Below are 72,089 nucleotides of genomic sequence, written 5' to 3' on the forward strand. Positions count from 1 at the left end.
CCTTGTCCCTGCAATCTTATAATATCCCTCTCCTCAACTCCCTCTCCTATCATTCACCCATCTCTCCTCTCATAGCCTCTCGCTGATGCACATGGTGTAGGTTCTACAAGCGACACACATGTTGGTAAGGCAAGGGCATAGATATGGCCTAGTTGAGCATCATGAACACTAGCGAGGACATGCAACCTCGCCACAGATGCAACAACTGTCATACATGAGGGGAAAGGGGCAACATGGGCATGATGGTGCCTACCAACAGAAAAGACAAGGGCATGCATGGCCATGGCCGCGGTCAACACCAATGAGATTGGGGGCATAGACACGAAGGTGGAAAGGATCAATGAGGTAAAGGGAACTAGACATGGGCAAAAAGACAGTTGATACTAGAGAGGCAAGGTGGTCTAGGCATGGGCATGAGTCATTATGGTGGCACCCAGGTGTCTCCTATGTGGGTCTACCGCAGGTGTGAGTAGGGTGGGGCAAGGCCAAGCCAACATCCATGCATTTGGGTGAGCTATGTGTTGGGACGAGGGCCAAACTAGACCTTGATCGCTCTTAATCGTTAGCATCTGCTAACCACAAGTAAGAACATGTCTGCAAGTGCTGGGATCGAAGGGCGTCCTCGGGCCTAGGGGACCACTAAGGTGACACCCATAGATGGTGCAAACATCAAAGAATAGTGGGGGCTACTCCAGCGTATGATGAGGCTTGCAGGCCCCACCCAACAACGAAGGTCTGAAGACATCGTTGATGATCGAGATATGTCTAATCTGAGCAGACCCCTGAGAGGGCATGGCCCATTCGTTGCTACGCACAGTCATGTCCTGAGCCACTATCCAAGGCCTCTTGGCAATCGAAGCGAAGACCCAACGATGAAGACCCTAGAGAGAATGCATACTTGACTTGGGCTGAAGGGGGCTGAGTGCGAGGAGGTTGTGTTGAGCTGGGGCCAGTCTCGGTCGCATCCTCTAGTCCCTGCAATCATCCTCCTACATGGGTATAGTGTCTGGTGTAACTAAGCAAGGTGTATCATTGTTTTGTAATTACCCTATTGTATAGTATATATTAGGAATGTAGCAGGTAACCAAGGATAAGTATGTACTTTAGACCCTAGCCCCTCAGTTACCCTATAAATACCCTTGTCCAAATTATGGATGGGGGACACTTGACAAGACATCCCAACTTCCTAGCTTTCCGTTTTGTTGTGCATTGTTTGTTTCACCTACTTCTAAATGCTTGGGCCCATGTGTCGGGACCCAACACTATGGATGTGATGGAAGATCTAGTGTCGTTGGTATTTTTTGGTGAAAATGTGCATCATTGTTGGCAAGTAGTAGACAATAGAAATGTCTAACATGATACTACCAACCATGCAATGTCAAATGAAATCTAGCAGTGAAAGTTGATTTTAAACTGATAGTGAATAGGAATTCTAGCATTGTGATCCTTTCACCTCCTTGTCATGGACTACAACATTAGATCATAAACGGGAGACAACATGGCACACTGGATCTAGGGAAAGAGGTAATGTTATCCCTCACTGTCACACCGGGATTTAAGGGGCGAACCGTGGCGTGAATCAAATGTGTGCTAGGATCAAGTCTCACACATATGATGACTCATGGTATAGAAACGAATATCACATCTTTACAATATGATAGGAGTTCTGTACAAAATAACTAAATAATTACATCATACGAAGACGACGATCCAGCAACCATAGTTGGCTGGGAGACAACGGCCTTGATCTCTCACGAACTCATCACGGAATCCTTCATGCTCCTTATCTTGTGGTAGTTGTCCTTGACTTGGGGGATGTGATTACAACAAGGGTGAGCTCACATACATTCATCACTCGACAAGTTGTGGGGAATAATGTGCATGAGTGTAAGGCTTACCAAAGGAGTTGGTTAAACTGAGCATCGCTTTTAAAGTTGGTCAAAATTTTATTAGCAGTTACTAGGTATAAGTAGATACCAATCCCAAATAAATAAGAGATCACAATTAATATTAACACCCACAATGCAATGCATATGACAAATTAAGTTTAGTTCCATAAATTACTCATGTGAGGGTCTGAGCCGCTCATGACCATGAGCACGACTGATATACCAGTTTTACACTCTGCAGAGGTTGCACATCTTTACCCACAAGTCGTGTTATTTGCATTTAGAGTAATTTTGTTTGCTCATATTTGATTTATGGATGTTTAGTAGAATTTCTTTTATATTGAAAATTCAATTAATTAATATAAAATATTGGTCAAAAATAAATATTTTAGTTATAAATAATTTTGGTATATTTATTATGATTTTTTAGAATTATTTAAAAATATATTTATTTATATTTTTAAATAGAAAAGAAAAGAAAAAAGGGAAAATCCCTAACCGGACAATTCGGCCCACCAAGCCCAACAGCCGCCGCCGCCCCTATTCCCTCCTCCCTCTCTTTCATTGGCATGTCGGGCCCACCCATCAGGGCCCCTCTTCTTCCTCCCAGCCGCGCCGCCGCCCTGTGTCGCGCCCGCGCCTCGCGCGATATCGCGCCCGCGCCTCCTCGACATCCGCGCCTGAGCCGGTCCACGCCCGTTCGCCTCCTCCGAACCGGAAACCGCCCGACTGTTTCCCCCTCTCTCTCCCCCATTCTCTCCAATTAACGGATGCCATCAACGGTAAATTAATTGACCACTGCCATTAATGGCCATGGCCAGCCACCTCCCTCTCCCTCTCCCTTCCTACAAAGCCGATGCCGAGCCCCTGCTCCTCCCTACCGAGCTTGCCCAAGCCTCTCCTCTCTTTGTGCTCGTGCTCTGCTCTTCGAACCGCGCCGCCGCTCGCTAGAGCTTCGCCCGCGACACGCCCCGTTGTCCTCACCCGGCCGGATTGTCCGTGCCCGTCCCCGGCCACCTCGATCGAGCCTCTTCGCTGCCCGACGTCGAGCCTCCCTGCTCCCTCTCTACCTTGTCGAGTCCCCTGCGCGTGAGCAAGAGCTCCAAGGTAGAAGAAGACGATTTTACGTTTTAACCCCTAGTTTTGTGTAAATTTAGTTTAGGTATTTTTCAGTACAGAAACTATTGAAAAGAGACCCTGATGCATACACTAAATCGTTAACTAGCCCCTGCAACAATATTTTGGACATGAGTATTATTTAATATTTCAAAAATAAATAATGCAACTATTCACTAACTTGGTGATTTAAATATTAGAAACGTTCACGATTAACTTCGCTTTAGCACATGGAACGATATTTGTTAGTAGTGATTTAAGTATAATTTTATTAATATAAGAAAGTGGAAGAAATAATAGGCCACATATTTTCGGTCAGATTAAAAATATAGGTTTTACTAGTCATGATAAATGTATTCATATGTATAGCACTTAATTACTTAGAATTAGTAAAATATTTATTTATGTCAAAATCACCATGATTATATTACTAAAGTCCAAAATTAGTAATCTACATTAATTCTTAGAATATTAATGTTAGGTGATTTAGAAATAAACATTTCTAGCTATACGTATAATTTCTATTTAGAAAGAAAAGGATAAAACCCAAAGGACTATTATTAAGTAATAAATAAAATTTCCGTAAAGTTTGTTAAGACATTTTTATCTACATTATACTAGATAAACTAGTGTCGTAGTCACCTACTCATATTTTCACCAATAATAACTAAAGTGGAAGCTATAATGGATTAATAAATATTTATGCTGTAGACATATTTATGAGTACAGTTGTGTGATGTGTATGTAATGGTGAATGATTACCCATGTAATAGTGTATGTTTATTTTTTTGGCGTATGGATTCTTTTGTATGTACGATACGCAAATCGATGCTAGAGTTGACTGTGTGGTAGACGAACTAAACTCGTTCGAGGACGACCCACAGGACACTTTCATGCAAGGCAAGTGGATTCTCCCTTTGCATTTCTATTTGTACCAAAATAATGCATATAATAATGTTTACTTTTTGTATATATTGCATAACTTGATGGGATTTGCCTAAATAAGGATTTCCTAGAATTACCAACCCTATTCCTTGAATTACCCTATGATAAATGCTATGCTTAGCAATTTTTGCTATTGCTCAACTTGATAAATATGATGTCACTCTTTTAATGATACTATGTTCCGGAAATGAAGTTTTATTATGATTTTAACCCGATGGTTAAACAAGAACATTTTGTATTAAATGGAACAGGGAGTGACCAGCCAGGATAACAGTGCAACCACGAGTGCTATAATGGCTCTGGCTTTGGTAATTAGCTCTATAGACTTAGTTCTTAGCAACCCTACCTAAAAGATGGGCAAGAGGGGGCGGCATGTGGCGGAACTGCCCGAATTATTCCGACTTAAGTGCCTAAGTCCCACCTTAGAGGCTAGACCACACTTAAATGGGAATAACCCGTCAATCCCTTGGATCTAGTCCGACGAGGCCACTGACAGGATCAAGTACCACAATCTCACTCGATGGTGAGTCACAGAGCAATTACAATAAAACATAAGACCATACATTAAGGAGTATTAAATTATTACATCATCATCGGAGTTTTTGCAAAAGTAGCCATCATGGTTCGAAGTGCACCGGAATAAAACTAACGATGAATGAATGGAGGGATGGGGAAGCCTGTCCCATCACTCCTCATGCTCCTCCTCAGCCGAGGCGGGGTCCCACTTGACAGTCCAACCCGGTGGCAAGATGGACGGCCAAGTCACTCCAGCAACCATGTCCTCCAAAGAACCTGTAAAATTATGCCACAAGCAAGGCTGAGTATACTAATACTCAGCTAGACTTACCCGGTGTGAGGAGTCTACTCCTCTACCTCTAGACATGCAACTGTTTGGCTGTGGGGTTTGGTTGCCAAAAGCACTAGCTGAGTTTCTAAATCAAGTTTTAGCTTGGTCAAATTTAAGTGTGACTCTCTTAAGGCTAAATATGTACTATCTACTCATACATAGTAGCAATCATTTTAGCAATCAACATCTTGTATCAACTCATCATATTTCCACTTGTTACTCAATGCAGTACAATGGATCAAGCAGTCTCATTAGCTGCGAGAAGCAGACGATTCGAATCGAGTTTTTATCCTTGCAAGGTAAACCTAAACACACGACATGTAGGGGCACTCCGTCCCCACACACATCAACCATCCCCATCGATTCCCCGTCAGCAGATCAGGGCTCACCGCCTTGGCATACAATGCCTCACTGACCCCGACTGCCATCGTGCAGTGACCGCACTTGTACCCACCATAACCGGAATGGGAGACCACGTCTCAGGTCGCGTGAGGGGCAAAGTCTACTGCCAGGTTCAATCAGGTACTAGGCTTACCGATTTACCATATTTCTCGGCATGTGATTAGTACGTTCAAACTCTTGACACAGGTATCCGCACGTTAATCCTTATTCCAATTTCCCATCTCGTAGACAACCAATCCCCATGGATTGTTGTCCACAGACCAGCATTATTGTGATATAAAAGTGGGTATAGCCAATTCTTGACCTCGCGCGAGTGCTAGAAAATCACTCGACTTCTACCGAGATCCTAATTAAATAAGTAGCTATTCGGCCTAGCATGCTAGTATTCAGCTCAATAGGATTCCTGAGATCATGCAACTAGGGTTTCAAACAACTCCTAAACCTAAGTGCACATTCAATCCTACAATCATTAAGTATAGTAAAATAGCATAAATAACAGGTTATGCATAAACCGGGGCTTGCCTTCCAAAGCAGTGGCAGGCAGATCCTCTAGTGCAGGCTCTAGTGCTGGATCCTGGGCTACCTCCTGAGCAGCTCCTTGCTCCGGCATGAGGACGTACTCTCCGTCAGCGAGGTTGCAATCTATCGAATGCAATGAATATGTATGTCATGATCATGCAGGATTTAACAACTTTATGCGAAAGGAAGGAAAACTAAGTTAATTAGTAACTTAGGGTTTCTTGGTCATATGTGGCTTTTGGTGGTTTATGCTCATCACTCTAGGTTTAGGTTTTGTTAAGGATAAGCATAGTGGATTGGTATCTCCCTTGTATAATTCAGTGGACAATTTACAAAGGGTTTTAGGATGGCACTAATTTCCATCATTCATTTTCTCCTTTATTTTCTATTTACAAACTCTAGTGTAGGTTTGAACTACAACAATGATTTAACTTTTTCCAAAAATTCTGTAAAAATTACAGTGGGTTGCCATTGGTCACTATAGCCTATTCTAGGAATTTGAGGTTCAAAATAAAAAGGCTATGTTTAGACAAAAATAACAAAAGTTGTGTAAATGGGCCACTTTGTACTACAACTCTTAACTAGGGGTGGGTTCTGTCCTAAGGGTTATTTTTGTTGGCATCTAACAGTAATAACAAGCTTATGTGCCAAAAATCACAAAAAGCTAAGGGATGGTTATTTAGTTGTGATTTTCCAAAGTTTAATGCCAAAAAGGCACCTTCTACTGCCTTGTTATTTGAAAAATGTCAAACAACAGATTTCATATTTTTCCTATGTTCTTCATAACAAAACATTAATTATCCCAAGGGTTGGGGTGTTTTTGCCTTGGGGTTATTTTTGTAGGGTTTTTTCTAAGTTTTCCTTGTTTTCTTAAAATAAAAGGTATCCCAATTAATTTGTACTAAACTAGAGTATAATAAATTTTTCTAGTGAACTATACTAAATAAGTAGACTAGAAAAAATATGGGGGCTCCCTGGTTCTTTATTTAAATTACCTTTCTTATTTTCTTTAACTTTAAGCATAATGTAAAATAAATGGCAACTCTACCTTAATGGGGTGTACAGAGGGGTTTATCATTTTTAAATAGGTCAGTAGGTGGTCAAGTACTTCTCTAATTTTTCTTAACCTCAGTTAAATAGTGCAACTATTTTTCCTCCTATTATTTAGCTTTTGGCCAAATCATTATTTAAATCAGAACCCTAAAGTTTTCTGTAACATTTAGGGGTTTTATATTTTTATTAAGTAGTTTATATTATTTAAGATCTGGCAAAATTGGTTTGACTCAATTTGGATGAATAAAACAGAAGATATGAATTATTCAAGTTCTGTTTAAATTTTAAATCAGATTTAATAAAAGGTTTCCTGGAAAACCACTTTGCACCGAAGTCCTTGGGTTCTTTCCAAACTAAGTCTCTCAGTTAATACCCCTGTGCTACTATTCCTCTGAGTCACTGACAATACGCAAAACCCCCTAGCCTTTCCTTCTTCTCCCCCGCGGTCCCTCCCTAGGTTTAAACAGTACCCACGACAAAGAAAAGGGCGGTGCGGCTTACCGGTGGCGAGAGGGGTCCGGCGAGGGGCGGGGTTGGCTCCGGGAGGTCTTGGCGGTCACAACGGTGTACGGCTCGGCGACGGGGGTGGCCGGAATCGTCCAGTCCACGCGCGCAGGCGGGTGCTCTCGTCGGCGACGGGTGTTCCGGCCAAACCACGGCGACCTAGTTCAATCCAATGGCACAGTGAGCTTCACGGGGTGACGTAGAGGTTGTGTGCACAAAGAATCGAAGAATGGAGCAGAGGATTACCCGGTCTACGCTCACCGTCGATCGGGTGGAGTCCGGCGACCGTGGACTGGCTTCTCCGGCGAAGCAAACTCCGATTCCTCGCTCAGGAGCTTCACCGAGGTGTGCACACTCTTCTCCGAAGGTTGGACGGGGTTGGGAAGGGTCCTGTTGGCCGGTCTACGGTGGCAGGGGGATCGGGCGGCCGCGGACACGCCGTGCACGGGCAAACGCCGGTGGGATTGGGCTCCGGTGAGGTCGAGCGCGTGTGGAGGGGTACAGTCGAAGTCCCTGGGGGCTTTATAGGCGCGGGCACGGGCCATGGCGCCGGCTAGGCTTTGGCGCGATGCGGGGCACGCGGGGCGCGCATCGGGCGTGCTCTGGCGAGCCTAGAGCGTGTCGAAGACGTGGCCGTTGCTTTCTGCCCTTGTTCTTGCGCCTGCTGAGCAGCCAAACGTGCGAATCTTGCCCTATGGCTTGTGTAAGATTTCTTCCCTGCACCTAGGGCTACCTAGTTCATGTAAGTTCCAAGGGGAGATCGGGTCTGGTTTAGAAGATATGGTGGCGCCTAGTCTTGTCTGTCTGCACTGTTCAACCCGAGACAAAACAGGTGCCAACTCGTGTCAAACGGTCTTGGCTTGGGTTCAAACTCTTCCAAGGGGTTCTTTAGGTAATTTGGCTCCTTTTTGTTATTTAGACCCTGGGTTTTTGGTGCCATTAGCTAGGTGAACACCCCTGATCTCTAGATTAGGGTTGATTTTGGACTTAGAAGGAATGGGGGGTGATCCCATAGTGTTCTCCACTTGGGGGCTGATTTAGGGGTCTTTTTGCAAAGTTCCTTTACTGTCTTTTGTAAACATTTTGGTACTCTTAAACTTTGGTTAAGGGTTTAAATTATGAAATGTGCATTTGCCTAATCTTTCTCTCAACTAAAGGCTTCATGAGAGGGGGGCGCCCAAGGTTCAATCCTTCCTTGCCCAAGGTGATTATTGCCTAAAAGCTTGGGTAATGCTTTGGTCCTTGGCATTTCTTAACTCACTCATGCTTCCAAGGTCTTAAGTGCTCCCCTCTCCTCCAAGTTTTAACCACAGGTGATAATAGGTATATGTGCCATTAGGGAGCCAGCACCCTGGTAACACCTGGGGTGTTACACGGCAGAGGTTTGGTAGCAGCTCATGTTAACATGGGGTGGTAGTCTTGGCTAATTTTGTTCAAAATATGCTAATTTTGTTCTTACAAAATTATTTTATCACCTTACCTCTTTAAAATTCAACTGAGTTGACAATTTCTCTTATAGATGGTTCGTACAATCCAAACCACTCAGATCAACACCAACTACATCCCTCCACCATGGAAAGTTCCTATCTACCTAGTGGTAGTCGAGGAAATCCCAGTGGATCTCCCTCGCATTCGTGTGGAGAACGGAGTCATTCTAGAAGACAGCTCAGAGGAGTTTCGGACTACACCCACCTCATTGGCAGAATCACTAGCCTTCGTAGCTGGATCGTCAGATTTAGCACCACCTACACCAGCAGTCCAAGCCCCTGCTCCCATAGGCGACGACCCGGATGACTCTGGTGACGATGATGAAGACGACGAAGAAGAAGAAGAAGAAGAGGAGGAGGAGGAGAACGTCAACGAAAAAGCCAACGATGAACAGCAGGACCACTACGTGGGGTTATGGCCTATCACTGAACATTATACATCAATGTTCGAGATAGGGCACTTCCCTAACCTGCTGCAGGATGTTTTGCATGCGTTGGGAACCTACGTCCGACCTCTGTATGAGACAAGGAGAGTGTACAAGCCTCCTTGGGCTTGCTACTACAACACTCGCATTCATGTCAAGGTAATGGATGCAGGTGATAGAGGGTTCAGGACTCTGTCAGCTCATGAGTCCCTAACACCGCTATCCACCTACGCTGCTTCGGTCAGCGATGCTGCTAGGCAAACTCTGTGGTCCCTCAGCCACACCTACCAGCAGCAGCTGCACAACATGAAGTATAGACATCTTCCTCTGCATATTTGTGGAGAAAGCCAGACCATCATTGTTCTAGGTGGAGCTGGAGAAGATCGCCTCAACACCCTAGCTGGTGTGGTGGCAATCTTAACACCGACCTAGATAGTGCTACCCTGGACCACTCTAGGGTACACTTGGAGATGGAGGATGCACACTTTGGAAAGAAGTTAGACATCACCCAGTGCAATGACCGAGAGAAGGTCTTGTACACTTCGGGAAGACTCGAAGGAGCCGCGTCTGATTGGTGGGATGCCTTCACCGCAGCACATGCTAATGCTGATGCCATAACCTGGCAGGAATTCCAAGTGAACTTTTGTGCTCACCATATTCCCTCGGGAATCATGAAGCTCAAGAAGAAGGAGTTCCTTTCCCTCACCCAAGGGAACATGTATGTTAGTGAGTACCGTGATCGCTTCACCCAGCTTTCACATTACGCCCCAGAAGAAGTGGACACTGACGAGAAGCGCCAAGAACGTTTCTTGGAAGGCTTGATTGGACCTTTGAACTATCAGCTGTAGAGCCACAGTTTTCCCAACTTTTAGACTTTGCTGAACAAGGCAATTGGCCTTGAAAGCAAAAGAAAAGAGTTGTCGGATCACAAGAGAAAGTACCAAGGGAAGACCAACAGGAATACCCTCAAAACAACTCCCAAGTTTCTTAGTTCCGCTTCGAAAATCAGAGTGGGAACAACAACTACCAAGCACAACGCTCTGGACAACAAGGTCAGAGGAGCAACCAATACCAAACCAACAGAGAAGCAGCACTCAGACCGGTCAAAGGTCTAGTGGCCAACACCAGAATCATCAAGGAAGCGCTGTGAACACACCATCCAAGAACAACAACTCAACTACCCCAGTTCAACCTAATGGTTGTTTCAAGTGTGGCAAACTTGGCCACTATGCCAACAACTGCCCAAGACGCAATCAATAGACACCTCAAAAGAACAGCAACCAGAGGACTGACCAGAACACACCTGCTTGTGGATCTGCACAGAACAAGACTCCGCAGAACCAGAGTAGAGGAAGAGTCAATCATGTGACAGCGGAATCAGTTCCTGAGGATGCCGACGTGGTGTATGGTATGTTTCTTATTAACTCCATACTTGCATCAGTTTTATTTGATTCTGGAGCACCTCACTCTTTTGTAACAAAGTCATTTGTGGAAAAACATAATATACCAAACTATCCCTTGAAGAAGAAACTATTAATTCGATCACCAGGAGTTGAACTTAGAGCCACTCACTCATGTCCTCAGACTATGATTGAAATTAGAGGCCTAAGCTTTCTAGTAGAGCTGATAATTTTGGAATCAAGTGGAATTGATGTGATACTTGGAATAGACTACTTGACCAAGTATGATGGAGTAATATCATGTGCTAAGAGGATGGTTACATTAACCCGTCCGCAAGGAGAAAGAATCGAAGTCAATGTCAGTATGTCAGCACAACAGAGGCAATGGTAAATCAGTTGGAAGAAAAATCTTTGGAGCACATCAGAATAGTGTGTGAATACCGAGACGTATTTCTAGAAGAATTACCAGGTATGCCACCTAATCGTGATATAGAGTTTTCTATTGAACTATTACCCGGAACTACACCAATTTCAAAAAGAGCTTACTAAATGGATGTCAAAGATTTAATTGAACTGAAGAAACAAATAGAAGAATTACTAGAAAAAGGTTTTATTCACCCCAGTTCTATTTGTGTACAAGAAAGATGGTTCAAGGAGAATGTGTGTCGATTATAGAAGCTTGAACGAAGTAACGATTAAGAATAAGTACCAAATCAAAATTTTGGAAACATCTCACAAAATTACACGGAGTAAAGCTATCAACATGTGTAAAGTTCAATGGAGTCATCATTCAGAAGATAAGGCCACTTGGGAAAGAGAAGACGAACTCGTAACAGAATTCCCCAGTTATTCTCAGAAGTTCCTTAATCTCAAGGACAAGATTCTTTTAAGGGGGTAGGTTTGTAACACTACAAAACCATCAACTAAAAATAATGTATTTAGATTATTAGTGGTAAATATGGTAATGAATTTTTCTTTCAAGTGTTTTATTTTTATTTGCATTTAGAGTAATTTTGTTTGCTCATATTTGATTTATGGATGTTTAGTATAATTTCTTTTATATTGAAAATTCAATTAATTAATATATAAATATTGGTCCAAAAATAAATATTTTAGTTATAAATAATTTTGGTATAATTATTATGATTTTTAGAATTATTTAAAAATATATTTATAGAAAAGAAAAGAAAAAAAGGGAAAAACCCTAACCGGCCAATTCGGCCCACCAGGCCCAACAGCAGCCGCCGCCCCTATTCCCACCTCCCTCTCTTTCACTGGCATGTGGGGCCCACCCGTCAGGGCCTTTTTCCTCCCAACCGCGCCGCCGCCGCCCTGCGTCGCGCCCGCGCCTCCTCGACGTCCACGCCTGAGCCAGCCCGCGCCCGTTTGCCTCCTCCGAATCGGAAACCACCTGGTCGTCCCCCCCCCCTCTCTCTCTCTTTCTCTCCATTCCCTCCCATTAACGGATGCCATCAACGGTAAAGTAATTGGCCACCTGTAACTGTCACACCCGGGTTTTAGGGGTCCAAAGCCCGGGCGTAAACATAATCACCAGGTGTGCTGGGACCAAGTCTCACACATATGATGAATCATGGCACAGGATCGAATGTCACATCTTTACTATATAATAGGAGTTCTGTACAAAATAAATAGTTACATTATAAGGAGACAACGGTCCAGCAAACCAAAGTTGACTGGGAGACGACGACCTAGACCTCTCACGAACTCGCCAGAGCATCCTCCATGCGCCTCATCCTGCGGTACCTGTTCTTGACCTGTGGGGGGGTGTGAGACAGCAAGAGTGAGCTCACATACGTTCATCGCTCAACAAGTTGTGGGGAATAATGTGCATGAACTCGCCAAAGGTGGGAGCTCATGTGAAGTGTAAGGCTTACCAAAGAGGATGGTTAGAGCTGAGCATTGCTTTTAAAGTTGGTCAAAATTTTATTAGCAATTACTAAGTATAAGTAAATACCAACCCAATTAAATAGTAGAACAGAAGTAACAACATCACCTGCGATGCAATGCATATGACAAATTGAATTTAGTTCCATAAATTAATCATGTGAGGGTCCGAGCTGCTCATGACTGTGAGCACGGCTAGTATACCAGTTTTACACTCTGCAGAGGTTGCACATCTTTACCCACAAGTCATGTTACCCATCTGCCAAGGGATCGCAACTTCCCATACACCTCTACCGAGGAGGCGAGGCAGGGTAACACTACGAGGCCTTTACAAAGTTCCACTAGCTTCAGAAAACCCGCTACAGTTTATAGGAAGCTCCAATGCAGGAATCCCTTGCAGGACCGCCATCGCAGCAAAATCCTCCTGAGGGCCTCCCTACACTGACCACTCCCCTACTGCCCTTGCCCCTTTCGGGTAAGATAGTCCTCCACTAGCTTTCCTAATTAATCAGCCAAGGCCGTCCCATTATACCCTTGTGGTAGCACTGTTTTCCCGGGTGGTCGCTCCATGTTCCAATTAACATAATGATCTTATCATGAACGATAAATAACAACGGATAACAAAAGTATAATCATGAGTAATGTATCTTCATACCCAAAACCACATAAAGCACTAGCAAGTACTACCCAAAAAGTTCAGTGGTAACAAGGTATAAAGATAATCAAACTAGGGTAACCTATTGGGTCCCATCAAAATTAACCTATGCAGATCATTATGATTAATCAGAACATGGTTGGCTAAAAAGAAGTGATCAAGGGCACAACTTGCCTGGCACTTGAGATTCCAGGTACCAACTTGCTTTTCGGATGACACGTGTCCTCACGCTAGTCGTAGCAATACAAACAAACATGATATAAATAAAATTAACATCATACAAAACATAAGAATAAGTTTCGTAATAATATTCTACGCATTGCTACGAGATCGTGGAAACGCGAACCACTAAAGTCGGAGTTAGAGTTATTAAGTTAGGATTTTCTGAAGTTATTTAATGCCTAGAATAGAGTTATTTATGTGGATAATTTTAAATCAAGTTTCATGGTTGGACAAATATACCAGGTGATAAACAATAGTTAAACAAAATAAATGCCACTGGAATAAATCAATTTGGAGTTATATATTTTAAATTATGAATTTCTAATGGTTTTATGTGCTTAAATTAGGATTAACTGAAGAATTAATTTTCTTACTGTTGTCATGCCAAAACAGAGACTCTAAGTGTTAAAGAATAATATTAAAAAATTTTAGAAACTGGAATGGCTCAATTTGGACTAAAAATGGATTTTCTATGATTTATACAAGTTCTAGGGTTTATTTTCATATTTAAAATCTAATTTCTAATTCATTTAATCGATTTAACACAGTTCTGGATCGGGCCTCGATTTCCAGAGAAGTCAGGGGCCCAGGCGTAAATGTAACCGAGACTCATAACACTGCAGAGGTGGACGGCGGGTTAAATCCTAAATAGTCCAGGGGCTCTTTAACAAATTGCGCACGGCCAAGGGGTATCGCGCGCACAGAGCCGCACGATCAAGCACGGACGCGCCAGATTAGACCTCTACTCAAAACAAACCGGTATCTCTCAAGCGCCCTTGGATCCGAATCCAACGGTCCGATAGCAATAATGAAGGGCGCGGTATCGTTGTAATCTGGAGCGTTCATCATTCAACTAACGGCCCATGCCTAACCTAGCCGAAAGGGTACGCGAGATCAATCCGTGCCGTCCATCCATTAATCAACGGCCCCTGCGTTCTCCTTCTCCCCAGACACTAGCCACGGCAGAGCCGCCGGAATCCCTGCGGCCATGGAGCTCACCGGCGCACCAAAGTCGGCCACCCAGAGTTCAAAACCAAATCGGATAGGACTACACGATGCTAACGCTATTGCGAACCTGGGTGGAGGGTACTCACCGGAAATCAAGGGTCGAACGAGGAATTGCTGTGGACTACATCATGGTGTCGCTGCGCGACGGCGAGGAATTGCTGTGGCACCGCGGCCTCTCCCTTCGATTGCGGCCACGGGTGGCACCCCTAAGTGCCAACGACCCACCCTGGCCCTTCACCGAGGTCAGACAGCCCATGGTGACGGGATTCGCAGGCGGCGGACCGGATTTCACTCTGCCTCTCCGCTACGGCTATGGAAGGGAGGAGGGAAGGCGCAGGGAAAAGGGAAGGGCGAGTGGAATGAGTCAGCGACCGAAGCTTTTATGCACCAGCGTGGTCCACGTGGTCCGGTCCTGGCGGGGGAAGTTCGCCGGAGATATCGGAGGTCGCCGCGCGGAGTCTGTTAGCGTGAGCGCGATCGATCTGACGGCCTGGTCCCACCGGTCATGGACGGAGTGACGAAGGCGGGCACAAGAGGTACCGACGGGTAGGCCCGGCCCGTCAGTGAGGCAGGAACCCAGGCGCGCGCGAGATAAGAGCGGCTGACAAGCGGGGCCCGTGTGGCAGAGAGGGTGAGGCAGGCGCGTGCGGGCTGAAGACTTGGGCCGCGGAAGGGGAGGAAAGAGGAGATGGGCCGAATACGAGGTTGGGGCCCAGTTAGGGTAGTTTTGTTTTATTCTTTTCTTTTCCATTTCTTTTTCCCCATTTCAAATTCAATTTGAATTCAGATCTAATTCAAACCTTTTGGCCCTTCCTTACAATTTTATATTGTGCCATTAAAGTACTGACTTTAAAGATACTATTTTTATGTATATATTTTCTATAAATTCTATACTCTTTCCCTTTCTTTTCTATATTCTCATGGTTTTATTTTCAAGTTAAACTTTAAATTCTATGGATCCATTGATATGCTATTAATGGTATATTTATTTTATTAAGCACAAATGCACATCCAAATAAAAACTCGGCATGATGCATAAATTTTAATAGTACATCCTTTTATTACTTATTTGTTTTTGAATATAGTGTCCACATGTGATGATGCATAAAGGTCAAACCCATATAAAGAGGAATTGTTTCTCTATTGGTATTAAAATCACATTATGAATAAATTAGGAAACTCATTTCATGATTTAAATAAATATGTTTTAAAATAATAGATTACCTAAAATATTATTATGTGAACTATTCTTTGTGTTAAAGATCTATTATCAAAAAAAGAATTAAGTTAAACTATCTCTTAATATAGAGTTTACATAAGAAATTATATCTTTTTAAATAAATATGTAAAGATTATAGATTTATTTTTTTGTACTTCTAAAATATGGCTATGTGTTTGAATTATTTTCTTTGATAATAATTATTATAAAATATTTACGTGTATTATTCCTACTAATTTTTTTCTTAAATGGATAAATTAATTAATAAAAATTCTTTGCATTCATGTTGAGTTTTTGTTTGTTGCAATTTATGCTTGAAATAGAAAATTTAACTTAGCTCTAGATTAGAGTTCAATTTTAAATTTAAAATAGAAAGCAAAAATTAGAAATATAATCTAATATAATGGATTGATGTATGTTTGGTTGGTTTGTTTGTATACAACGTCCTTTAGGTAAAGTTGATACAAATTAGGGTATCACAATAAGATATTTAAGAAAATACTCTTTCCAAGTCGTGTGTAACACCCAAAAAAATTAATTTAAAATTTTAAATAAAAAATATATTCTAAGATTTATTTAAATTAAAGGACTAATATGATTAGTACAAATTAACAACAATATTATTGGAATAAAAGATATAAGTTAGAATTCCTAATAGATAGGATATGATTGTAATAGATAAATACCATATTAGATCTATCATGTAACAGATTTGGATTCGAGTGTTGGGGCGAAGGCGAAGACGCTACCCTTCACTCGATGCCTTCGTCGCCTCGCTACACCAACGAAGACCGTGCCCGAGCGAGCTGAGAGCGTCGGTCGGACGATGACCGGGGCGGTTGCCCTTCGTCCTCTCCATTGCAAGACGAAGGCAAGACTCCGACGAAGTCTGCTAGTCCCACGTCCTCACCTTGTCTGCAGGCCCATGTGGGATTCGGCCCACTGTAACGGGCCCCACGCGGTTGAGCATGTTACGGGCCTCATCTGTAATAGCCTTTTCTGTAATGACGGTCTGTAACCTCCCTTTGAGGTAATATTCTGAGGATAGTCTGGGTACCCGAGGGCATAAAAGTCCTTGCCAGAGGACAGTGGACACTCGGGTACCTATAAATACCCCCGTACAGTGCCCTTGAGAGGCCAGGTTAACAGAGCTACTGCCATTCCCTGTTGAACTTTGCAAACACTCTCTCCACTCTCCCGTTGGATCTACTTGCCAAGAAAGGCGAGTACCAACATTTGGCGCCCACCGTTCGTGCTACGAACAAACCACCCGCGATGGCACCCAAGCGAGCAAGTTCGAAGGCAGCCCCATCCATTCACGAAGCAGCAAAGGCAGCGCTGTTGGCTGAGAAAAAAGGCAAGGCCCTCACGGACAACACCCCCCAAGAAGCCTCCGAAGATGAAGCTCTCAGCAAAAGACAGCGCAAGAGCACCCCACTCCCGAAGGCACCCTACGCACCTGCAGCTCCGGAGGACTACCACAAGCACCACCCCTAGGCTTCGCCCCACCAGAGGGCGAAGACGCAGAAGAAGACGACGAAGTCATCGGCATCTCGGCCGAAGAACAACTACAACTACGGGCCCTGCGCATCAAGAACCACAACCTCCAAAAGTAGAAAGACATCCTCGAGGCCAAGCGCCAACGTGTCACCACGCAAGCCAAGGTGCGCCAGATGATACGAGACGAAGAGCAGAGAGCTCGAGAGCTCGAGCAAGAAATCGCGCTCATGCAGAGCGAAGGCCAGCATGATCTGCAGCACAGACCGCCCCTCCAACAACGTGTCCCAGCAGGAGGCCTATTCATACCTCAGCGCGGCACCTTCATTCCGCATGTCACAGCTTTCCAAGGGATCAACTACCTTGATGAGCGAAACCCCTGGCTCCGCAACTCCAAGCGTCACCTTGGCCTGCCAACTTCAGGGCAGGGACCTACCCCAAGTACAACGGCAGCATTGACCCAGCACAATACATCATGAGCTACCAAGTTGTCGTTGCATCGTCCGGAGGGGATGACGCCACAATGGCCAAATCTTTTATCATCGCGCTCGAGGGTCCGGCCTTGACCTGGTACACCAGGTTGTCGCCATTGTCCATCAACTCCTGGAAAGGACTTTGGGACAAGTTCCTGCTCAACTTCCAAGGGTACCGACCCGATACTAACGCCTTGGCCGAGCTATCACTCTGCAAGCAGCAAGAGAAGGAAACTCTTCGGGAGTACTACCGCAAGTTTCTGACTCTCAAGTCACAACTGCCATCGGTCGATGACCAGATCGCGATCCATTACACCACCAGTGGCCTTCGGGCTGGCATCCTATACAGTCACTGCATCAGGGACCCACCCAAAAACCTCCAAGAGCTATATCAGCTATTCGAGAAGTACACCAGATCCGAAGAGCTACATCAGCGAAAGGTCGAATCCCAGAGAAAGCCCAAGGACCCTCCGCAGTCCAGCAGAACCTGGACCAGGCCTTCGCAGCAAGACTCCAGACGGGACAGCCGTAGTCAGCAGCAGCTACACAACATAGCCAACCAGCACCCCGCCGACAAGGCCGCTTGCCGTCAGGAATATCCCCCCAGGGCCGCGGTAATGGCACGAGAGGGCGGGGCCGGGGACAGACGCATCAACCACACAGATTTTACTGCCTGTTTCATGGTGAGGATTGCGCACACCCAACAAGAGATTGCCCGGAAATGAAGGCCACCAGGGACGGGATGTCTCGAGCACAGCCAGCCGACAACCAGAGAGTCATCGCGCACACATACCACCACCACCACCACCAACTACAACCATACAACAACGACCACGTCCAGCATCCACCCAACCACGCATACCAGCACCATCAGAAAGTACAAGTTGTTCCACCCCCGCATCCGCCTCCGCATCACCCAAACCCACACCACCAAAATCACCCCAAGCACCAAAGCAGGAAAACTTCGCCGAGCAGCCATATCGTGGAGTCATCTACATGATCACCGGAGGGTCCAGCGTCGACTTCGAAACGAAGCGGCAGAAGAGGGATCATTACCGAAGCGTTAACCATGTCGCCCTCATCGGCCCGATGGTACAAACAAGGTGGTCACATGTGCCACTAACCTTCGATGCCAGAGATGTTGATCTGTGCAACGCACCTCACGTCGATGCCATGGTGATCAACTGCAGCGTGGCAGGCTAGGACCTACACAAAGTCCTGGTCGACAACGGCAGCCAAGCTGACATCATCTTCCTACACGCCTTCGACCGCATGGGTATTAGCCACAACTTACTCAAGCCTTCGGACAACCCCCTATATGGCTTCGGCGACAAGGCACCTTTCCCGTCGGCAAGATAGAACTACCTCTGTCATTCGGTGTAGCACCCAATGCGCGGAGTGAGCAGGTCACCTTCAACATCGTCGACATGGTTTACCCGTACAATGCCATAATGAGCCGGAGCTCCATCAATAAATTTGAAGCGTCCATCCACGGACTTTACCTCTGCATGAAAATTCCGGGTCCGCAAGGCGTGATAATAGTTTATGGTAACCAGCAGACTGCGTGCAATATTGAAAGAGACTTCATTCAAGGCCAGCGGAACGTACACTGCCTCACAGCACAACGCGAAGTCTTCGAAGGAACCCACCCAGTCGCCGACGAAAAAGTGAAGGCACAGCTACAGAGCAATGACGGAACGAAGGCGGTACCCCTCAATCCGGCCACACCCAATCAAACGGTCGTGATAAGCGAAGACCTGACCTCACGAGACGAGGAGAAACTCATCTCCTGTCTCTCCCAAAACAAGGATGTCTTCTCTTGGTCCGCCCTCGACCTGGTTGGAGTCAGCCGCACCATCATTGAGCACGGTCTGGGCATCGACCCTTCGGTGCGCCCAAGAAAGCAACGACTGCACAAAATGTCCAACGTAAAGACCGAAGACGCCAAAGCCGAGGTGCACCGCCTGTTGGAAGCCAAATTCATCGAACCAATCGCTTATCCTACATGGCTCGCCAACGTGGTCATGGTACAAAAGAAAAGCAGCAAGTGGCGCATGTGCATCGACTTCACCAGCCACAATAAGGCCTGTCCCAAGGACAATTTCCTGCTGCCACGGATTGACAAAATAGTCGATAGCGCAGCCAGATGTGAAGTCATGTCCCTCCTCGACTGCTTCTCTGGCTACCACCAGATATACATGAAAGAGGAAGACAAGGCCAGCACCAGCTTCATCACGCCCTTCGGCACGTACTGCTTCATCAGGATGCCAGAGGGACTCAAGAATGTCGGGTCAACCTTCTCTCGCCTCACCAAGAGGGTGCTCGAAAGCCAAGTGGGCCGCAACATTTTCACATACGTGGACGACATTGTTGTCACGAGCAAAAACAAAGAAGATCACCTGGCCAATCTCGCAGAGACGTTCGCTAATATGCGAGACGCACGACTTCGCCTCAACCCCAAGAAGTGTGTATTCGGAGTTCGCCAGGGAAAAATACTTGGCTACCTGGTGTCGCACCAAGGGATCGAGGCCAACCCAACCAAGATCCAAGCGATCATCAACATGACACCCCGCAGTCAGCCAGCGATGTCCAGCGACTGACAGGCAGACTGGACACCTTGAACAGATTCATTTCCAAATCCGCCGAACGATGTCTCCCCTTTCTCAAGACACTGCGCGGTGCAAAAGACTTCGCGTGGGGACCAGAGCAGGCGGCAACCTTCGAGTCACTCAAGCAACACCTGTCAGACTTGGCAACTCTTGCCAGCCCTGACCCCTCGCTGCCTCTGCTACTCTACATTGCAGCTTCGCCATGTGCAGTCAGCACAGCGCTAGTCCAGGAGCAAGACAGAGAAGGCACGACCCGGCAATGCCCAATCTACTACGTCTCCGAAGTCCTCATAGCCTCCAAGTGCAACATGACTGAACTAGAAAAAATTTCATGCGCAGTTGTCATGGCATCGCGCAAGTTGCGCCACTACTTCGAAGCGTTCAAGGTGCAGGTCACTTCGGACAGGGGTCTGGGGGAACTGTTCAGAAACCCGGAGTTTCCGTCCGAATCGCCAAATGGGCAGCCGAACTCTCTGGGTACCACATCACCTTCAAACCTAGGACAGCGATTAAGTCGCAGGTCCTGGCAGACTTCATCATTGACTGGATAGGGCCAACATGGCAACAATAAGAGTCTCTGGAGAAGGTGTGGACCATCCACTGCGACGACGTGTGGTGCCATGCGGGGGCAGGAGCAGCGGCAATTATTACGTCACCCACGGGCGTCAAGTACAGATACGTGGCACGCCTTAGCTTCGCCTTGAAGTCTGACAGATGCACCAACAATATAGCGAAATATGAAGCCGTCATCCTGGGCCTTCGCAAACTGTGAACACTCGACGTCTCCACATGCATAGTCAGGACAGATTCCAATGTCGTTGCTGGCTAGGTTGAAAAAGAATACTCAACAAAAGACCCTGCGCTCATGCAATATCTCACAACTGTCCGCAATCTCGAGAAACAATTCAAGGGCTTCACCATGCAGCATGTGGACCGCGCCAAGAACGAAGAGGCCAATGCGTTGGCCAAGGCAGTAGCCAAAGGCGAGGCCTTGCCCTCCTATGTGTTCTACCATGTCATCGGCACACCAGCTGTCCGCAACCCAGAAGGCTTACAAATAACTAATGACGCCGATGGCCATCGCATTGTCAACCTCATCATGGCTGAAGATTGGCGAGCCCCAATAACTTTGTATCTGCAAGGTCATTACCACCCAAGTGATATCAATGAGGCCAAACGCCTCAAGCACCGAAGCCGGGACTTCGCACTAGTCGAGGGCCAGCTATATAAGAAGGGGATCAGTCAGCCCATGCTAAAGTGCATGACCGAAACCAAAGGCATTCAAATCCTTCATGAAGTCCACGGCGGAACTTGTGGCTCCCACTCAGGACCCAGGGCCCTCGCTGCCAAGGTGATCCGTCAAGGATTTTATTGGCCCACAATAATCTGTACTGTGAATCGAGTCGCGAGGTCTTGCGAAGCATGCCAAAAGTTTTCCCCTCGCTCAAGCAACCCTTTGCAATTCACCAAGCTAATCGCCCATACATGGCCACTTCAACACTGGGGGCTGGATATTGTTGGACCACTGCCTACGGCTCAAGGGAACCTCAAATTCACCTTCATTGTCGTCGAGTACTTCACCAAGTGGATTGAGGCCAGAGCAGTATCCACCATAACGTCGAAGACCGCCCAAAAGTTCTTCTGGCAAAACATTGTCTGTCGCTTCGGAGTCCCGTCCGAACTCACAGTCGACAATGGCAAACAGTTTGACAGCCAAGACTTCAGGGATTTCTGTTTCTCCATTAGCACCAAGCCTATCTTCGCCGCGGTATACCACCCGCAATCTAACGGCATCGTTGAGCGTGCCAACGACAAGATTTTCACTGCCATCAAGAAAAGACTTCTTGACGACAAAAAGGGCAAATGGGCCGACCAACTACCTGAAGTGGTCTAGGCCCTAAACACGACAAAATGTTGGGCAACCGGATTCACACCCTTTCGTCTATTGTATGGATCCGAGGCCATGACGCCGCAAGAGATAAAGCATGGGTTGCCCCGAACAAGCACATCAGCAGTTCCCGATGTCGACGAACCAACGTCCAAAGATCTCATCAACGGAGACCGCGTCCTCGCCCTACAGGCCCTCAACAAATATCAGGCTCAAACCAAGGCCTGGCGCGACAACGCGGTTGTCCCAAGAGAGTTCAACAAAGGAGACCTCGTACTCATCCGGACCACCCGGACAGAATCACGGGGCAAGCTGGAGCCGAAATGAGAGGGTCCATTCATCGTCAAGTAGAAGGCATCCCCTAGTGCGTACAGCCTTCTGGTGAAGACTTAGAGCACTCCTGGAACATTGAGAACCTCTGGAAATTTTTTGTTTATCCCTCAGGGCCCACACGCCCTTGTAATTCAGCAAACAATGTTATTCCGGCCCGCACTCTTTTCCTCTCGGGGTGAGGTTTTTAACGAGGCGGAGCCATGTAATATACCCGCAAAAGCCCCCGAAAAAACAAAAACTCAGGTGCAACATGTCGAAAAAGACCGTTTCAACAGTCTTAGGCATTCGACCAATTTGAAATCACCGCGACAGGTAGCGTAGACTACCCTCGCGTGAGACACTCCGCGCAAAAGTCGCATAAGGGTGCAGCCGGAATAGCACAACAAGTGCACGACACAAAGTCTCACTCCGTGCAAAAGTCGCCTAAGGGTGCAGCCGGATAAGCACAACAAGTGCATCGATCGAAGTCTTTCATTAAAAAAGACACTCCGTGCAAAAGTCGCCTAAGGGTGCAGCCGGATAAGCACAACAAGTGTGTCAATCGAAGTCTTTTACTAAAAAGACACTCCGTGCAAAAGTTGCCCAAGGGTGCAGCCGAATAAGCGCAATAAGTGCGTCAATCGACACTCCGCGCAAAAGTTTCTTAAGGGTGCAGCCGGAGTAGCAAAAGTGCACGAAAACGGCTAATAGGCCACATTACAATACACGTTACAGTTACATACACTCAGCGAGGGCACCACATACTACATCGGCTCAACCTTCGGGATGATGCCCGCCTCCCTATAATTGAACAACATTATTTTCAATTCCTCACCCTCAAAAAGATTCCACAGATCCCCCTCACCAATGCGCGTCCCAATCGGCGAAGACAATAGCTCTCGCTTACCAAACCGATCTATTCGAAGACGGTCCCGCTCCATCCCCATCCGACGGTGCCTACCACTTTGCGAAACCTCGCCCACGCTATGCTTCGACACCACCCTTCGTCGCCTGCACTTGGTCCTCGCACTAGGAAGATCAGCCACCTCGCCAACCTCCACCCGTGGCGAGGACTCCGCCGTGGCCACATCTAACGCAGCAAAATAATCCAAGTCTTGATCCGAAGACTCTTTGGTCCAGGAAACGGACTCCCAGACTCACCATCAGACGAAAAAGACCCAGATCCAGAACCAGATAAATTCTCATTGGCAGCCACTACAGTTGCGGCTGCCACAAAATTAGTATCGTCAGCAGCGGTTGCTTGCACAGGCCCATACGTCAGAACCTGCGCAGCAACCGAGTTTCAGTATCACAAAAACAAAATCTTACACCCGAAAGCCCTAGCCCCTAGCCCGCCACCTTCGAAGGGTCGGCCGACGCCACAGGGCCTTCGGCAGTTGGTTCGCCTGCCACCACCGAAGTGTCCCCACCAGTCGACGCAACGGCCGGCGCAGGGTCCTCGCCAACACAGGTCGGTGTGGGGTCACCAAGGGGCCTTCGCCAACATCGGACGGCGGCGCCAGCTCCCCCCAGTCCCCTCCTTCGCACCCGATGCCTCGGGTAGTGCGCTATCCAGGTCCCCGAGGTCTTCAACCTCCTCATCATGCGCCATCTACAGAAACAACATACCCACTCAACACAAACCACACATAAATACACATATACCCATATATACAATCACAAAAAACTCCATACCTGGTCCATTGCCCGATCGGACCTCTCCCGGACAGTCTCATCGCCGTGAGGGCCCCACATCCTATCATAAAGTGCCCCGGCCGACCGCTTCAGCACCGGGTCCTCAACCTGAAAGATTCCTCGCTCGAAGTCTTCATCCGATCGGTCAAAGACTTCGAAGTGCCCGCATCCCTCGTGGGACAGAGCATTCATGGCCCCTTCGCAGGTAATGAGTGAGGCGAGGGACATGAGGCCCGTCACAATCGTTGGGAGCACCTCCAACTCCTCCTGCAGCCATCCGAGGAAGCGGAGGCCCACCTCCTTACCGGACGCATCAAAGGGAGCGGTCCACGCACCAAGCTCCCGGTACGCGTCCACGAGCTATGCTTGCGTCCAGTCAACCTCTGCGCGAGTAGTGGCCTCCGCTTTGTCCAGGCGGTCGCGCAGGCTACTGTGGCTCGTTTCCGCCTCCTCGGCGCGTTGACGAGCAAGACTGGCCTCCGCACGCTCGAGTTTGGCCTCGGCTTGTGCAGCCTGCGCCTCAGCATAGACCCTGTTTGCATCTTTCCTCTCTGCCACCAGCTGACGGCTGAGGTCCTCCTTCTCGGCCTCCGTAGCCGCCAACTTCTCCATCAGCCTACGACTCTTGTTCTCCACAGCTGACCTGTCCCGCACAGCCTCCGTATGCTGCGCCCCAAGCCGCTCAATCCTGCCCTCGAGTCGTTGCCTCTCGGCGAAGGAAGCCGCCTGCCACGAAAAGTCCATCAAATTTGCAATCACATAAACACGACAAAATGACGAGGTCGAAGGCGACTTACATGCTTCAGCTGCTGCGTTGCATGCTTCAGCTGCTACACCACAGAACTCGCCACGTCTTTAACGGCGGCGACCAAAGTAATATTGCCGCTGGCGCAAAACTTGGACCATGGGTCCTGCGAAGCACCCTTCGCCTCGGCCGCCGCCGCAGCCGGCGCGGCCGCCACTGGAGCCGGGACAACAGCCAGTTTCCCAGCATCCGACCCTACATCACAATCTTGTCCAAGACCCAGTCCCCGTTAAAAAACAAAAAAACAACAAAAAAACAACAAAAAATAATAATAACAAACAAAAACTCACCAACAAGTCCCCAGCCCGTGCGGGCATCAAACATCATAACACCACCCACGCGGTAGTCAACCACGCAGATGTCCATGGAGAGGTCGGCCCCACCCGCCGCCACCTCGACAGTGCGCAGCGGAGACAGTGGCCCTCACTCTTAAAAGGGAAATATGCCCTTGGGCCATTTCTAGTATATTTTGGTGATTAAGTGTCCAACACATATTAAGTGGATTATTATATGCCTAATGATGAATGAAGTGCAAATCAACAAGAAGGTATGATTCTAGACTTAGTACATTGGTTTTTGTGTACTAATATATTTGTCTAAGTGCTAGAATCAGAGAAAAGAAGAGAAGAACTTGGCTCGAAGCAGCCAAGACTCTGCCTAGTCTGGCACACCGAACTGTCCGGTGGTGCACCGGACAGTGTCCGGTGCGTCAGGCTGGACTCCGGTGAACTGGCCACTCTCGGGAAACTATGGCGGCGTACGACTATAATTCACCGGCCTGTCCGGTGGTGCACCGGACTGTCCGGTGAGCCAACGACCGCCAGCGCAACGGTCGACAACGCAATCCGCGCGCAACGCGTGGCCCACGCCAACGGTCGGCTGGGGGCACCAGACTGTCTGGTGTGCACCGGACAGTGTCCGGTGCACCAACCAGCCCGAAGCTCCAACGGTCGGCTGCGCCAGGAATGGAAGGAGATCCGCACCGGACATGCTACAGTGGCTGTCCGGTGGTGCACCAGACTGTCCTGTGTGCCACCCGACAGAAGGCAAGAATTGCCTTCCTTGTTGGGTTACAACGGCTCCTAGCTACCTTGGGGCTATAAAAGGGACCCCTAGGCGCATGGAGGAGAAATCCAAGCATTCCTTGATCATTCCTAAGCACCAAGACTCCATTCTCGCGCATTCGATTCTTTGAGATAGTGACTTGAGCCCCATTTGAGTAGAGAACTCCTCGAGTTGTGTTGTGAGCTCAAGTTGTGGCTTTGTGTGCGTGATTGTGCTCTTGCTTTGAGTCTTGTGTGTGTTGCTCTCCCCTCCCTTACTTCCGTGCTTCTTTGTGATCATCAATTGTAAGGGCGAGAGACTCCAAGTTGTGGAGATTCCTCGTGAACGGGAGAAAGCATAAGAAAGTAAAAACCCGTGGTATTCAAGTTGATCATTGGATCACTTGAAAGGGGTTGAGTGCAACCCTCGTCCATTGGGACGCCACAACGTGGAGTAGGCAAGTATTATACTTGGCCTAACCACGGGATAAAACCACCGTGTCTCTTGTGATTGTTTTTCTGTGATATCTTGTGTTAGCAAGAGCTCGCTTCTTAGCCATACTAACACTTAACCAAGTTTTTTGGCCATAAGTATTTGATTTTTATAGGATCACCTATTCACCCCCCCCCTCTAGGTGCTCTCAATTGGTATCGGAGCCGTTCTCTCCACGAAAGGGACTAATCGCCCGAAGAGATGGATCCTAAGGGAAAGGGGATGGTGGTCAACGATAAGGAGAAGGAGTCCATATTCAACGAGCCAAGAGACGATAAGCCCACTAACTCTGGCTCGAGTCACAAGAAGAAGGACGAGAAGAAGAAGAGGCGCATCAAGAAGATTGTCTACTACGATAGCGATGAGTCTTCTTCTTCCCCAAGAGACGACGACTATGTCAGGGACCATAATTAGGGGTACCCTCGAGGCTCCTAATTCTCAGCTGGTAACCCCCATCAGCACAAAGCTGCAAAGGCCTGATGGGTGCGATTAAGTCAGGGATCGGTCCATTCAGGGACTCGATCATGCCTCGCCCGAGCCTAGCCTCGGGCAAGGGCATCCGACCCCGGAGGATCTCCATCTCGCCCGAGGCCCCCCTCCAGCGACGAACATACTTCCGGCTTGCCCGAGGCCCTGTCTTCGCCAAGAAGCAACCCTGACCAAATCGCCACGCCGACCGACCAAATCGCAGGAGCATTTAATGCAAAGGTGGCCTGACACCTTTATCCTGATGCGCGCCCTTCAGTCGACAGAGCCGAAGTGACCGCAGTCACTTCGCCGCTCCACTGACCGACCTGACAGAAGGACAGCGCAGCCTGCGCCGCACCGACTGCAGTGCCACTTGACAGAGTAAGGCTGACAGGCAGTCAGGCCCGACCTCAGGCTCGGACTCGAGCTAAGCCCCGGAAGACGGCGAACACCGCTCCGCCCGACCTAGGGCTCGGACTCGGGCTAATCCCCGGAAGACGGCGAACACCGCTCCGCCCGACCCAGGGCTCGGACTCGAGCTAAGCCCCTGAAGACGGCGAACTCCGCTCCACCCGACCCAGGGCTCAGACTTGGGCTCAGCCCCAGAAGACGACGAACTCCGCTTCGCCCGACCCCAGGGCTCGGACTCAGCCCTGGCCTCAGCCGACGGTCCCCGCCTCGCCCGACCCAGGGGCTCGGACTCGACCACGGCCACGGAAGACAGACTCGACCTCGACCTCGGAGGAGCCTCCACATCGCCCAACCTAGGGCGCAGACCAGCCACGTCAACAGGAGGCGCCATCATCACCCTACCCCAAGCTGACTCAGGCCACGGGGAACAAGACCGGCGTCTCATCTGGCTCGCTCTGCCAGATAGGCAATGATGGCGCCCCGCACACTCTGTGACGACAGTGGCTCTCAGCCCCCTTACGGAAGCAAGAGGACGTCATCAAGGACTCGACAGCTCCGACAGCTGTCCTTCCTCCAGGCTCCAGCGCTCCTCCGACGGCCACGACACCACACGAACCGGGCGCCAAAACCCCTCCGGCCGCCACGATGGCGTGTACTTAGGGCGCTAGCTCTCCTCCTCTAGACATGTAGCACTCTGCTACACCCCCCGTTGTACACCTGGATCCTCTCCTTACGCCTATAAAAGGAAGGACCAGGGCCGTCTTAGAGAGGGTGGGCCACGCGGGGACGAGGACGAGACAGGCGCTCGCGTGAGGCCGCTCGCTCCCTCTCCCGTGTGGACGCTTGTAACCCCCTACTGCAAGCGCACCCGACCTGGGCGCGGGACGAACACGAAGGACGCGGGATTTCCACCTCTCTCACGCCTGTCTCCGGCCACCTTTCTCCCCCCTTCGCGCTCGGCCTCGCGCCGACCCATCTGGGCTAGGGCACGCGGCGACATTCACTCGTCGGCCCAGGGACCCCCCGGTCTCGAAACGCCGACAGTTGGCACGCCAGGTAGGGGCCTGCTGCGTGTTGACGAACAGCTTCCCGTCAAGCTCCAGATGGGCAGTCTCCAGCAACCTCTCCGGCCCGGGACGGTGCTCCGTTTCGGGAGTCTTGAGTTCATGTCCCTCGACGGCAGCTACGACATGATACTCCTTCCCCCGCCGTGCGACAGCAGCAATGGCGGCCGACAGCCCGCCCGCCGGCGGCGGAATCGATGACGTCTTCCCCGCGTGGTGGAAGAACAACATTCGAGGTTACCCCGTCCTCTCCCCCGTCGACGGAGGAGGAGGCGGGGCAACCAAGGCCAAGCAGGAGGCAGCGCCTCGTCGGCTGTCGAGCGAGTCGACGGTGCCAGCGCCCCAACGAGGGGCGCGTCGGGCATCGACCTCGCGTTTGAGACGAAGACGAGCGTCGTCTCCCCGCGACACGCCGATTCCGAGCAAACGGACGACGCCAGCACGCTCGCAAAAGGCTTGCTGGATGTCACCCTCGTACCTTAGACGATGGTGCAGTCAGTCCCCGACGTGACTTCATCACCGCCCGTCGACCAAGAGGTACCGACCGATTCTCATCTCACGCCCCTTGGATTCAGCCTCGACCCGCCAAGCGACTTCGCTTTGGCGGGCGCCCTCGTAGAGGCGAGTCCAAACCCTCTGGGGTTTCGTATGCGGTCACCTTGGGACCGGCTGACGGACGTCTCGACCTACGGGCCCTCGGGGTCCGAGGAAGACGACGTGCCCGACTTCTGTTGGGATTTCTACAGACTTGGCAACCCCAATGCCATGCGGGACTTCATGACCGCATGCGACTACTACCTTTCCGACCGTTCCGACGGTAGCCGCAGCCTCGGCAACGAGGACTGCGGCCCGAGTCGCGAATGTTTCCACGTCGATCTAGGGGGTCCCTCCGAAGGCAACCATCTTGGTATGTCGGAGAACAGTGATCTCCCTAGGCCTGTGCCTCACGTTGACATCCTACGGGAGCTAGCAGTGGTCCCCGTTCAGGCGGGGGGGTCATGACCCACAGCTCGAGCAAATCCGCGGGGTGCCGGCCAGGCTCGACGAGGGAGCAGGAGCACTTGAGCCGATCCGCCGGGACGTCGGGCAGGAATGGGCGGGCCAACCTCCGGCCGGGGAAATGCGTCATCTACCCCAGGGCTTCCAGCACCGCATCACCGACGATGTCAGGATGAGGCCGCCACCCGCTTCCAGTGGGGTCGGCCAGAACATGGCTGCAGCAGCAATGCTTCTCCGTGCGATGCCAGAGCCATCAACCACCGAGGGGCGGCGAATCCAGGGAGAGCTCAAGAATCTCCTGGAAGGCGCCGCGGTCCGACGGGCCGAGAACTCCGCCTCCCGAAGGCAGGGGTACCCCTCGGAACATCATGCCGCGACTTCCCGATTCATGCGGGAAGCCTCAGTCCACACTGGGCGCACGCGCAACACAGCGCCTGCGGCCCCAGGTCGCCTCGGCAACGAGCACTATCACCGCGACCGTCGGGCCCACCTCAACGAGAGGGTGCGCCGAGGCTACCACCCCAGGCGTGGGGGACGCTACGACAGCGGGGAGGAACGGAGTCCCTCGCCCGAACCACCCGGTCCGCAGGCCTTCAGCCGTGCCATACGACGGGCGCTGTTCCCGACCCGGTTCCGACCCCCGACTACTATCACAAAGTACTCGGGAGAGACGAGACCGGAACTGTGGCTCGCGGACTACCGGCTGGCCTGCCAACTGGGTGGAACGGACGATGACAACCTCATCATCTGCAACCTCCCCTGTTCCTCTCCGACACCGCTCGCGCCTGGTTGGAGCACCTGCCTCCGGGGCAGATCTCCAACTGGGACGACCTGGTCCAGGCCTTCGCCGGCAATTTTCGGGGCATGTACGTGCGCCCTGGAAACTCCTGGGACCTCCGAAGCTGCCGGCAGCAGCCGGGAGAGTCTCTCCGGGACTACATCCGGCGATTCTCGAGGCAGCGCACCGAGCTGCCCAACATCACCGACTCGGATGTCATCGGCGCGTTCCTCGCCGGCACTACCTGCCGCGACCTGGTGATCAAGCTGGGTCGCAAGACCCCCACCAGGGCGAGCGAGCTGATGGACATCGCCACCAAGTTCGCCTCTGGCCAGGAGGCGGTTGAGGCTATCTTCCGGAAGGACAAGCAGCCCTAGGGCTGCCCACCGGGAGATGCCCCCGAGGCATCAACTCAGCGCGGCGCCAAGAAGAAGGGCAAGAAGAAGTCGCAAGTGAAACGCGACGCCGCCGACGCGGACCTTGTCGCCGCCGCCGAGTACAAGAACCCTCGGAAACCCCCCGGAGGTGCCAACCTCTTCGACAAGATGCTCAAGGAGCCGTGCCCCTATCACCAGGGGCCCGTCAAGCACACCCTTGAGGAGTGCGCTATGCTTCGGCGCCACTTCCACAGGGCCGGGCCACCCGCGGAGGGTGGCAGGGCTCGCGGCGACGACAAGAAGGAAGATCACTAGGCAGGAGAGTTCCCCGAGGTCCGCGACTGCTTCATGATCTACGGTGGGCAAGCGGTGAACGCCTCGGCTCGGTACCGCAAGCAAGAGCGTCGGGAGGTCTGTTCGGTGAAGGTGGCGGCTCCAGTCTACCTAGACTGGTCCGACAAGCCCATCACCTTCGACCAAGCCGACCACCCCGACCACGTGCCGAGCCCGGGGAAATACCCGCTCGTCGTCGACCCCGTCATCGACAACGTCAGGCTCACCAAGGTCCTCATGGACGGAGGCAGCAGCCTCAACATCATCTACGCCGAGACCCTTGGGCTTCTGCGTGTTGATCTGTCCTCGGTCCGGGCAGGCGCTGCACCTTTCCACGGGATCATTCCCGGGAAGCGCATCTAGCCCCTCGGACAACTCGACCTTCCCGTCTGCTTCGGAGCACCCTCCAACTTCCGAAGGGAGACCCTCACGTTCGAGGTGGTCGGGTTCCGAGGGACCTACCACGCGGTACTGGGAAGGCCATGCTACGCGAAGTTCATGGCCGTCCCCAACTACACCTACCTCAAGCTCAAGATGCCGGGCCCCAACGGGGTCATCACCGTCGGCCCCACGTACAAACACGCGTTCGAATGCGACGTGGAGTGCGTGGAGTACGCCGAGGCCCTCGCCGAGTCCGAGGCCCTCATCGCCGACCTGGAGAGCCTCTCTAAGGAGGTGCCAGACGTGAAGCGTCATGCCGGCAACTTCGAGCCAGCGGAGACGGTTAAGTCCGTCCCCCTCGACCCCAGCAGCGACGCCTCCAAGCAAGTTCGGATCGGCTCCGAGCTCGATCCCAAATAGGAAGCAGTGCTCGTCGACTTTCTCCGCGCAAACGCCGACGTCTTCGCGTGGAGTCCCTCGGACATGCCCGGCATACCGAGGGATGTCGCCGAGCACTCGCTGGATATCCGAGCCGGAGCCCGACCCGTCAAGCAGCCTCTACGCCGATTCGACGAAGAAAAGCGCAGAGCCATAGGCGAGGAGATCCACAAGCTAATGGTGGTAGGGTTCATCAAAGAGGTATTCCATCCCGAATGGCTTGCCAACCCTGTGCTTGTGAGAAAGAAAGGAGGGAAATGGCAGATGTGTGTAGACTACACTGGTCTAAACAAAGCATGTCCGAAGGTTCCCTACCCTCTGCCTCGCATCGATCAAATCGTGGATTCCACTGCTGGGTGCGAAACCTTGTCTTTCCTCGATGCCTACTCAGGGTATCACCAAATTAGGATGAAAGAGTCCGACCAGCTCGCGACTTCTTTCATCACACCCTTCGGCATGTACTGCTATGTCACCATGCCGTTCGGCTTGAGGAATGCGGGTGCGACGTACCAGCGGTGCATGAACCATGTGTTCGGCGAACACATTGGCCGGACGGTCGAGGCCTACGTCGATGACATCATAGTCAAGAGGAGGAAAGCCTCTGACCTCCTTTCCGACCTTGAAGTGACATTCCGATGTCTCAAGGCGAAAGGCGTGAAGCTCAATCCCGAAAAGTGTGTCTTCCGGGTACCTTGAGGCATGCTCGTGGGGTTCAACGTCTTCGAGCGAGGCATCGAAGCCAACCCGGAGAAGATCGCAGCCATCACCGGCATGGGGCCCATCAAGGACTTGAAGGGCGTGCAGAGGGTCATGGGATGTCTTGCGGCTCTGAGCCGCTTCATCTCGCGCCTCGGCGAAAGAGGTCTGCCTCTGTACCGCCTCTTAAGGAAGGCCGAGTGCTTCACTTGGACCCCTGAGGCCGAGGAAGCCCTCGGGAACCTGAAGGCGCTCCTCACGAATGCGCCTATCTTGGTGCCCCCAGCCGCCGGAGAAGCCCTCTTGATCTACGTCGCCGCGACCACTCAGGTGGTTAGCGCCGCGATTGTGGTTGAGAGACGAGAAGAGGGGCATGCATTGCCAGTTCAGAGGCCAGTCTACTTCATCAGCGAGGTACTGTCCGAGACCAAGATCCGCTACCCACAAGTTCAGAAGCTGCTGTACTCGGTGATCCTGACGCGGCGGAAGCTGCGACACTACTTCGAGTCTCATCCGGTAACTGTGGTGTCATCCTTCCCCTGGGGAGATCATCCAGTGCCGAGAGGCCTCGGGTAGAATCGCAAAGTGAGCGGTGGAAATCATGGGCGAAGCAATCTCGTTCGCCCCTCGGAAGGCCATCAAGTCCCAGGTCTTGGCAGACTTCGTGGCTGAATGGGTCGACACCCAGCTCCCAACAGCTCCGATGCAGCCGGAGCTCTGGACCATGTTCTTCGACGGGTCGCTGATGAAGACAGGAGCCGGCGCAGGCCTACTCTTCATCTCGCCCCTCGGGAAGCACCTACGCTACGTGCTACGCCTCCATTTCCCGGCGTCCAACAATGTGGCCGAGTATGAGGCTCTGGTCAACGGGTTGCGGATCGCCATCGAGCTAGGGTCTGACGCCTCGACGCTTGCGGTGACTCGCAGCTCGTCATCGACCAAGTCATGAAGAACTCCCACTGCCGCGACCCGAAGATGGAGGCCTACTGCGATGAGGTTCGGCGCCTGGAAGATAAGTTCTACGGGCTCGAGCTCAACCACATCGCCCGGCGCTACAACGAGACTGCGGACGAGCTGGCTAAAATAGCCTTGGGGCGAACAACGGTTCCCCCGGACGTCTTCTCCCGAGACCTGCATCAACCCTCCGTCAAGATCGACGACACGCCCGAGCCCGAGGCACCCTCGGCCCAGTCCGAGGTACCCTCAGCCCAGTCCGAGGCACACTCGGCTCGGCCTGCGGCACCCTCAGCTCGGCCCGAGGCATCCTCGGTTCAGCCCGAGGTACCCTCGGCCCCCGAGGGTGAGGCACTGCGCGTCGAGGAGGAGCGAAGCGGGGTCACGCCTAATCAAAACTGGCAGACCCCGTACCTGCAATATCTCCACCAAGGAGAGCTGCCCCTCGACCAAGCCGAAGCTCGGCGGTTGGCGCGACGCGCCAAGTCGTTCGTCTTGCTGGGAGATGGGAAGGAGCTCTACCACCGCAGCCCCTCAGGTATCCTCCAGCGATGCATTTCCATCACCGAAGCTCAGGAACTCCTGCGAGAGATACACTCGGGGGCTTGCGGCCATCACGCGGCACCTCGAGCCCTTGTCGGAAACGCCTTCCGGCAAGGTTTCTACTGGCTGACGGTGGTGGCCGACGCCACTAGAATTGTCCGCACCTGCGAAGGGTGTCAGTTCTACGCAAGGCAGACCCACCTGCCTGCTCAGGCTCTGCAGACGATACCCATCACTTGGCCTTTTGCTGTGTGGGGTCTGGACCTCGTCGGCCCCTTGCAGAAGGCACCCGGGGGCTACACGCACCTGTTGGTCGCCATCGACAAATTCTCCAAGTGGATCGAGGTCCGACCCCTAAACAGCATCAGGTCCGAACAGGCGGTGGTGTTCTTCACCAACATCATCCATTGATTTGGGGTCCCGAACTCCATCATCACCGACAATGGCACCCAGTTCACCGGCAGAAAGTTCCTGGACTTCTGCGAGGATCACCACATCCGGGTGGACTAGGCCGCCGTGGCTCACCCCATGATGAATGGGCAAGTAGAGCGTGACAACGGCATGATTCTGCAAGGACTCAAGCCTCGGATCTACAACGACCTCAACAAGTTCGGCAAGCGATGGATGAAGGAACTCCCCTCGGTGGTCTGGAGCCTGAGGACAACACCGAGCCGAGCCACGGGCTTCACGCCGTTCTTTCTAGTCTATGGGGCCGAGGCCATCTTGCCCACAGACTTAGAATACGGTTCCCCGAGGACGAAGGCCTACGCCGACGAAAGCAACCAAGCTAGTCGAGAAGACTCGCTGGACCAGCTGGAAGAGGCTCGGGACAAGGCCTTGCTACACTCGGCGCGGTACCAGCAGGCCCTGCGACGCTACCACGCCCGAGGGGTCCGGTCCCGAGACCTCCAGGTGGGCGACCTGGTGCTTCGGCTGCGACAAGACGCCCGAGGGCGGCACAAGCTCACGCCCCCCTGGGAGGGGCCGTTCGTCATCGCCAAAGTTCTGAAGCCCGGAACATACAAGCTGGCCAACAGCCAAGGCGAGGTCTACAACAACGCTTGGAACAGCCAACAGCTACGTCGCTTCTACCCTTAAGATGTTTTCAAGTTGTTCATATACCTTGCTCCCATGCAAAGTTTAGTCATCAAGGAAGGGTCAGCCTTGCCTCGGCAAAGCCCGACCCTCCCTCGGGGGCTAAAAGGGGGGAACCCCCTCTGCATTGAATTTTTTCCTCGAAAAAAGATCCTTTCTGCCAGAATATCTTTCGTGCTTTTCGACCACTTCGGAAGTGGATCCTGAAAACAACGGAGTACACGTAAGCAGCCAAGGCTGACCGAGCCGAGGGACTCCTACGCCTCCGGGATACGGATACCTCACTCATCACCTTCTGCGATAAGTAACTCACGTTCGGATAAGTGATTCCGCGGACCGAACAAGTCTTCACGCTCGAAAGCTCCTCTGCCGAAGCGGTTCTTCGTGCCTTCTCGACTGCGTCGGTGACAGAACCCCATGGACGGGCAAGAGCGCGCGTAAGCGGCAAGGCCGACCGAGCCAAGGGATTCCTACGCCTCTGGGATACGGATACCTCACTCATCACCTTCCGCGAAAAGCAACTCTCGCTCGCACAGACAATTCTGTTACCGACGAAAAAGTCCAGATACTCGAAACAAGAGGAAAAGAAGCGCAACTTTACAACACGGCGAGGGTGTGTTTGGGCCTCGGCGGCCGCAGAAAACACACACTACAAGATAATCCGATCCTGCAGGCTCGAATCTGGACAGTTGAAGGGAGCCGCCTCCACCTCGGCACCGACGACAGGGGCCGTCAGCCCTCCGGCAGATCCCCACTCAGATCCTCCCGGTCGAGTGGGGCACCGACCTCCACGTGGAGGCGCCGTACCGGTGCAAAGGCAGGACCGCCCTAGAACACGAACGCCGCCCTGGCAGCGCGCGATATCTTGGGCAGTCCTCCCGTGCACACGGCACGGCAACCGCCTTCCGGCAGGAGGGGGCACCGGGAGCCAAGCCGACAAGCCCGACGCGCTGAGGCTGACGACGCCCGCCGTCGACCAGCCCCGTGTTGTCGAAGTCCGACCCGCCCGCAGGGCCGGTGAGCGCCCTCTCCCTCGAACGCCGAAGGAGAGGCCGACCCACGAACCCGCGCGGGAGGTAGAGCTCCGGCTCAGCCCGGTCTCCACCCCAGCGAGGATGATGAACATCCTTGAAGCTGAGGGTGGGACCAAGATCACAGCCCGGCTCGCTTCTCCCCACCCAGGGGCTGGTGGTCACCGTCTCGGGTGACCGCCGACGGAGGGGTGCAGCCGGGCTGACTGATGAAAATCCTTGAAGCCGAACGATGGCTGAAAGGTGCCAACTCCCACGGAGTTGCGTTCCTCCAACGACAAGGCGGAAGGACTGCGGGCATCCCCCATCCGGGGGCTTGGAAGGTGGAAAGACACGATGCATGAGGGAGCGCGAAGACATGGTCGCCTTTCAAGGAGGTCACCCTCCTTTTAAAGGCGACACTCCCTACTTGCGTCCCCAGCCGTCACGGGCTGAGTCTTCTCCAGCACGCTCCAAGGTCCTCCCCCTACGGCGCGGGGGCTGGGCCCCACGCGTCATGCAAGCCGGCCCAAGGCAGAAGAAGCCAAACCGCCGCGCACGGTGCATGCTACCGTCCAGTGGTTGCAAACGTCCCTCCACTTTCGCCCAGACCAGCGGGTGAAAGGGCGGGCAGCCATGCAGGCGGCATGCAACCGCGCCAAGTGGGCGCACCTCTCCGACTTCCAGCGCGTCCGGCATGGAGGCCCAGGCCCACGCGTCATGCGACCGGTGCGCCGGATGCTACGTGCGAGCAACTGCACCGCCACTCGCGCCACTGCCACGCCTCCTCGACTGCGGAACCAGTACCGCGACTCGAGGCAACCCTACGCACGACCCAGCAGCGCCAGCCTGGCGCGATGGTCAATACGGCCAAAAATGGGCCGGCAGTAATGGCGGTGGCAGGCGGGCAGGAGCAGCGGTCACGTCGTCAGCCAAGCTTACATCCCATCCGGGGGCAGCGAGAGAGCCCTCTCTCACGGCGTGAAGACGACGCGCCCGTGTTCCGTTCCTCGAACGGCTCGCGCACGCGCAACGACTGCCCCGCGAACCGCACGCCTCGTCACATTAACTCCGCGGCGAGACAGGCGGCGCCTTTGGCAAGAGAAGCAAGCGACGCTTCGCCTTCGCCATAATGACCGCGTCAAAAAAGGTACGCCACGTCATTCGATTTCGAATCCTTTTCCTTTTTCCTCTTTCTCTCTCTTACAACAGGGACCAGGAAAGGGGGATACCCCGAAAAGGATCCTTCACTGAGAAGGAACCAGGCTCCGAGCCTCCCTACTGATCAGAGGTTCGAAGGCTGGCCCCTCGAAGGGTTCAACAGCCGCCTCAGAGCGCGTGGGCTCTACACCCACTACTGGTCAGAGGTTCGAAGGCCGGCCCCTCGGAAGGGTTCAACGACCGCCTCAGGCTACTCGGTCTCCGTGCCCACTACTGATCAGGGGTTCGAAGGCTGGCCCCCGAAGGGTTCACAGCCGCCTCAGACACAGAGCGAGAGATGACCATGGGTACGTTCGATACATAACCAAGGCTCGGGCTGCGCTCCCGAGGTACCCTAGGACATTTCCGAGACCAGCGGGAACGATCTTGTAACGGAATCCCATCAGAGGGAGGCATCGAGCCCTCGGACCCCATCGACAGGGGACCGGGTCCGGCAGATCACCCGCAGGTACTTTTGGGCGCGCCTGTGGGCCTCTAGCCGACCCCTAGCGAATGGGGCATGGACGTCCGCTCGGATTACCCGCCAGCAGCTCACCGGAGACACCATGTTCGGCGCCCACCGAGGGCAACATGGCGCTTTCCCCCTCCTCCTTGCGGAAAGGCGACGCAGGGGCGTATGTAAAAAAGTCGAGTCTGTCCCTGATCGTCCTCTCACCCTGTGTAGAGGCTCGGGGGCTGCTCTCGCAAACCCGGCTCCGGCCAAACCGTTGACAGCGTCAACATACCAGCCCGAGAACTTGGAACCCGACCGTGCACCCGGGCTACGGCCAGCTCGCATGAGGGAACGACCAGACCAGCCGAAGCATTACGCGAGGCATTAAGACCTCGGAGGAGTCAAACCACTCCTCCGAGGCCTCGGGGGCTACACCCGGCGGGTACGCTCGCGCGCACCCACTGGAACAAAACGCAACCGAGAAAGGCTGGTCCCCTTGCAAAAAAGTGCGACAAAAGCCTCCAAGCGAGTGTTAACACTCCCTTCGAGGCTCGGGGGCTACTGTTAGGGACCATAATTAGGGGTACCCTCGAGGCTCCTAATTCTCAGCTGGTAACCCCCATCAGCACAAAGTTGCAAAGGCCTGATGGGTGCGATTAAGTCAGGGATCGGTCCATTCAGGGACTCGATCACGCCTCGCCCAAGCCTAGCCTCGGGCAAGGGTAGCCGACCCCGAAGGATCTCTCTCTCGCCCGAGGCCCCCCTCCAGCGACGAACATACTTCCGACTTGCCCGAGGCCCTGTCTTCGCCAAGAAGCAACCCTGACCAAATCGCCGCGCCGACCGACCAAATCGCAGGAGCATTTAATGCAAAGGTGGCATGACACCTTTATCCTGATGCGTGCCCTTCAGTCGACAGAGCCGAAGTGACCGCAGTCACTTTGCCGCTCCACTTACCGACCTGAAAGAAGGACAGCGCCGCCTGCGCCGCACCGACTGCAGTGCCACTTGACAGAGTAAGGCTGACATGCAGTCAGGCCCGACCTCAGGCACCATAGGAAGCTCCGCTCCGCCCGACCCAGGGCTCGGACTCGGGCTAAGCCCCGGAAGACGGCGAACACCGCTCCGCCCGACCCAGGGCTCGGACTCAGGCTAAGCCCCGGAAGACGGTGAACACCGCTCCGCCCGACCCAGGGCTCGGACTCGGGCTAAGCCCCTGAAGAGGGCGAACTCCGCTCCGCCCGACCCAGGGCTCGGACTTGGGCTCAGCCCCAGAAGACGACGAACTCCGCTTCGCCCGACCCCAGGGCTTGGACTCAGCCCTGGCCTCAGCCGAAGGTCTCCGCCTCGCCCGACCCAGGGGCTCGGACTCGACCACGGCCATGGAAGACAGACTCGACCTCGACCTCGGAGGAACCTCCACATCGCCCAACCTAGGGCGCAGACCAGCCACGTCAACAGGAGGCGCCATCATCACCCTACCCCAAGCTGACTCAGGCCACGGGGAACAAGACCGGCGTCCCCTCTGGCTCGCTCCGCCAGATAGGCAATGATGGCACCCCGCACACTCTGTGACGACGACGGCTCTCAGCCCCCTTACGGAAGCAAGAGGACGTCAGCAAGGACTCGACAGCTCCGACAGCTGTCCTTCCTCCAGGCTCCAGCGCTCCTCCGACGGCCACGACACCACACGAACCGAGCGCCAAAACCTCTCCGGCCGCCACGATGGCGTGTACTTAGGGCGCTAGCTCTCCTCCGCTAGACACGTAGAACTCTGCTACACCCCCCATTGTACACCTGGATCCTCTCCTTACGCCTATAAAAGGAAGAACCAGGGCCCTCTTAGAGAGGGTGGGCCGCGCGGGGACGAGGACGAGACAGGCGCTCGCGTGAGGCCGCTCGCTCCCTCTCCCGCGTGGACGCTTGTAACCCCCTACTGCAAGCGCACCCGACCTGGGCGCGGGACGAACACGAAGGACGCGGGATTTCCACCTCTCTCACGCCCGTCTCCGGCCACCTTTCTCCCCCCTTCGCGCTCGGCCTCGCGCCGACCCATCTGGGCTGGGGCACGCGGCGACATTCACTCGTCGGCCCAGGGACCCCCCGGTCTCGAAACGCCGACAACTACGACGAGAAAAAGAAACCGGTTAACTCAAACTTTTCATTTGACTATTCTCGTATTCCGTGTAATTCCAATACTCATTTGCTTTCTATTCCTCTTGGTAAACCTTCACACTTTGATGGAGAGGACTACACTTTTTGGAGTCAAAAAATGCGTAGTCACCTTTTCTCTCTTCATCCTAGTATTTGGGAGGTAGTTGAGAATGGGATGCATTTTGATAGTACTGACAACCCCGTTTTCATTAATGAGCAAATCCATAAAAATGCACAAGCTACAACTGTTCTGCTAGCATCCTTGTGCAGGGACAAGTACAATAAGGTGAGCGGCTTGGATAACACCAAGCAAATCTGGGACACCCTCAAGATTTCTCATGAGGGGAACGACGCCACCATGATCACCAAGATGGAGTTGGTGGAAGGCGAGCTAGGAAGGTTTGCCATGATCAGGGGAGAGGAGCCAACGCAAACGTACAACAGGCTCAAGACCCTGGTCAACAAGATCAGGAGCTATGGAAGCACGAGATGGACGGACCACGACGTCGTCCGACTTATGCTCATGTCTTTCACTGTCATTGATCCTCATCTTGTGAACCTCATCCGTGAAAATCACAGGTACACAAAGATGACTCCCGAGGAGATTCTTGGAAAATTTGTGAGTGGGCGGATGATGGTGAAGGAAGCGCGATATGTTGATGATGCTCTCAACGGCCCTCTACCCGTCTACGAGCCACAACCGGTTGCTCTCAAAGCAACAAGCAGTAGGGAGGCGGTACCTAGCAAGGTGGCACAAGTTGAGGCAGCCAGGCTAAACGAGGATGAAATGGCCCTAATCATAAAGCGCTTCAAGACCGCATTGAAAGGACGCAAGGAGTACCCTATCAAGAACAAGGCAAAGGGAAAACGCTCCTATTTCAAGTGCGGTAAGACTGGTCAATTTATAGCAAATTGTCCTGATAACTCTAGTGACCAGGAACAAGGAAAGGGCAGGAAGAAAGAGAAGAAACAAAGCTATAGGAAGGCAAAGGGCGAGGCACACATCGGAAAAGAATGGGATTCAGATTGCTCTTCCTCCGACTCCGATGACGAAGGACTCGCCGCCTCGGCCTTCAACAAGTCATCTCTCTTCCCCAACGAGCGCCATACTTGCCTCATGGCAAAGGAGAAAAAGGTAAGCGCTTGAGATACCCCTAAGTATACTACTTCAAGTGATGATGACTCTAGTGATGATGAAGTAGATTACACAAGTCTATTCAAAGGTTTAGATAGAACTAAAGTAGATAAAATCAATGAATTGATTGATGCTTTAAATGAGAAGAATAGACTTTTAGAAAAGCAAGAGGATATCTTATATAAAGAGCATGATAAGTTTGTAAATGTGCAAAAGTCTCTTGCTTTAGAGGTTAAAAGGAATGAAATGCTTTCTTCGGAACTGTCTGCTTGTCATGAAACTGTGTCTAGCTTAAAGAGTATTAATGATGATTTAAATGCTAAGCTAGAAGTAGTTAATAAATCTAGTTCTTGTGTAGAGCATGTTGTCATTTGTAATAGGTGTAAGGATTTTGATGTTGATGCATGTGTTGAACACCTTACTTCTATTACAAAATTAAATGGTGAAGTGGCAAGTCTTAATGCTCAACTTAAGACTTGCAAAAATGACTTTGATAAGTTAAAATTTGCTAGGGATGCCTACACTATTGGTAGACACCCCTCAATTAAGGATGGGCTTGGCTTTCGAAAGGAAGCCAAGAACTTAACAAGCCAAAGGGCTCCCATTCCCGCCAAGGAGAAAGGGAAGGCCCCTATGGCTAATAGTGCTCAAATGAATCATGCTTTAATCTATAGTGATACAAAACTTTCCAGAAATGCTCATAGAAGTTATAATTATGATTCACATGCCATGATTGCTTCAAGTTCTTCTTTTGTGCATGGTAGAAATATGCCTAGGAAAAATGTTGTTCGTCATGTGCCTAGGAAAGTATGTAATGAACCGTCTACAATTTACCATGCTTGCAATGCTTCTTTTGCAATTTGTTGTAAGAATAAGAAAGTGGTTGCTAGGAAGGTGGGGGCCAAGTGCAAGGGAGACGAGACTTGCATTTGGGTCCCAAAGACTATTGTAACTAACCTTGTAGGACCCAACAAGAGTTGGGTACCTAAGACCCAAGCCTAAAATTGCCTTGCAGGTTTATGCATCCGGGGGCTCAAGCTGGATTATCGACAGCGGATGCACAAACCACATGACGGGGGAGAAGAAGATGTTCACCTCCTAGGTCAAGAGCAAAGATTCCCAAGATTCGATCATCTTTGGAGATGGGAACCAAGGCAAGGTTAAAGGTCTAGGAAAGATAGCTATTTTATCCGAGCATTCCATATCTAATGTGTTCTTAGTTGAATCGCTCGGATACAACTTATTGTCTGTTAGTCAACTATGTAATATGGGATATAATTGTCTATTTACCAATGTAGATGTGTCTGTCTTTAGAAAGAGTGATGGTTCATTAGCGTTTAAGGGTGTACTAGACGGCAAACTCTATTTAGTTGATTTTTCGAAAGAGGAGGCCGATCTAGATGCATGCTTAATTGCTAAGACTAGCATGGGCTAGCTGTGGCATCGCCGTCTAGCACATGTTGGGATGAAGAACCTTCATAAACTTCTAAAGGGAGAACATGTGTTAGGTCTAACCAATGTATCTTTCGAAAAAGATAGACCTTGTGCAGCTTGTCAAGCAGATAAACAGGTGGGAAGTACTCATCACAGAAGAACGTGATGACCACGTCAAGACCTTTGGAGCTACTTCATATGGACCTCTTCGGACTCGTCGCCTATCTCAGCATTGGGGGAAGTAAGTATGGTCTTGTTATTGTTGATGATTTTTCCCGCTTCACTTGGGTATTCTTTTTGCAGGATAAATCAAAAACCCAAGGGACCCTAAAGCGCTTTCTAAGGAGAGCTCAAAATGAATTTGGGCTCAAGATGAAAAAGATAAGAAGCGACAATGGGTCCGAGTTCAAGAACTTACAAGTGGAGGAGTACCTTGAGGAGGAAGGAATCAAGCACGAGTTCTCCGCTCCCTACACACCACAGCAAAACGGTGTGGTAGAGAGGAAGAACAGGACGCTTATAGACATGGCGAGGACGATGCTTGGAGAATTCAAGATGCCCGAGCGGTTTTGGTCGGAAGCTGTGAACATAGCTTGCCACGCCATAAACCGGGTCTACCTTCATCGCCTCCTCAAGAAGACCTCGTATGAGCTTCTAACCGGTAACAAACCCAACGTTTCATACTTTCGTGTATTTGGGAGTAAATGTTATATTCTAGTGAAGAAAGGTAGAAATTCTAAATTTGCTCCCAAAGCTGTAGAAGGGTTTTTGCTAGGTTATGACTCAAATACAAAGGCGTATAGAGTCTTCAACAAATCATCGGGTTTGGTTGAAGTCTCTAGCGACGTTGTATTTGATGAGACTAATAGCTCTCCAAGAGAGCAAGTTGATCTTGATGATGTAGATGAAGATGATGTTCCAACGGCCACAATACGCACCATGGCGATTGGAGATGTGCGACCACAGGAACAACAAGAACAAGATCAACCTTCTTCCTCAACCATGGTGCATCCCCTGACTCAAGATGATGAACAGGTTCCTCAAGAAGAGGTGTGTAATCAAGGGGGAGCATAAGAAGAACAAGTTATGGAGGAAGAAGAACCACTGGCCCCTCCAACTCAAATCCGAGTGACGATTCAAAGGAATCATCCCATCGACCAGATTTTGGGTGATATAAGCAAGGGAGTAACCACTCACTCTAGATTAGCTAATTTTTGTGAGCATTACTCGTTTGTCTCTTCTATTGAGCCTTTCAGGGTAGAAGAGGCCTTGCTAGATCCGGACTGGGTGTTGGCCATGCAGGAAGAGCTCAACAACTTCAAGCGAAATGAAGTTTGGAGCCTGTTACCACGTCCCAATCAAAACGTTGTGGGAACCTAGTGGGTGTTCTGCAACAAGCAAGACGAGCACGGGGTGGTGACACGAAACAAGGCTAGACTTGTGGCAAAAGGTTATGCCCAAGTCGCAGGTTTTGATTTCGAGGAGACTTTTGCTCCTGTGGCTAGGCTAGAGTCTAATCGCATTCTATTAGCCTATGCCACTCACCACTCTTTCAGGTTGTTCCAAATGGATGTGAAGAGCACTTTCCTCAATGGGCCAATCAAGGAGGAGGTGTACGTGGAGCAACCCCCTGGCTTTAAGGATGAACGGTATCCCGACCATGTGTGTAAACTCTCTAAGGCGCTCTATGGACTTAAGCAAGCCCCAAGAGCATGGTATGAATGCATTAGAGATTTCTTAATTGCTAATTCTTTCAAGGTTGGGAAAGCCGATCCCACTCTTTTCACTAAGACTTGTAACAATGATCTTTTTGTGTGCCAAATTTATGTCGATGACATAATATTTGGTTCTACTAACCAAAAGTCTTGTGAGGAGTTTAGCATGGTGATGACACAGAAATTTGAGATGTCGATGATGGGCGAGTTGAACTACTTCCTTGGGTTCCAAGTGAAGCAACTCAAGGACGGTACCTTCATCTCCCAAATGAAGTACACGCAAGACTTGCTCAAGCGGTTTGGGATGAAGGACTCCAAGCCCACAAAGACACCAATGGGAACCGACGGACATGTCGACCTCAACAAAGTTGGTAAGTCCGTTGACCAAAAGGCATACCGATCTATGATAGGATCCTTACTTTATTTATGTGTTAGTAGACCGGATATTATGCTTAGTGTATGCATGTGTGCTAGATTTCAATCCGATCCAAGGGAGTGTCACCTTGTGGCCGTTAAGCGAATTCTTAGATATTTAGTTGCTACGCCTTGCTTCGGGATCTGGTATCCAAAAGGGTCAACCTTTGACTTGATTGGATACTCAGACTCCGACTGTGCTGGATGCAAGGTTGATAGGAAGAGTACATCAGGGACGTGCCAATTCCTAGGAAGGTCCCTGGTGTCTTGGAGTTCTAAGAAACAAACTTCTGTTGCCCTATCCACCGCTAAGGCCGAGTATGTTGCCGTAGGACAGTGTTGCGTGCAACTACTTTGGATGAGGCAAACCCTCCGGGACTTTGGCTACAATCTGAGCAAAGTCCCACTCCTATGTGATAATGAGAGTGCAATCCGCATGGCGGATAATCCTGTTGAACACAGCTGCACTAAGCACATAGACATCCGGCATCACTTTTTGAGAGACCACCAGCAAAAGGGAGATATCGAAGTGTTTTATGTTAGCACCGAGAACCAGCTAGCCGATATCTTTACCAAGCCTTTAGATGAGAAGACCTTTTGCAGGCTGCGTAGTGAGCTAAATGTCTTAGATTCGCGTAACTTGGATTGATCTATAGCATACATATGTTTTATGCCTTTTATCATGTTACATTATGCATTTATATGATTTATTGCTTATTTATGGCTATAAAAGTTGTGCAAGAAATCCCCGGACCTCACAAGTCCATGTGTGAATGATGCACATATTTAGGGGGAGATGTGCTACAACTTGACCCCTTGAGACTAACCATGTGTTTGAGTTTACTTGATTTAGTCTCAAGAGTGAATTCAAAGGGAAATGTGAACTTGAACCATGCAAGACTTCCACTGCACTCCGATGTGAGGGTAATTCACTCCAAGTTCATATCTATGCTCTTATTGCCTTTTTGCTCTTAGTTGACAAATTTTGGTGAGGCAATGGGGTTAACGGGCCACGAATGATCCCGTTTTGGTGCTTAATGCCAAAGGGGGAGAAAATAAGGCCAAAGCAAATGGATCAGCTACCACTTGTGAAAAAGTTTAAAAAGAGTAGAGTAGAACTTTTGAATTGTCAAAATTTGGTCTCTTGTGGGGAGAATGTTGGATTATGGGAAAAAGGGGGAGTTTTTGGCTCTTAATCATTTTTACTCTTGGATTATCTCTCCTTGTGCCTAAACATGTGTGTTTGACTTAGAGATAAGAAAATGAATTTGATTTACAAAAACAAACCAAGTGGTGGCAAAGAACGATCCAAATATGTCAAATCTTGTCAAAGACTATTCTTGTTCTCAATCGCATTGATGTTGCACTTCTATTTGTTGCTTTTTGATGTGTTGGCATAAATCACCAAAAAGGGGGAGATTGAAAGGGAAATGTGCCCTTGGGCCATTTCTAGTATATTTTGGTGATTAAGTGTCCAACACATATTAAGTGGATTATTATATGCCTAATGATGAATGAAGTGCAAATCAACAAGAAGGTATGATTCTAGACTTAGTACATTGGTTTTTGTGTACTAATATATTTGTCTAAGTGCTAGAATCAGAGAAAAGAAAAGAAGAGAAGAACTTGGCTCGCAGCAGGCAAGACTCTGCCCAGTCTTGCACACCGGACTGTCCGGTGGTGCACCGGACAGTGTCCGGTGTGCCAGGCTGGACTCCGGTGAACTGGCCACTCTCGGGAAACTGTGGCGGCATACGACTATAATTCACCGGACTGTCCGGTGGTGCACCGGACTGTCCAGTGAGCCAACGGCCACCAGCGCAACAGTCAGCAGCGCAATCCGCGCGCGACGCATGGCCCACGCCAACGGTCGGCTGGGGGCACCGGACTGTCCGGTGTGCACCGGACAGTGTCCGGTGTGCACCGGACAGTGTCCGGTGCGCCAACCAGCCCGAAGATCCAATGGTTGGCTGCACCAGGAATGGAAGGAGATCCGCACCGGACATGGATAGTGGTTGTCCGGTGGTGCACCGGACTGTCCGGTGCACCACCCGACAGAAGGCAAGAATTGCCTTCCTTGTTGGGTTCCAACGGCTCCTAGCTGCCTTGGGGCTATAAAAGCGACCCCTAGGCGCATGGAGGAGAAATCCAAACATTCCTTGATCATTCCTAAGCACCAAGACTCCATTCTCGCGCATTCGATTCTTTGAGATAGTGACTTGAGCCCCATTTGAGTAGAGAACTCCTCGAGTTGTGTTGTGAGCTCAAGTTGTGGCTTTGTGTGCGTGATTGTGCTCTTGCTTTGAGTCTTGTGTGTGTTTCTCTCCCCTCCCTTACTTCCGTGCTTCTTTGTGATCATCAATTGTAAGGGCGAGAGACTCCAAGTTGTGGAGATTCCTCGCGAACGGGAGAAAGCATAAGAAAGGAAAAACCCGTGGTATTCAAGTTGATCATTGGATCACTTGAAAGGGGTTGAGTACAACCCTCGTCCATTAGGACGCCACAACGTGGAGTAGGCAAGTGTTATACTTGGCCGAACCACGGGATAAAACCACCGTGTCTCTTGTGATTGTTTTTCTGTGATATCTTGTGTTAGCAAGAGCTCGCTTCTTAGCCATACTAACACTTAACCAAGTTTTGTGGCCATAAGTATTTGATTTTTACAGGATCACCTATTCACCCCCCCTCTAGGTGCTCTCAGCTCCCGCGTGGGCTCAGCCGAAGGCGGCTTGTTCGAGCCGGGAGCGACAACCCTAGCACCCGATGAAGGTTTGCTAGGGCCAGGGACGGCTGGCTTCGCAGTCGGTGGTGGCTTGCTGCCGCCAGGGGTGGCGGACTTTGCGACTCCCCGCGCCTTCTTGACCTCACGACTAGGATCCCCGACCCAAGTGAACGCCCGACGCTTCCACGTCGCATCTTAGCGATCCTTATCCATCACTGCCGATACAACAGTAGCAACATTTTGTCCATAAGGAAAAATCTTCATCTCACGGGCTAAGCGAGACTTAAACATGTCCTCGCCGGTCACCCGGGGGATTGGAACATTCCTTGGCCAGCGACCCCCAGTAACCTCCAGCATTCGCGCCGAAGATTCCCGGAGCTCGGGCGAAGACATCCTTCCCCCGAGGGCCGCACAGGTTCTCATTAAATCCACAAGAAAACGATCGGTGACCCCCAACCCCTCAGTTGCAGTACCTAGTTTTCTTTTTTAGTGGCCGACACAGCTCCCCGCGAAGGGCCTTCCTCAACCACAGCCGCTGGCTTTTTTCCCCGGCGATCGACAGTAGTAGCAGCGTCGTCTCCCGAGTAACCACCATACGGCAGACGGTTCAACTCGAAGACATGGTTCAAATGGACATTGGAACCACGAATATTCCAACTCCGCAAAGCCTCCGTCCTCGGCACATATCGCCCCACAATCCTCACTGCTCCATCCTCTACTTCACGCACAAATGCGGCTGGGTTCCGGCCGCGCAAATCCAAAGCGAAGGTAGGACTTCGCACCAACTTCTCGCCCAAGGTAGGCAACTAGCGAGGGCACACTTCGCCAAGTACCCACCCGTGCGCCAAGGGCCATACTCCACAACCGATGAACTCCTCAACCAGATCACGCCCGCTACTCATGCGGGCAGCATACCGGAGGGCCCCTTCGTCCTCATCGTCCTCCGCCACCTCAAACGGTGGGAATGCCACGTAACAGTGGGAGCACATGATGGCCACAAGGAGCCCTGGGAGGTCTTCGACTTCCCCTCCCGAGACATAGAACCAATAGTCCCACCAGTTGCCCCATTTGTTCCGAGCGCAAGGGACTATTTCCACGACTTCCACCGAAGTCTTTCCGGTCCTCGGCGTGAAGGTACGCGATCCAAATTGTGCAATCTTATTTCCAATTTTCCTCTTTTGCTAGTGCAGACAATAGTTCTTGGCGAAGACCTCCACGGACGGCTGACCGTCGTACGAAGTCACCGCCCAGACATACTTCGCCAGGGCAACCACGGCGTTAGGTGTCAACTGGTGGACCTGGACGTCGAACCTCTGCAAGATCTCCGCCATGAAACGATGAGCCGGTAGGCGAAGGCCGACGATGAAGAACACCTCGAACACAACTAATTCGCCCTCAGGCTCAGGAACCTCCTTAGCACCCGGGACATGCCCAACACAGTCACCAAAGTACCCCAGCTGCTGCATCTCCTGCACGCGAACCGAGGAAATCCTCGAGGTGCCAAACTCCACCGTGTGGCCCGGCTGCAACTCCATCGCCGCCAAATCGCTCAGGGTATCCTCGGACGGATCGGCCGATGATGCACTCACAGCAGATGAGGAGGAAGACATTGCTACGTACCGTCGGCGGTGGCGCGCGGTCTGCTTGACGCGGGCCAGATCTCTGAAGCAGAAGAATAAGGAGGGCAGGCGAGTGGGCGAGCGGTTTGAAAAAGCTAGGGTTTTTCGACGCACACAAGGGTAAGCAACAGCCCCAGTCGCGCCGCCTTTTTATAGACAGGACGCAGCGCTTTGGGAAACACACAGTCCAACAATGCCACATCCATCAACGGTCACCTCAAAAACCCCCGCGGGACCACTTCGAGCGAGGGCAGCATCCACACCATCTAGCGACGTCTTCGACACCAGATGACTCAGTCGAACTAGTCCCTCGGAGGGCAAATGTCAGGGCAAAGGCGAAGACGCTACCCTTCTCTCGATGCCTTCGTCGCCTCGCTACACCAACGAAGACCGTGCCCCAGCGAGCCGAGAGCGCCGGTCGGACAATGACCGGCGCAGTTGCCCTTCATCCTCTCCATTGCAAGACGAAGGCAAGACTCCGACGAAGTCTGCTAGTCCCACGTCCTCACCTTGTACGGAGGCCCATGTGGGATTCGGCCCACTGTAACGGGCCCCGCTCGGTTGAGCATGTTACGGGCCTCATCTGTAATAGCCTTTTCTGTAATGACGGTCTGTAACCTCCCTTTGAGGGAATATTCTGAGGATAGTCTGGGTACCCGAGGGCATAAACGTCCTTGCCAGAGGACAGTGGACACTCGGGTACCTATAAATACCCCCGTACAGTGCCCTTGAGAGGCCAGGTTAACAGAGCTACTGCCATTCCCCGTTGAACTTTGCAAACACTCTCTCCACTCTCCTGTTGGATCTACTTGCCAAGAAAGGCGAGTACCAACATCGAGTTTGTTAGAGTTCCTACTATATAGGATATGGTTGTAACGGATAAGTACCAGATTGGATCTATCATGTAACAGATTTGGGTTCGAGTTTGTTAGAGTTCCTAATATATAGGATATGGTTATAACAGATAAGTACCAGATTAGATCTATCATGTAACCTCCCACCTCCTAGCCTATATAAATACATGCCACCATAACACCTCAAGCCATCAATTAAAGACTCATCTCATCCATAGCCTCGCAGTAGCCACCGCTCGCTGGTGGGCCTCCCACCACGGGCAGGATGCCGCAACACCGTTCCAGCGTGAACAGGATCGTGCATGGGAGAAACGACCCTGGTCGTCGATCCGGTGATAAGCGCTCGCGATTGAATCTCAAATACCCCATCGTGATCGAAAATCATAGCAGTTGATCTCGGATCTGTTGGCCGAGATCAGATCGTGGGATCCTTTAATCTCGAGCGTTGATTTTAGATCCGACCACTGTGATAGATTGCCGGTTCAGGTGAGATAAGTCTCTGATCCCTGTCGTCGGATTTGGATCACAGGGCTAGTAATCCACCTTACCCCTTCGTCGTGTCCATCTTTATAAAGAGACCCTAGACTTCATAATAACTAACCCGCGCTCCTGTCCCATTCAAGAATCATCACAAAAAGGTCCTTTTCTTTGTAAAAACAACCCTGGGCTTCTTAGAAATTGTGGCCGCAGCCCAGAGGATAAATAATATATCAATATAGAAAATGGTTTTTAGTATGAAAATAATTCCAGAAACTTGTTTATATCATATTCAATTCATTTTAACTCCAAATTGATCCATTCTAGTCGCATTAAATTCATAATAATATTGTTTATCAGCTGGGAACCTTAGTTTATTATGAAACCTAGATTAAAAATTATGCACTTAGTTTCTTTTATAAACAACATTTAAATCTTCAGAAAATCATAACTCTTTAACCTTAACTCTGAATTTAGTTTTTCTCAAACCTAGGTTCTCGTTACAACACGTAGACTATTATTATGCAGTTTGTGCTTATGTTTGGTGTGATGTTAATTTTGCCTATACCATGTTTGTTTGTATTGCTACGAATAGCAATGAGGTCACAAGAATCTGAATATCATCCTGGTACCTGGAATCTTGAGTCTCAGGCAAGTTGTGCCCTTGATCATTCCTTTTTACCTAATAATGTTCGCTATTAATCACTGTGTGGATTATGTAACCTATTAGGACTGCATGGCCGAGTTGGTCTAGGGCACTAATTTAGGATTTAGTGAATTAGGTTAAAAAGGTTTTTTAGGTTTACAGTTCAAATTAGCTAACCAGTCTATCTTACTAATATTAATGATATGGGTTAACCAACTCTATTCTTTAGATAGGAGCAAGAGAATGAATTAGATAAGAGATCTAGATTAGATTAGATTTAACTAGGTCTTATTAGAACATATTAGATCACATTAGTTTTCATTAGATTAGATGAGACCTAGATTAGATTGGTATGACTTGATTAGAATAGATAAGATTTAAGTAATTTGGATTAGATCATGGTTGTTACTCTAGGATGAGATAAGCAAAGTGGTTAGGACAAGATAAATCTATTAGGATAAGATAGAATCTTTCAAGGTGAGATGAATCTATAGAGCTAGATATATTTTAATGGGGAATAATCTAATTTGTCGAGTTATCTTATAAACATTTTTACGCCTATATGTATATGCATATGCAATTGTGGATATTACTCCACAATTCATCACACTCAATCAAAGAACCAAATGAGAAATGTCGGTGTTTTGGGTCCGACCGCACACCCGGGGTTGCCCCTCAAGGTGTTTTTAGGAGTAGGACGGTGTCGCCGACTGTAGCAAAATGGTTCGTGCCAGATGCACGAGGAACAGTGGACAATGTTTACAGGTTCGGGCTGCTTAGAGATGCGTAACACCCTACGTCCTGGTGAGTATGCTTGGTGAATGAGGTTACAAGGTAGCTCTCTGAATTGAGAACGCAGAGAGTTAAGGTGGGTGGCTGAGTATAGGGTCGATCGTTCTGAAGGGGTGCCCCCTAGGCCTTATATACTCGACCGTGGGGCAATACACGTGGATATGATAACAATGTGTAACTAAAAGATAGTGAACTGTTTGAGTTTATCTCCCTATAGTTCTGCCGACCTATCCTCGCATGGCTCCGTTGCATGGGGGCTCCCGCGCGGGAAAGTCGGATCTCTGTTGTGGTCGCTCGCTCAACGTTGTGGGCCGTCCGGGCTCGCACCAATCCGGCCTCATGTCAACCTGCTTTGCTGATTGTCCCTCCCTAGGCCCACGAAAGAATGACCTTACGATTTATTGGGCCCTTGGGCCTTTCGTGAGGTCTTTTACTCTTCCAGTGGACCCAGGGGATATCTGTCCCCCACAAGCCCCCGATCTTTGGGTTGATTTTGAGGTAATCAGCCCAAAGATCCCAGGTCCAGCTTGCAGGTAATTTGGGAAAAACGATTTCTTACTGTCTCCTCCTGCTTTGATCACTTGTAAACTGAAGCTTTGTTTCGTGCTTGTGCCTTAGAGGTCGGCATTTCATATTGTAGGACCCTGAACTTCATTGGGTGCACCGGAGGTGCACCCAATGGGTGTAGCCCCCGAGCTTCGAGTAGATTTTGGAAAATAATCTACTCGAAGGTCTTCATCAGAAATTATTTTCATCTTACTCTTGTGCTTTGGTTGAGGGCTAGCCTTATCTTTAATCTTGTCTTATGCCTTAGAGGTCGGCACCATCTTGGCTTGAAATGGTGGTTCATGGGGTGCACCGAAGGTGCACCCAATGGGTGTAGCCCCCGAGCTTTGAGTGGATTTTTGAAAATAATCCTCTCGAAGGTCTTCATTTTGTGTCCTTTTGCTGAGAATAACCCTTTCTTTTTTCTGAATGCCTTAGAGGTCATCATTATGTCATCCATATCATGCTTTAGAGGTCAGCATGTATTTTGTCTTTTTCAGCCGAGTTCGTGATCTGCCCGTATCTCGCTAGGTGGTGCAATTTATTTGCTCTGCAGCTGGTTGGACATTTGATGGATGTTCCCTGTCTAGTCTTCACGTCGCTTCTGTCGGTCAGATTCTATACTTCCCTGGCTATATTTGGCTTTCCTCTAATCCTTACTGATATCTCATTTTTGTCTTGAGGTATTCATTGCATGCCATGCACGGATGTGACAGTTTTGAAAAATATACTGATAAATTCCTGGGCGTCCCCCCCAATGGGTGTGGGCAAGGGACGGCTTGGTACGCTGAGTGTTTTAGCCGGCTGCTTCTGAGTAGTAATGTGATGTGACGGCGGGTGTAATCATATCATCCGCGCTGTTGACTGGAGTCCCAATGGGTGTTGCGTTGCGTGAAACGACGTCCGCCACCTGACGTGTCTTCAGACGGGTTGAAGTGCTTATTGAATGCTTTGCGACTGTTCAGTGACCGTGGTTGGACGTGAGCGGTTGCCTTCTTCTATAAATAATGTCGTTGTCTCTCCGGCTTTTTCTCATCTCTTGTTGTTCTCTGCTGCTTGCTTTTCTTCTCTCCCTTTCGCTTCCACCATGGGCAAGAACAACAAGCGCAAGCGTGAGCCGACTCCTCCATCGGAGGATTTTGGTGACTCGGAGTACTCAGAGGAGGAGTTCTCCTCTAAGTCTGAGGGGTCTCCGGCTCCCATCCCCCTATGTGAGTCGTCTGACGACTCAGACGACTCCCAGGGGCTCGCGGCGGAGGTCTGGACTTACATCCGGGCCGTCGAGCGCTCCGGGCTCGAGGGCTCGGATGAGTCGGAGTACTCCTCGGATGAGGACTCGTCCGAGGAGGACGGTGGCGGCGACGGCGAGGACGACGACGACGACGACGACGAAGGCGGTGGTGACGGTGACGGCGGCGGCAGGGGCGGTAGCAGCGGCAGCAAGGATGGCGACGGCGGCAGCAGCAGGGGCGGCAGCGGCGGCGGCGGCAGCAGAGGCAGCAACAGGGCCAGTGGCTAGATGCCACTGGTCCTTAGATGTTAGTATAGTATAGTTAGAATAATGTAGTAGTATTTAGTAGTGTAGAGTAGTATAGTGTAGTGTAGTAGTAGTAGTAGTAGTATAATGTAATGTAGTAGTAGTAGTAGTAGGGAAGTATCAACTCATAATGAGTTGATTTGTAAGTATGATATCTTCCCTTTAATGAAGAAATTATGTTGCCTTCTCTGTGCCAATTATCCTGCTTATTTGTAAAGTTGATTTCCTTGGAATTTGTAAGTAAATAACTCTGGCATCATATCGACGTGTTTAGAGGTAGCTACCGAGTAACTTGTAGACGACGTCGGAGTTTTAGAGGTAACTGTCGAGCGACTGAAGACAGCGTCAGCGTTTTAGAGGTAACGCCGAGTGACTGAACATGATGTCGGAGTTTTAGAGTCAAATGCCGAGCGACTTGAGGGCGACGTCAGCGTTTTAGAGGTAACGCCGAGCGACTTGAAGACGACGTCAGCATTTTAGAGGTGACGCCGAGTGACTGAACATGATGTCGGAGTTTTAGAGTCAACTGTCGAGCGACTTGAGGGCGACGTCAGCATTTTAGAGGTAACGCCGAGCGACTTAAAACGATGTTGGAGTTTTTAGAGTCAACTGCCGAGCGGCTTGAGGGCGACGTCAGCGTTTTAGAGGTAACGCCGAGCGACTTGAAGACGACGTCAGCGTTTTAGAGGTGACGCCGAGTGACTGAACACGATGTCGGAGTTTTAGAGTCAACTGCCGAGCGACTTGAGGGCGACGTCAGCATTTTAGAGGTAACGCCGAGCGATAGCGGGCTGCGTGGGCCACTTTGAGGATAATAGTCGAGTGATGATGTGGCGCGCCGGTGTTTTGGAAGTAACTGCCGGGTTATGACGTGGCACGCCGGTGTTTTGGAAGTAACCGTCGGGTGCTGACTGGGCGCTTTTTGAGACGGTATCTGGCTCGGGAATATCTCATAAGTGCTGCACTTTTAGCCGCCTTTGCTTTCCGTGCCCTAGTTCTTGCTTTCTTGCTTCCGAATCCTCTCTGCAATCCGCCTCCCACTCTGCTCGCCGGTAGAATCGAGATGGCGCCCAAGAGGAAGGCCTCGAGTTCATCTGCCGCGGTGATTCCTCCAATCGACCCCAACAGCCAGTTGCCTTTCGCAGGTAACCACATGTCTGTCATCTCCGAGCCCGAACTTCTCCACCTCGTGTCCATCGGGGTCCTTCCCCCGAGGGAGCTCTGTTCTTGGCGGATTTGCCATGGGGTCACTGTCCCAACAGAGGATACCCATGAGTCCGTGATTTACGCTCCTTTCCTTCTCCGTGGCCTCGGTCTTCCCATTTCTCCCTTTTTTCGCGGCCTCCTTGATTTCTACCATCTTAACTTGACCCATCTGAATCCCAATTCTATCCTGCAAATTTCCATTTTCATTCATTTATGCGAAGCTTTTCTTGGCGTGCTGCCACATTTTGGGTTGTGGAAGTACTTGTATCACTGTCGCCCTGGGATGGCCGGAGGACAACATCAGTTGGTTGGGGGTGCTAGCTTGGAGATGCGCCGCGGGAGGAAAACTGAGTATATTGAAATCCCTCTCAAAGACAGCATCAAGGGATGGCGCTTGGAGTGGTTCATTGTTGAGAATTATGGAAACTCTCTCCCCCCTCGGTCGGGAAGACAGCCGGACGTTCGCACCCCGAGTTGGACCGAGTCCCCCACAGATCAGGAGGTAGCTGAGGCAGGTGCTTTGCTAGCTGAAGTTGGATTGCTGAAGGAGAGGGGTCTGACTGCTGAAGCTGTGGTTGCTGATTTTGTCTTCAAGAATATTCAGCCGTTGAAAGACAGGGCATACCCGGCTTATCTGTATCGAGGCCTAGCCGACTCAACTCGGGTTACCAACAGAAGAATTCCCTCTGTAGACTTGGTGAACCGACTTGAGATGATCCTTAGAGGCAAGGTGTCAAATGTTGGTGCCCCAGTGGCATACTCAGCCTGGAACTTGCCTCCTCCCAAAGCCTTCACTCTTTTTGTGTCGAATCCACCTGTCACTGATGGCAGTTTGGGCCTTAGAGTGCGGCCCTCTGCTGAAGAAGTTAGTGCCTTGGTAGCCTCGCTCGGGGGGATTCCTGATGATGAACGGCAGGTCCATTTTGAGGTGCCCCTGAATCCTAGTGATGCAGAGATAAGTGCTATGCTTGATTTGCTGGCTTAGGACTCTTCTGATGCTGCTCCTGCTGGGACATTGGTGGTGGCGCCCCTCCCAGAGGCTGGTACGACCTTGGATATTCAGAAGCCTGCCAGTACTCGCCAGAGGCGTCCTTGCCGAGCCAATCAACCTGATCCTTCTGCTGATGAGCAAAAAAAGAAAAAGAGACGCCTCCGGCGAGTATCCAGTTTGGATCGGGACGTTGGTACTTCGGTTCCTGCTGCTAAAGAAGTGCCTGTGACTGAATTTATTGACGCTGACCCCAATGGGTGTGCCCAATCTACTGCTGATCCCAATGTGGGTGCTCCATCTGTTGCTGATCCCAATGGGGGTGCTGCATGTGTTGCTAATGAAGATGACGGGGAGGAAGAGGATGAAGTTCCTTTGACTCAGAAAAACAGTCGGCAGTTCATCGCTAGTGGTGAAAGTAGTGGAGTTACATCTCCTGCTTTGCCTGCTCTCATTGGTCTGCAAGAATTGTCCCTGGCGAATTTTGATCAGACTCTTGAGGATATGGTTCCTGAGGATTTGTTATCAGAGCCAGCAGATGATGGTGTGATGGAGGTTTGTGTTGATGTGCTTGATGCTGGGTTGAGGTCATCTCGTGCCTCGTCGACCTTAGAGCGCGATCTCGAGGGTCAGGAGACTGACTTGGATCATCCTGGTCCCATGGAAGTAACTGAGGGCCCATCAGCCTTAGAGGTGGCTACCGCAGAGAACTTGGACCCCAAGGATGGTGTTGACACTTACCCAGCCCCCGAGGATGTGATCGGGGATGACTTGGTTCGGGTGGGAAGTGCAAGCCACTGCCTAGCCCCCGAGGGTGCTGCCGGGGATGATCCGGCTCAAGTGGGCAGTGCAAACTATGACCCAGCCCCCGAGGGTGTCCGAGCGGGGTCTCCCTCTTGTACTTCCATGGACGTTCATGCGGGATCGCCTCCGCACTCCGGCTGCATGGTGGTAGCCCAAGCTTTGGACCAGGGAGTCGCTTTAGAGGGCAGCGTCCCCGCTGACCAAGTTTTGGGCTCTGTTGATGGCACTGAGTTGGTTCCTGCTGGTTCGTTGCAAGCTGCTTCGGGTGGCGGCCTTACGCCCGGTCATCAATTGATCTCTCATGATTTGGGGATCCCTTCGTTCTTTTCCAACATCCAGGTACTGTGATGTACTTTAGCTTGATTTTTACATCGCATGAACTGTTGTCCTTACACTCATCTGTTCTCCTTATCAGGCTTTGGTGGACGGGATGGCTAGCAAGCTGAGGTTACAGGGTGCTTCTGTTCCAGAAGTAGCTTCGTCTTTTGCACGTTGGAATCCAGTGTTACTTCAACATCGTGTCTCTGACTTGGAGGTGACCAATGCTGGTTAGTGCTTCTTTGCTTCTCTTTGTCTTCACTATTAAACTGCTTTACATTCTGACCCCTTTTGTTTGATTGTCTCCTGCTAGGTATGACTCGGCAGATTTCCACTCTTGAAGAAAAACATTCTCGAGATCAGGCTGAATTGGTCCAGCGGTGCTCTGACTTTGAAGAAAAGTATTCTCAAAGTCAGACTGAACTAGCTCAGGTCTCTGCTGCCTTAGATGGTGCCAATGCACTGAGCTCTTCCCTTCATGCTCAGCTTAATTCTGAAAAGGTGACTTATGAAACTGTGCCTTGCCTTGTTGTGCTCCTATTGCTTGCTTGATGTTTGAGGGAGTTGACTTTTGTTTGTAGGAAGAAAAACGTATCCTTGCTGCTTCTCGCGACAGTCTTGACAGATTGTATCACGATTCTAGCAACTCGCTGACCATCCTGGAGAGGAGTCATCGCTTCACCATGGAAGAGTTAGACAACCAACGCTGTAAGCTGCAGGAATCCACAGATGAGGTGACTCGGCTCAAGCAATTGATATCAGCGAAGGATGCTACTATCAAAGAACTCCGTGCTTCCAAGAAATCCATCGCCCAGGAGTTAGAAGCTGCTCGGTTGGCTGTCAAGGTTGCTGAAGAAACTTCCGTTACTCTCAGAGCCCAGCGCGACAGAGCCATGGATAAGGCCATTCGGGCGGGGCGAATCTTGATGAGGAGACCCGGCGTGGTTGTTCCCGAAGATATAAGGGCTGACGTGAATGCTGCTCCTGATTCCTCGAGTCGCCCTTCCTCGTCGATTGCTCCTGAGAAAGATATCACAAAATAGAGAAACACTTTGCGTGCTTTGAGTGCGCGGTTAGCATGGTCAGACATTTGTTAGAGGACGTCATTTCAGTACTTAAATGACATTGTTATTCTCCTATTGTTTCAGAATTCATCAGTTCGTAAATTTGCAGTAGTAAAATGATGTGCGATGGTTTTGAAACTTGTTTGCGGGATATAGAAGTCATCCCTATATGAGTAATCGTAAGTGCGTCAGATCGCCTTAAGTTGCTACTGACTTAAGTCGGTTGCTTCTGTTAATAGGGCTTAGTGGTCACCCTGAGTTATATAAGCGCGAGCATGTTGCACCGGCTTAAGGCGCTGCCGACTTAAGCCGATTGCTCTGTTAGCAGGGCATAGTGGTCACCCCGAGTTAAGTAAGCGCGAGCATGTTGCACCGGTTTAAGTCGTTGCCGACTTAAGTCGATTGCTCCGTTAGCAGGGCATAGTGGTCACCCCGAGTTAAGTAAGCGCGAGCATGTTGCACCGGTTTAAGTTGTTGCCGACTTAAGCCGATTGCTCCGTTAGCAGGACATAGTGGTCACCCCGAGTTAAGTAAGCGCGAGCATGTTGCACCGGTTTAAGTCGTTGCCGACTTAAGCCGATTTCTCCGTTAGCAGGGCATAGTGGTCACCCCGAGTTAAGTAAGCGCGAGCATGTTGCACCGGTTTAAGTTGTTGCCGACTTAAGCCGATTGCTCCGTTAGCAGGGCATAGTGGTCCCCCCGAGTTAAGTAAGAATGCAAGTTAATCATGAACAAACTGAGTATCTTTGAAGCCTCTTTTTTTATTGATGACATATTTCCATTTTACAGAGTACATCGTTGTCCCGATAGCTTTTGAAATACAGCTAGGGGTAAAACTTCCTGAGGTGTTCTATATTCCAGGAGTTCCCGACTTCTGTGCCGTCCATCTGAGTGAGACGATATGATCCTGGCCGAGTGATTTCTGCTACTATGAAGGGTCCTTCCCATAAGGGCGATAACTTGTGTCGTCCCTCCCCCGTTAGAATTCGGCGGAGGACGAGATCTCCTACTGAGAAGGATCGCTGCCGCACGGCCTTGTCGTGATAGCGCCTTAGAGTCTGCTGGTATCGTGCTGATTGGATTACTGCATTCAGCCGTTCTTCCTCGAGTACATCAATGTCCTCCAGCCTGGTGGCTTCGACTTCTGCTATGCTTTCGAAGATCAACCTTGGCGCTCCGAACTTGAGGTCGGCTGGTAATACTGCCTCTGACCCATAGACCATAAAGAAAGGAGTGTTTCCATGCAGAGCTCGGCTAGACTGGGTTCTTAGGCTCCAGACGACATAGGGCAATTCCCTTATCCATTTTCCTGCGAACTTTTCATTCTTATCGAAGACCTTTTTCTTGAGTGCCTCCAGTATCATCCCGTTGGCTCGCTCAACCTGCCAGTTGGCTCTTGGGTGTGCTACAGAAGCATACTTGATCTGAATGCTTTTTTGCTCGCAGAAGTCGAAGAACTCTGAACTTGTGAAGTTGGATCCTAGGTCAGTTATGATGCTGTTTGGTATCCCGAATCTGAATTTTATGTCTTGTATGAATTCCACGGCCTTAGCTGAGGTCAAAGAGGCAATGGGTTTGAATTCTATCCATTTAGTGAATTTGTCGATTGCTACCAGTACATGAGTGTATCCTCCTTGAGCCTTCTTGAAAGGTCCAATCATATCCAGTCCCCAGCATGCGAAGGGCCAAGTCACTGGTATGGTCTGCAGTTGCTGTGCCGGCAGATGTTGTTGCTTCGACAAGTACTGGCAAGCTTCGCACCTCTGAACTAACTCGGTTGCATCATTCTTCGTTGTTGGCCAATAGAATCCTGACCTGAAGACCTTCCTGACTAGTGTCTTGGATGCTGCGTGTATTCCACATTGCCCGGCATGGACCTCCTCCAGAAGTCGCTTCCCAGTAGATGAGAGGATGCACTTCATGAGGACGCCTGATGCACCCCTTCTATATAATGTTTCCCCAATGAGTGTGTAGTGAGCCGACTGTTTGGCAATACGCTCGGCCGCATTTTTGTCATCCGGTTCCTCTTCATTCTTTATATACCTGATGATTGGCCTTCTCCAGTCATCAGAGTCTGACTCTAGTTGATTCACAATATTACATTCTTCTGCTTGATCCATTGAGACGCTCGGCTGTAGTATTTCTTGTACAAAGACTCCAGGTGGGACCTGAGTTCGACTGGATCCTAGCTTGGACAATACATCGGCTGTCGTGTTCCGATCTCTTTCTACATGATGAAATTCCAGACCCTCAAATTTATCTTCCAGTTTTCGGACGGCAGTGCAGTACTTTCCCATTGAATCACTTGAACAATCCCATTCTTTGTTTATCTGGCTTATGACTACCAGAGAATCTCCGTACACCATCAGTCTCTTGATGCCCAATGATATGGCAATGTTCAATCCATGGATCAGAGCTTCATACTCGGCTGCATTGTTGGAGGCCGGAAACAGCAACTGGAGGGCATACTTGAGGTGTTCGCCTCCAGGTGCAGTGAAGAGAATTCCTGCTCCTGCTCCTTGCAGCTTCAGCGAGCCGTCAAAATACATTCGTCATACTTCTGCGGTCTCTGGGTTATCTGGCACTTGCTGTTCAGTCCACTCTGATACGAAGTCAACCAATGCTTGAGTTTTAATGGCAGTGCAAGGTCGAAACTCGATGTCATGAGATCCCAGTTCGCAGGCCCACTTGGCTATTCGGCCAATGGCTTCCTTGTTGTGTAGAATATCCCCTATTGGAAAACCAGTAACCACTATGAGTTTGTGGTCGTCAAAGTAGTGACGTAGCTTGCGGGCAGTTAGAAGTACTGCATATAATAGCTTCTGAACTTGAGGATACTTTTTCTTCGAGGGACCCAGAACTTCACTGATGAAGTAAACGGGATGTTGCACTGGGTAGGCATGTCTTTCTTCTGCTCACTCGACTACCAACGCGGTGCTTACCACGTGAGTCGTGCAAGAGATATATAGCAGCAGATCTTCAACTGGTTGAGTTGATGTGGCTCGTCGAGGCGGCTTCAGTGCTGGTGGTGTCGTCAAGAATTTCTTCAGTGCATCTAGAGCTTCCTGTGCTTCCGAAGTCCACTGAAACTTATCCACTTTCTTGAGTAGCTTGTAAAATGGTAAACCTTTTTCTCCCAGCCTGGATATAAATCTGCTCAGAGCTGCCATACATCCAGTAAGTCGCTGAACCTTCTTTTGTGATCGAGGTGCTTCCATCTTCATGATAGCCTCAATTTTATCCGGATTAGCCTCAATTCCCCGGTGGCTGACAATAAACCCAAGTAACTTTCCTGCTGGTACCCCAAAAACACATTTTTCGGGATTAAGCTTCCATCGATACCGCCTCAGACTGTTGAAAACCAGATGTAAGTCTTCGATGAAGTTTTCCGAGTTCTCCGTTTTGATTACCACATCATCTACGTAGGCTTCCACACGCTTGCCCCAGTGATCGGCTAAGCATGTTTGAATGGCTCTCTGATAAGTCGCTCCAGCGTGATTGAGGCCAAACGGCATGGAGGTGTAATAGAAAGCACCAAACGGAGTGATGAACGCTGTTTTTTCCTCGTCTTCCTTTGCCAAACTAATCTGATGGTATCCGGAATCGCAATCTAGGAAAGACAGCACAGAACATCCAGCGGTGGAGTCCACCACCTGGTCTATCCTCGGGAGCCCGAAGGGATCCTTTGGACAATGTTTGTTGAGATCAGTATAGTCGACGCACATGCGCCAATCCACTTTATTCTTTTTGAGTACAAGAACAGGGTTGGCTAACCACTCGGGGTGTAACACCTCTCTAATGAATCCAGCCGCGACCAAGCGAGCTAGCTCGGCGCGAATGGCCTCTCTCTTGTCGGGTGTGAAACAACGTAGTTTTTGCCGAATCGGCCTTGCCTGGGGATAGACCTTCCGTTTGTGCTCGACCAGTTCTCTTGGGACTCCCGGCATATCCGCAGGTTGCCATGTGAATACATCTCGGTTATCTTGCAGAAACTGGACGAGCGCGCTTTCCTATTTGTCGTCCAGGCTGGAGCTGATGATGGCAGTCTTGCGTTCATCAGCGAATCCCAGGTTGATCCTTTTAGTTTCTTCAGTCGGCCGCATAGAGGTCGCGGCCTGAGTTTCGTTTGCCGGTACTGCAAGGTCCTCCTCAGGCTTAGAGTTCGCCTGTGTTGAAGAAATCGTCGACGGCTTGGTGGTGAGGGCCGCTTGGATGGCCACTCGGAAACACTCTGCGGCGCCTTGGAAGTCGGCGCGCACAGTTATGATTCCTTGTGGTCCTGGCATCTTCAGTATCATGTACGTGTAATGAGGAATGGCCATGAATTTGGCCAATCCCGGCCTCCCGATGATGGCGTTGTACCCACAGTCGAAGTTCGCCACTTCGAACCTCAGGAACTCGGTTCTGTAGTTCTCCGGAGTTCCGAAGGTGACGGGCATGTAGATGTGGCCCAGCGGGTATTCCCCTTCAGTCAGCACGATGTCGAAGAAGGGAGTATCCGACTCGTGGAGCTCTTTGAGGTGAACTCCCAAGCCTTGGAGTGTCCGAGGGAAGGTGACGTTGATGCTGCTCCCCCCGTCCACTAGCACCTTCTTCACTCGGCTCTCTCAGATTACCGGATCGACGAGGAGCGGGTATTTGCCTGGGTGGTCGAAGTTGAGCCATTGATCCGCCCGAGTGAAAGTGATCGGGTGCTCCGACCACCGGTATGGGGCGGGAGGACCGGTGGTCGCCACCAGTATCTGGCGATCGTTGAGCTTTTGTTGTCTTTTGTTCTCCTGCGACCCGTGTCCGCCGAAGATGACGTTGACCTCCCTGTCAACGCGCGGGAAAGCTCCTCCTCCTCCCTCCTCCTGCTAATGGGGTTGTCGTGGTTCTTCTGGTCCTCCCCTCGGTAGAGGAGGAGGTAGAGGTTGGAAGGGTCGGCCGTGCCCGACGGAGTGCTTGAAGTCCCGGCAGTTCCGAAGAGTGTGGCGCATGTCCTTGTGATACGGGCACTGGGCGTCGAGGATGTCGTCCAGCGTGCGCTCGCCTCCGCGAGGTCCTCCTCGGGCGCGAGAGGCTGGTGGCCCGGCGGCGTGTACTTGTTCGCGAGGTCTTTTCTCCCAGCGTTTGTCGTGTTGCTGGTTCGCGTCGCGTCGTGGTGCTGCCGGTGCGGGCTTCGCTCCTCCGATGAGGTCCTGGGCTCGCTCGTCGGCGGTGATGTAGAGGTCGGCTTCCCGGAACAGCTCCTCGAAGTTGGTCGGTGCCTTCTGTAATATGGCTCGGACGAAAGCCGAGTCGTTGGATCCTCTGTAGAAGTCCTCGATCACGGCCGCCTCCGTGACCTCAGGGATACGATTTCTCATGGTCTGGAACCTTTTGAGGTATGACCGGAGAGTTTCGTCCCCCCGGCGCTTGATGGATTTGAGGTCCCATGGTTGCGCCGGTTTGTCGGAGAGGGACTGGAAATTGGCGGTGAAGCGTCGACTGAAGTCGCCCCAGTCGTCGATGCAGTGTCGGGGTAGATGTCGCAGCCATTGCAGCGCGTCTTGCCCGAGGACAATGGGTAAGTACGCGGTCATCACGTCTTCAGATGCCCCGGCAGCTCGAGCAGCAGTGGTGTAGACGGCTAGCCAGCCCCCTGGGTCCTGCTTAGGTTCATATTTATCGACATTGGATACCTTGAAGTTAGGAGGCCATTGGATGGCCCTAAGGCGTGGAGTAAGAGCAGACACTCCACACGTGTCCTCCTGTCGTCGGGGATGATGTCTGTCCCGGGGAGGGGAGTAGTTGTTGTGGTTCCTCGACCGTCCCCGGGTAGTACCGCCAGTTGAGGCTGTTGCCGACTCAGTTCTGGTGGCCTGGCTCCGAGCTGGGATGCCATGATCCCTGTCGTACTCCTCCCGACGGCGGATCTCGTTCTCGTGCCGTCGTTCACGCGAAGCATTGATGGAGCTTCGTGCGTCTCGGCGACTGTTGATGGCGTGTCGTAGATCGTTCGGCGGGTGAGCAAGCGGTAGAAGATGGTTGGCGGCTAGGGTGAACAGTCGTCGGTAGCCCTCGGCGTCGGGAGTCCGTCAGCTATCCGAGCTAGTACTCCCCCAACTTCGCTCGGCGTGTTCATGGCTCGGGCGAAGTCGAGATTCAGGTTGCGCCCGAAGAGTGGATTCTCCCGGCGTTGCCTTGTGTCTTGCTCAGCCTGTTCTTGAGCTCGGCGGCGATCGCGTCGTCGGGAGTTCCTTCGTTCTCTGAAGGCGCATTCCTCCGGAGTTTCTCCTATCTCCGAGACCTCGTCCCACGAGACAGGTTGCTCCGGATCCCGTTCTCCGGCCTCGTGATGTCGCCGAACATTCCGGCGCCGGTTTCTCCGTCGGCGGGATTCTCGTTGAGGTGGTTCTTCTCCGGGTGCGGTCGGCTCGTCGTCGGAGACGGGAGGCGACTCCACTCTCCCAATGAAGAGGACGTTGGGATAGAATGGTGCTGCTGTCGTGGCGACCTTCTTTCCGTTCTCCTTTGAGGGCGGAGGAACGGAAAGAACAACTTGCTTCCCCTTGGTCTCCTTCTTCCTCGCGATCTGTGTCCATTCTTTTGTCGGGGAAGTAGACAGTGGAGTTCTCCGGGTCAGCGGGCTCTCGGCCACTGACTTTCTGAAGGCGATCTTTTTCCGGAGAGCTGGAGGTTGCGCTTCTCCGATATTTTCGGAGTTTGTTGGAGGAGACTTCTTTTTCAGCAGATCTGCAATGCGGTGTAGAGTTCCCTCTTCATCTGCTACGGATGAGATTGTTCCGAAGCAGAATACGGATCCGGGACGGAGGGTGATCTTGCTGTGGAAGGTGACGGCCATTGAGCTAGCTTGGGTCGTCGATACACCCCCTACCTGGCGCGCCAGCTGTCGGTGTTTTGGGTCCGACCGCACACCCGGGGTTGCCCCTCAAGGTGTTTTTAGGAGTAGGATGGTGTTGCCGACTGTAGCAAAATAGTTCGTGCCAGATGCACGAGGAACAGTGGACAATGTTTACAGGTTCGGGCCGCTTAGAGATGCGTAACACCCTACGTCCTGGTGAGTATGCTTGGTGAATGAGGTTACAAGGTAGCTCTCTGAATTGAGAACGCAAAGAGTTAAGGTGGGTGGCTGAGTATAGGGTCGATCGTTCCGAAGGGGTGCCCCCTAGGCCTTATATACTCGACCGTGGGGCAATACACGTGGATATGATAACAATGTGTAACTAAAAGATAGTGAACTGTTTGAGTTTATCTCCCTATAGTTCTGCCGACCTATCCTCGCATGGCTCCGTTGCATGGGGGCTCCCGCGCGGGAAAGTCGGATCTCTGTTGTGGTCGCTCGCTCAACGTTGTGGGCCGTCCGGGCTCGCACCAATCCGGCCTCATGTCAACCTGCTTTGCTGATTGTCCCTCCCCAGGCCCACGAAAGAATGACCTTACGATTTATTGGGCCCTTGGGCCTTTCGTGAGGTCTTTTACTCTTCCAGTGGACCCGGGGGATATCTGTCCCCCACAAGAAAGGTATCATAGGAACAAGCATTCAAGCACATAGATACCTATAAAAATAGTTTTTGTTTTTGTTCCTAAGATTAGGTCTCCTATTCCTAAGGGTCACTTTGGGTACAAGATTTCAAAGTGTGAAATCCACTTTTGTCTTTAGAAGAAAAGAGGTAAGAATAATCAGAGTAAACCAGCAATAGATGAGAAAAGATTAATAAAAGTTTAGAAAGAATCAGAGTAGCAAAGGTAAGTAGGTACAGGTTATCCAGTTCTATCTAGGTTTCATCCTACAGTCAACATTCCTCTGATACCACTTCTGTCACACCCGAGTTTTAGGGACCCGGGCGTGGACATAATCACCACATGTGCTGGGACCAAGTCTTACACATATGATGAATCATGGTACAGAAACGAATGTCATATCTTTACTATACAATAGGAGTTCTATACAAAATAAATAAATAATTACATCATAAGGAGACAACGATCCAGCAACCCAAAGTTGATTGGGAGACGACGGCCTAGACCACTCACGAACTTATCACAGCATCCTTCACGCGCCTCATCCCGCGGTACCTATTCTTGACCTGTGGGGGCTGTGAGACAGCAAGGGTGAGGTCACATACGTTCATCACTCAACAAGTTGTGGGGAATAATGTGCATGAACTCACCAAAGGTGGGAGCTCATGTAAAGTGTAAGGCTTACCAAAGAGAATGGTTAAAGCTAAGCATTTCTTTTAAAGTTGGTCAAAATTTTATTAGCCCTACCCATGTAACCCAGCTATCTTAACTATATGTCTCTAACTCGGATGATCACACCAAGACCGAAGGAAATAAGAAGGTCAACCTCGACAAGAAAAAATATGAGTAGAACCAGATCTTCAGATGAATCAAGATTCACCATTTGGGATGGAGTCCTTTTTCTTGTCACAACCTACCTTTGCTCTAACCATATCTTATCTTATACCTAAAAGATACTCATGCTTTCTTAAAAGCACCTATTAATTAGTACTTAAAATAAGAAAACTACGATTTTTGAACTAATTAAGAAACTAAAACATAAACTGCAAACCAAAGTTGTTGCATCCCATTTCTTACTAATCTCGAGGACGAGATTATTTTTAAGGGGGAAGAATTTATAACACTCCAAAATCACATTCTGAATAAATTAGGAAACTTATTTCATGATTTAAATAAATATGTTTTCAAATAATAAATTACCTAAAATATTATTATGTGAACTATCCTTTGTGTTAAAGATCTATTATCAAAAAAGAATTAAGTTAAACTATCTCTTAATATAGAGTTTACATAAGAAATTATATGTTTTTAAATAATTATGTGAAGATTATAGATTTATTTTTTTGTACTTCTAAAATGTGGTTATGTGTTTAAATTATTTTCTTTAATAATTATTATTATAAAATATCTTACATGAATTATTCCTACTAATTTTTATTTGCTTAAATGGATAAATTAATTAAAAAAAATTCTTTGCATTCATGTTGAGTTTTTGTTTGTTGCAATTTGTGCTTCAAATAGAAAATTTAACTTAGTTCTAAATTAGACTTGAATTTTAAATTTAAAATAGAAAGCAAAAATTAGAAATATAAGCTAATATAATGGATTGATGTATGTTTGGTTTGTTTGTTTGTATACGACGTCCTTTAGGTAAAGTTGATACAAATTAGGGTATCACAATAAGATATTTAAGAAAATACTCTTTCCAACTCGCGTGTAACACCCAAAAAATAATTTAAAAATTTAAATAAAAATATATTCTAAGATTTATTTAAATTGAAAGACTAATATGATTAGTACAAATTAACAACAATATTATTGGAATAAAAGAGATAAGTTAGAATTCCTAATAGATATGATATAATTGTAACAGATAAGTACCAGATTAGATCTATCATGTAACAGATTTGGATTCGAGTTTGTTAGAGTTCCTAATATATAGGAATGGTTGTAGGAGATAAGTACAGATTGGATCTATCATGTAACAGATTTGGGTTCGAGTTTGTTAGAGTTCCTAATATATAGGATATTGTTGTAACAGATAAGTACCAGATTAGATCTATCATGTAACCGCCCACCTCCTAGCCTATATAAATACATGCCACCATAATACCTCAAGCCATCAATTGAAGACTCATCTCATCCATAGCGTCGCAGTAGCCACCGCTCGCTGGTGGGCTTCCCACCGCGGACAGGATGCCGCAACACTGTTCTGGCGTGAACAGGATCGTGCGGGGGAGAAACGACCATGGTCGTCGATCCAGTGATGAGCGCTCACGATTGAATCTCAAATACCCCATCATGATCGAAAATCATAGCAGTTGATCTCGGATCAGTTGGCCGAGATCGGATCGTGGGATCCTTTAATCTCGAGCGTTGATTTTAGATCCGACCGCTGTGATAGATTACCAGTTCAGGTGAGATAAGTCTCTTATCCTTGCCGTCGGATTTGGATCACAGGGCTAGCAATCCACCGTACCCCTTCGCCATGTCCATCTTTATAAAGAGACCCTGGACTTTATAATAACTAACCCGCGCTCCTGTCCCATTCAAGAATCATCACAGAAAGGTCCTTTTCTTTGTAAAAACAACCCTGAGCTTCTTAGGAATTGTGGCCGCAGCCCAGAGGATAAATAATATATTAATATAGAAAATGGTTTTTAGTATGAAAATAATTCCAGAAACTTGTTTAATTCATATTTAATTTATTTTAACTCCAAATTGATCCATTCCAGTCGCATTAAATTCATCATAATATTGTTTATCAGCTAATAACCTTAGTTTGTTATGAAACCTAGATTAAAAAATTTGACCAACTTTAAAAGCAATGCTCAGCTTTAACCATCCTCTTTGGTAAGCCTTACACTTCACATGAGCTCCCACCTTTGGTGAGTTCATACACATTATTCCCCACAACTTGTTGAGCGATGAACGTATGTGAGCTCACCCTTGCTGTCTCACACCCTCACAGGTCAAGAATAGTTACCGCAGGATGAGGCACGTGAAGGATGCTGTGATAAGTTCGTGAGTGGTCTAGGCCGTCGTCTCCAGTCAACTTTTGGTTGCTGGATCGTTGTCTCCTTATGATGTAATTATTTATTTATTTTGTACAGAACTCCTATTGTATAGTAAAGATGTGACATTCGTTTCTGTAACATGATTCATCATATGTGTGAGACTTGGTCCCAGCACATGTGGTGAATATGTCCACACCCGGGTCCTTAAACTCGGGTGTGACACCGCCGCCATTAATGGCCATGGCCTGCCACCTCCCTCTCCCCGGCTCTCCTTCTCCCTCTCCCTTCCTATAAGCCGATGCCGAGCCCCTACTCCTCCCTACCGAGCTCGCCCAAGCCTCTCCTCTCTCCGCGCCCGCGCTCTGCTCTTCGGACCGCGTCGCCGCTTGCCGAAGCTTCGCCCGTGCCACGCCCCGTCGTCCGCACTCGGCCGGACCGTCTGCGCCCGTCCCCGGCCACCTCGACCGAGCCCCTTTCCGGCCCGACGTCGAGCCACCCTGCTCTCTCTCTCTCCCTCATCGAGTCCCCTGCGCGTGAGCAAGAGCTCCAAGGTAGAAGAAGACGATTTTATGTTTTAACCCCTGGTTTTGTGTAAATTTAGTTTAGGTATTTTTTAGTACATAAACTATTGAAAAGAGACTCCGATGCATACACTAAATCGTGAACTAGCCCCTGCAACAATATTTTGGACATCAGTATTATTTTATATTTCAAAAATAACTAATGTCACTATTCACTAACTTGGTGATTTAAATTTTAGAAACGTTCATGATTAACTTCGCTTTAGCACATGGAACGATATTTATTAGTAGTGATTTAAGTATAATTTTATTAATATAAAAAAGTGGAAGAAATAATAGGCCACGTATTTTCGGTCAGACTAAAAATATAGGTTTTACTAGTCATGATAAATGTATTCATATGTATAGCACTTAATTACTTAGAATTAGTAAAATATTTATTTATGTCAAAATCACCATGATTATATTACTAAAGTCTAAAATTAGTAATCTACATTAATTCTTAGAATATTAATGTTAGGTGATTTAGAAATAAACATTTCTAGCTATACGTATAATTTCTATTTAGAAAGAAAAGGATAAAACCCAAAGGACTATTATTAAGTAATAAAGAAAATAATTAATAGTTATTTTTCGTAAAGTTTGTTAAGACATTTTTATCTACATTATACTAAATAAGCTAGCGTCGTAGTCACCTACTCATATTTTCACCAATAATAACTCGAAGTGGAAGATATAGTGGATTAATAATTTTTTGTGTTGTAGACATATTTATGAGTACAGTTTTTGTGATGTGTATGTAATGGTGAATGATTACCCATGTAATGATGTATGTTTATTATGTATGATACGCAAATCGATGCTAGAAGTTGACTGTGAGGTAGACGAACCAAACTCGTTCAAGGACGACCCACAGGACACTTTCGTGCAAGGCAAGTGAATTCTCCATCTGCATTTCTATTTGTACCGAAATAATGCATATAATAATGTTTACTTTTTGGATATATTGCATAACTTGATGGGATTTGCCTAAATAAGGATTTCCTAGAATTACCAACCCTATTCCTTGAATTACCCTGGGATAAATGCTATCCTTAGCAATTTTTGCTATTGCTAAACTTGATAAATATGATGTCACTCTTTTAATGATACTATGTTCCGGAAATGAAGTTTTATTATGATGTTAACCCGATGGTTAAACAAGAATATTTTGTATTAAATGGAACATGGAGTGACCACCCAGGATAACAGTGCAACCACGCGTGCTATAATGGCTCTAGCTTTGGTAATTAGCTCTATAGACTTAGTGCTTAGCAACCCTACCTGAAAGATGGGCAAGAGGGGGCGTCAGTGGTTTGGTGGCAGCTGATGTTAACATAGGGTGGTAGTCTTGGCTAAGTTACCTCACCTAGAGGGCCATCAATACTGACGTGGAAACCTTAGCGGGTGGCTTTGTACTAAGGATATTTTGTGAAAGTCTCATAGTGGATCCCTAGCCATTCACCTCGGTAGTGTTTATGGGTCCGATCAACCTAGGCTAGATGGGATACATGGCTTGTGGGTAAACTTGTACCACCTCTGCAGAGTGTAAAACTGATATGTCAGTCGTGCTCACGGTTAAGAGCAACCTAGACCCTCACATGATAATTGAACTTAAAGATGGAAAATAAATCGTGATCTGATGATCTACCAGTGGTTTGCCTAAGTGATTTCACTTAAATGTTTTTGATATAATCTTATGCCTTTGATTAATTGGGATATTTGGGATACACACTTATTATTAAGACAGGTGTTGCTAATAAAATATTAACCAACTAAAATGCTTACCGCTTATCCATAGCGTACCTTGCTAACTCGCATTATTTCCCCCACTTGCTGAGCCCCGACCATAAGTGAGCTCACTCTTGCTAATATTTTGATCAGAGGGTGATGACCAAGACTTCGCAGATGACGTTGATGAGTTTTGAGTCTAACGATGCGCCAGTCACCTTCCAGTGGAAGAGTGTCCATGTTTAATTCTGTCGTACTTTGATTATGATACTTGTTAAGATACAATGTTTAGGATGATGTAATAAAGTTACTCTACTCTTTTTTATGCCTTTATTGCATTGTCTTTTGATATATTACACTTGTGACGTCAACATATGTGTGGAAAATGGATCCTGGCCCACATATGCTATGCATTCGGTTTTGCCCCAGAACCGAGTGTGACAAGGAGGCGAGGCAGGGTAGCACTACAAAGCATTTACAAAGTTCCACTAGCTTCAGAAAACCTGCTACGGTTTCTGACAAAGGTGATATAGGAATCCCTCGTCCAAAAAGTCATCGTAGCATGATCGACTTGAGAACCTCCCTATACCGTAGATCCTCTACCGCCCTTTCCCCTTCCGGATAAGGTTGTCCTCCACTAGCTTTCCTAATTAGTCAGCCAAGGGTGTCCCATACCACCATTGTGGTAGCACTGTTTTCCCGGGTGGTCGCTCCATGTTCCAATTAAAATAATGATCTTATCATGAACCATGATTAAAACAACAGAAAAATTGGAACATGATCATAATATAACATTAATTTCCCAAAACCAGGTAGCGCAATAGCAAATCTACCCAATAGTTCTTTTGTGTGCAAGGTGTGGGATAAACAATGCTAGAGAAACCTATTGTGTCCCATCAAATTGACCTGAACATTTCATAGTGATTAACAGGAATATTATTAGGTAAAGAAAAGTGATCAAGGGCACAACTTGCCTTAGACTTGAGATTCCCAGGTACTTCACCAACTTGGTCTTCGGGTGACTCGTAACCTCGCTGCTACTCATAGCAATACATACAAATAGATAAAGAGTACATAAAAATAACAGTACACCAAACATGAGAACAAACAACGTAAGAATACTCTACGCGCTACTACGAGATCGTAGGTTCGTGAATCACTAAAATCGGAATTACGGTTAGGAAGATATGATTTTCCAAAATTTTAGGTGATTAAACAATAAAAGGTATATTATAAAT

The sequence above is a fragment of the Zea mays genome, chromosome 4 (assembly GCF_902167145.1).
Source record: "Zea mays cultivar B73 chromosome 4, Zm-B73-REFERENCE-NAM-5.0, whole genome shotgun sequence".
In the NCBI taxonomy this organism is placed as follows: Eukaryota; Viridiplantae; Streptophyta; class Magnoliopsida; order Poales; family Poaceae; genus Zea; species Zea mays.